At 42.5% G+C, this 72,089-nt stretch overlaps 2 protein-coding genes across 2 annotated transcripts; one reads left to right on the top strand and one right to left on the bottom strand.

Annotated features, from left to right (window-relative positions):
- Window positions 1-34,972: 34,972 nt before the first annotated feature.
- LOC106799285 (uncharacterized) lies at window positions 34,973-37,964 on the top strand. Its single transcript, XM_014777480.1, has 4 exons — window positions 34,973-35,137; window positions 35,693-36,172; window positions 36,275-37,221; window positions 37,421-37,964. The coding sequence occupies exons 1-4, from the start codon at window positions 34,973-34,975 to the stop codon at window positions 37,962-37,964; spliced, it is 2,136 nt and encodes a 711-aa protein (XP_014632966.1).
- Window positions 37,965-62,216: 24,252 nt separating this feature from the next.
- On the bottom strand, window positions 62,217-63,476 carry LOC121175196 (uncharacterized). Its single transcript, XM_041017517.1, has one exon. The coding sequence runs from the start codon at window positions 63,474-63,476 to the stop codon at window positions 62,217-62,219; it is 1,260 nt and encodes a 419-aa protein (XP_040873451.1).
- Between the last annotated feature and the right edge of the window lie 8,613 nt (window positions 63,477-72,089).

Here is a 72,089-nt window from a genome sequence, read left to right as displayed (position 1 = left end):
TAGAGCTAAGCACTAACAATCTCCCCCTTTGGCAAATTTTGTCTAAAACATACTTAGACACTTCCTGAGCAGGTACGAGCAGTTATGCAAGTGGGATCAGCAACTTTCATTATCAGAGTAATCAAGCACAGCGGAAATTCTGCAAGTTGCAAGTTGTTTCCAGGATGTCAAGACATCTCACGTGACATCAGCTTTCTGCTCCCCCTGTCTCCATGCTCCTACTGCTGTGAGGCAGTTCACTGCAGCATCTTCTATCAGCTACTAGTCTTTTCCAGGATGTCAAGACATCTCATGTGACATCCGTCATCATCAGCAGCAGCAGTCTCCCCCTCAAAATCATATACATACAACTCCCCCTCAAAATCATGAATCATGCATACATCGTATCCTACTGCCATACATCGTATCAATCATGCATAATACTACTATTGCATACATAGTATCCTACTACTCAAAATCATGCATAATACCATTAATACCATTACTCCCCCTTTTTAGACAGAATTTGACAAAAGTAGAATGCATGAACTTAAGGTGCAAATATTACAGACCAATAGCAAATCAATTGTTCAGAGGGACATGCCCCTATAGCTAGTAAGAGTAAAAAGCAAAAATAAAGGTCTGATGGTCATGGGGTGGCTTCAGAATCATCATCATCTGATTCTGTATCCTCTGCTGCATCTTCTTCTTCCTCAGCGGCTTCTTCTTCTTCCTCAGCTGCTTCTTCTTCTTCCTCAGCTGCTTCACCATCATCAATGCCACTGTCTGAGAGTCTTTTGATCAGGCGTTCCAGCTCCATTTTCTTCTCTGTGGTGGCTTTGATGGTTGCTTCCAGCACCTTGCATGTGTCCTTGAGTTCAGCAATCAAAGCATCCTTGGACACAGCACCTGAAGCAGCAGCTTTCCCTGATGTCGAGACAATGTCTGGGACATGTGTCCCCTCAAACAGTTTGTAATGCAGGGATAGAGGAGATTCTCTCTTCATCACAGAGTCAGTGTAGTTTAAAATATTGGGATGTTGACTCAACATAATGCCACACAATACAGTTGGGAAGGCAATGGGTAATTTGACAGCAAAGGATTCTGAATGCTTAACAGTTTGATCAAAAATATAGTTTCCAAAATTAAATTTGGACTTGGTTCCAACAGCATACAGAAATTTACCCAAACCTGTGGCAACAGTGGAAGTATGATTGGTGGGTACCCAGTTTGCAGCGCCAATCCTGTGCAAGATTGCATACTTCACACTTAGCTTCCCTGCAGAAAGCTTCCCTTTCTTTGGCCAATGCTGGACTTGTTTGGCAGTGATTTCCTTGGCAATTTGATGCTCAGAGACAGTAATATCCACCACTCCATCTGTTGGTCTGCCCAGGTATTTGTTGATTACAGCAGGGGAGAATCTAACACATTTTCCTCTGACAAACACTTTTTGATACTCATCACTCTTTCTGTTTGTTATGTCAGAGGGAATGTTGACAATAAATTCCCTGACTAGACTTTCATAGCAATCTCCCAACTTGGTGACAGTTTTCAGCAGTCCAGCAGCCTTGATGAGGTCCATGATCTCCTTGCAATCCAAGGCATCTCTTCCCAGTTCTCTTTCCAAGGCAAGTCTGCGTTGATACACAAATTTCCACCTTTCAACATTGTCAATGGAGTGGAATGAGATGTTGTCCAATGGTGCATCAGGGACATTTCCAGGCACCTTTTTCCCTGATGTCTTGGCCCTCTTGATGTCGGGAACATCTAGTTCGACATCATCATCAGAATCAGATGAGGAAATTTCTTTCCTCTTCTTGGAAGGGATTGCAACTTTGCTCCTTCTGGATGTGGTAGGAGTGATTGGAGTGCTCTTCTTCTGTGCCATAGTTTTGATTCGTCCAGACCTCTTAATGGGGGTTTTTCCTTTTCGGCTTTGTAATCTTTCTGCAATGCCAGGTGCCAACTTGTTGGCAATGGGTTCCTCATCAGATTCTACTTCTTCTAGGTCAATGAGGTCACCTGGAGCAGGTTCTGGTGCCCTTGGTGCAGGGGTCTCCTCTGTGGCTTGATCCTCTTCCTCTGTTGAGTCCTCTTTACTGGGTGAAGAGAGGACTTCAGCATTTGGGGTGGAAGATGTTGGAACATCTTTCTCAGCATCAGGAACAGAAACATTTGGGGTGGAAGATGTTGGAACATCTTTATCAGCATCAGGGACAGAAACATCTTTCAGAATGTTACTCACAATAGTGCGGATCTTCTTATCCATCTCTGTGTCTACTTCCCTAGGACTTGTTGCAAGGCTAGGGTTTTCAGAAATCTTCACTCCCTGTTGTCGTTTGGGAACCAGTTTTTCAGGAACAGGGGCTTGACCAGGAATCATCTGTATGGGCTGGATATTGAATTCAGGTCGTTCCTGGTTTGATGGTGCTTTGGTGGATGATGGAGATGATGGTACAGAGGGTGAACCAGGAGCTGAAGTTTCTTTTGGTGAGGTAGCCATGGAGAAGCAGAGCGTTTGGAATGATTTCGTAAATCTCTGAGAGCTGTTGGGGTATGCTGAAAACGAGATTACCACGAAAATATAAGTTTGAATGAGGAATGTAGAGGGACGTGTGAAGCAACGGTCGAATTTGTTTTGGCTCAGTAGTGAACGTGCTATTAATGTTAAGTGAGACGTTTGAGCACGTTCAGATAGCAGTAGCTGCTATAATTCCTCTAGCAGACAAATGCCCAGCTTGCCCCTCAGTTTTTCAAACTGTTTTGCATCCAATGCCTTTGTGAAAATATCTGCTATTTGTTCCTCAGTGTCAACATGCTCCAGTGTGATAACTTTATCATCAACAAGCTCTCTAATATAGTGATGTCTAATGTCAATGTGCTTGGTTCTGCTGTGTTGAACAGGATTTTTAGAAATATTAATAGCACTCATGTTGTCACAGTACAATGTCATGACATCTTGTTCGACATTGTACTCCTTCAGCATCTGCTTCATCCAAACTAGTTGTGAACAGCTGCTTCCTGCTGCAATATACTCTGCTTCAGCAGTAGATAGGGACACACAGTTTTGCTTCTTGCTGAACCATGAAATAAGATTGTTTCCCAAATAGAAACATCCACCAGAAGTGCTTTTTCTGTCATCTGCACTTCCAGCCCAATCAGCATCACAATACCCAACCAGCATTGAACCTGAACAATGACAGTACATAATCCCATAGTCACTGGTGCCATTTACATATTTCAGAATTCTCTTTACTTGATTCAAGTGACTTATCTTGGGATTGGCTTGATATCTTGCACAAACACCTACTGCATAGGTGATGTCAGGTCTGCTAGCTGTTAAATATAGTAAGCTCCCTATCATGCTTCTGTACAGACTTTGATCAACACTGGTGCCAGCTTCATCTTTTGACAGCTTCAAGTGAGTAGGTGCAGGTGTTCTTTTATGGCTGGCATTTTCCATCCCAAACTTCTTGACAATGTTCTTTGCATACTTGCTTTGTGAGAGGAATATGGAGTCTTCCATCTGCTTCACTTGGAGTCCCAGAAAATAAGTCAGCTCTCCAACAAGACTCATCTCAAATTCAGATTGCATCTGTTGGACAAAATGTCGAAGCATCTCATTCGACATCCCTCCAAACACAATGTCATCAACATATATCTGTGCTATCATCAAGTTTTCAGCATCTTGTTTGACAAAGAGAGTCTTGTCAATTCCTCCCTTCCTATACCCTTGCTGAGTAAGGAACTCTGTTAGCCTTTCATACCAAGCTCTTGGAGCTTGCTTCAATCCATAGAGAGCCTTCTTGAGCCTGTATACATGATCTGGATGAGTTGGATCTACAAATCCCTTTGGCTGCTCCACATAGGCTTCTTCATTCAGGTATCCATTCAGAAACGCGCTCTTCACATCCATTTGGTACAGCTTGAATTTGAGGATGCAAGCTACACCAAGCAACAATCTGATGGACTCAAGTCTAGCAACTGGGGCGAACGTTTCATCAAAGTCTACACCTTCAATCTGAGTGTATCCTTGAGCAACAAGTCTGGCCTTGTTTCTGGTTATAACACCTTCTTCATTGGTTTTGTTCTTGAAGATCCACTTGGTGCCAATCACATTAGTTCCCTCGGGTCTCGGAACTAGCTCCCAGACTTCATTCCTTTTGAATTGCTCCAATTCTTCTTGCATAGCATTGATCCAGAACTCATCAGTCAGTGCCTCTTTCACATTCTTGGGCTCAATTTTGGAGACAAAACATGAGTTGGAGACAATCTCAATCTCCCTTGATCTTGTAGTGACCCCTCTGTTTGGATCTCCTATAATCAGCTCCTTGGGGTGCATCTTCTGGATTCTAATGGAGGGTCTCTTGTCAGGTTGATTGATGTTTGGTTCATCAGTAGCAGAATCAGAGTTTTCTGCATTTTCTGCACTTTTAGCTGTATCTGCTACATTGTCTCCCGATGTTCTGACATCTTCTTCGACATCCTTCTTTCTTGCTGGAGTTAGATCATCAACAACCACATTGATGGATTCCATCACAGTTCTGGTTCTGGAATTGAATACTCTATATGCTCTGCTGTTTGTAGAGTATCCCAGGAATATTCCTGCATCACTCTTGGGATCCATCTTTCTCCTTTGCTCTCTATCTGCCAAAATGTAACATGGACTTCCAAAGATGTGGAAGTGCTTGACAGTTGGCTTCCTCCCTTTCCAGATTTCATACAGTGTGGTTGGAGTCCCTCTTCTAAGTGTGACTCTGTTGTGGATGTAGCATGCTGTGTTCATGGCTTCAGCCCAGAGATTATAGGGAAGTTCTTTGGCATGAAGCATGACCCTAGCAGCTTCTTGCAAAGTCCTGTTTTTCCTTTCAACTATGCCATTTTGCTGTGGTGTAATGGCTGCAGAGAACTCATGAGTGATGCCTTCAGATGTGCAGAATTCAGTAAACTTGCTGTTTTCAAACTCTCTGCCATGGTCACTCCTGATTCTCTTGATGACACAGTCTTTTTCTCTTTGAAGTCTTAGACTCAACTCCTTGAATACTTCAAAGGTGTCTGATTTCTCTCTGATAAAGTTGACCCAGGTAAATCTGGAGAAATCATCCACAACAACATAGGCATACCTTTTTCCTCCAAGGCTTTCAACTTGCATAGGCCCCATCAAGTCCATGTGAAGTAGTTCCAGCACCCTGGAAGTGGTCTGATGTTGAAGCTTCTGGTGGGACATCTTGACTTGCTTTCCAATCTGACATTCACCACAGATTCTGCCTTCTTCTATTTTCAGATTGGGAATGCCTCTAACAGCACCTTTGTCAATGATTTTCTTCATGCCTCTTAAGTGCAGATGTCCAAATCTTTGATGCCATATTTTGACTTCATCTTCTTTGGAGAATAGACATGTGGAGGAGTAGCTGGTTTCTTGAGGTGTCCATAGGTAACAATTGTCCTTTGATCTGCTGCCCTTCATTAGAACTTCACTCTTCTCATTTGTCACCAAGCATTCTGACTTTGTGAAGTTTACATTGAATCCTTCATCACACAACTGACTGATGCTGATCAAGTTCACAGTCAGTCCCTTCACCAGCAGTACTTTGTTCAGACTAGGAAGTCCTTCATGGACTAGCTTTCCCATTCCAGTGATCTTTCCTTTAGAGCCATCTCCAAATGTCACATAGCTAGTGGAGCAGGGTTCAATGTTCACCAGGAATTCTTTAACTCCTGTCATGTGTCTGGAACAGCCGCTATCTAGGTACCAATCTTCCTTAGCTGATGCTCTAAGTGACGTATGAACAACAAGACTGACAATCTTGTGTTTTGGAACCCACATCATCTTCCTTCCGCTGCTGCTACCTTGAGTTCCATGATGTGGATGGCCATGTAAATGATAGCAAAAGGGCTTTATGTGACCATACTTGCCACAGTAGTGACACCTCCACTTCTTTCTTTTGCTCCTTTTCTGCTGCGTTCCATGATGTCGAGACCGATGTTGTGACATCGTGGCTCCAGTGCTGTTTTTGGCAGGAACAAATTCTGTCATGGTTGTTCTGCCAGCAGACTTATGATTAAATCCAAGTCCTCTCTGGTTTCCAACCTTCTTCCCAAGCTGTAGCACCTAATCAAGCATATCTGAGCCTTTATTCAGCATCTTTATTGATTTTGTCATGTTTTCCAGTTTAGAGTTCAGAAAACCAACTTCTCCTTTAAGTTTAGAGATCTCCTCTTCATGTGCCTCCTTCTCAGCCTCCAGATTTGCAATGACCTTCTTCAGTTGTGCTTCTTGCTGAAGAATCTTCTCACTTTTGATGCATAGTTCTCTATAGAATATAGCAAGCTCATCAAAAGTGATTTCACTATCTGTATCACTTGAATCTTCAGCAGATTCAAATCTCCCAGTGAGTGCATTCACATCTCTGTCAGAATCACTTTCTTGTTCACTCTCTGTATCATCAGACCGACATACAGAAAGTCCTTTCCTCTGCTTCTTGAGATGAGTGGGACATTCAGCTTTGATGTGTCCATAGCCTTCACACCCACGGCATTGAATTCCTTTGCTGTGACTGGGCTTTTCATCTGACTTTCTCTGGTATTCACTACCTTTCCTGATGTCGAGAGAGATGTTCCGGACATGTGGTTTCTGCCTCCTGTCCATTCTGTTCAGCACTTTGTTGAACTGTTTTCCAAGGAACACAACTGCATTAGTCAGACCTTCATCAGTGTCCAGGTCATACTCATCTTCTTCTCCTTCATCATTGGACACGAACGCCAGGTTCTTGCTCTTCTTTTCAGTCCTATCCGAGAGTCCTAGCTCAAAGGTTTGAAGGGAACCAATGAGTTCATCTACTCTCATGTTGCAAATGTCTTGGGCCTCCTCTATTGCAGTGACTTTCATGTCAAATCTCTTAGGCAAGGATCTGAGGATCTTTCTCACCAGCTTTTCATCTGTCATCCTTTCTCCCAAGGCAGTGCAAGCATTGGCAATTTCAAGAATGGTCATGTGGAAGTCATGAATACATTCTTCCTCCTTCATCTTCAGATTTTCGAATTTTGTAGCCAATAGTTGCAATCTGGACATCTTCACTTTGGAGGTTCCTTCATGAGTGGTTTTCAGGATCTCCCATGCATCCTTGGCCACTGTGCATGTGTTGATCAGTCTGAAGATATTCTTGTCAACTCCATTGAATAGAGCATTCAAGGCTTTGGAGTTTCCAAGTGCCAATTCATCTTCTTCTTTTGTCCAGTCTTCTTCTGGCTTCAATTCATTAGTGGGCTTTCCTTCTGTGTCCAGCATCTTGGGATGTTCCCAGCCTTTGATGACAGCTTTCCAGGTTCTGCTATCCAGTGATTTGAGGAAGGCCACCATCCTTGCTTTCCAGTATTCATAGTTGGTTCCATCCAGAATGGGTGGTCTGTTCACTGGTCCTCCTTCTTTCTCCATGTTCATCAGAATTTATCTCCCTAGATCTCACTCAGTGATTTCGAGTGCCTGCTCTGATACCAATTGAAATTCTGATACCAATGCCAGATGTCGTACCAGATGTCACGACATCACGCTTCAGAACATGCAGATTATATTTGAGAGTATGAACAGATTAAACAAGTAAATAACACACGAGAATTGTTAACCCAGTTCGGTGCAACGTCACCTACATCTGGGGGCTACCAAGCCAGGGAGGAAATCCACTAAAATAGTGTTAGTTCGAAGATCTAACAGTCACTGTTTACAACCTTCTCACCTAACCACTACCCGTGCAATCTCTACCTAAGAGCCACTCTTAGATATGAGAACCCCTCTCACTCCCTCTCAATCACTCTCCCGTGTTTACAATTAAATCAAATACACACCAGAGATTGCTCTCTGAACAATAGAGATCAACTCTGCACAAACTATAGAGATCAACTCTACACACTCAGGTCCAACACTTGATGTTAGGATAACATCAAGGTGGCTCACAAAACACTCAAGTCCCAAAAACTCACAAAATAACTCTTCAATCCCGGACTTGGTACAGAACTCGTGCAGCCTCCATGTTTTTATAGCAGTGTGTGTATCTGGGCTGCAACAACTTGTGCTGGATGAGATCTATCATTCTCCTGAAAATCTGCACTTAAAGATCTAAAAGATACAGTTTGATCTTTTAGTTTTTATCTTTAATCTTTATTCTCTGAACGAACTCTTCTAGTTTGTAATTCGAACTTTAATTATCTTTTAATTCGTTCCTAAAGATAGATCATCTAATCTGTTGCTAACTGCACAATAATCTGTTAAAGATATAACAGATTTATGTGTCCAGTATTTTCGGGCCAGATGTCCTGGACATTGTATCCGACATCGTGGATCCTGCAGCTTTTTGTCTTGCCTTGTGCATTGTGCAGCAACTCCAGTATTTTCGGGCAGGATGTCCTGGACATTGTATCCGACATCGTGGATCCTGCAGCTTCAATTCTTCATTTGACATTTTATCTTGCCTTGTGCATTGTGCAGCCCGATCTTATTCTTTGACATAACGTTGGACATCATGTGCAGCAACTCCAGCTTTCCTTTATTGTCTAAGTGCTTATGTTTTAACAAAATCTTAGCCAATCTTTTAAAACTCAGTAGAGCTAAGCACTAACACCATGGGCCCAAAATCTACCCTATGGTTCATGAGAACCTTAGGGCCTTCTCCTGCATCTCTGGCCTAATCTTCTTGGAGTCTTCTATCCAATGCCTTTGGGGGGTAGGATTGCATCAATTAACGTCACCTTATATTAATTAATATCATCAATAACAATATCATCAGTAAATGACATTCTGCATATACACACACATAGTGTTGGACCTTGTGGCCTCAATAATCTTAAGAGGGATAGGCTTAGAATGCAGAAGAAGCAGCAACAATCAATTTAATAATGTTCTTTAAACATGCAAGGAAAAATTGATTGCAATAACATAAATGAGATAAGGGAAGAGAGAATGCAAACACAGTTTTATACTGGTTCGGCAAATTTCGTGCCTACGTCCAGTACTCAAGTAACCTACTTGAGATTTCCACTATCTTTGAAAAATCCTTTACAACTTTTGAACCATACAGGGGCAACCCATCCCTTGTGTTCAGGAATCCTTACAACTCAAGAGACCCTCGGTCCCTTAATCAATTTCATTGAGTAAGAAGAATGGAAGAAAAATTCTCTCTTCAAGAGAAGAATATTACAATGAAGTTCCAAGGATGAACTCTTAATGGATTTGCAAGTAGACCCACGGAATGGAAGAAGAATTCTCTCTTCAACCAAAGAACGAACGAAAGATGGTGGAAAATCTTCACGGAATCACCCACGGAAACGCTTCGGACGCGTTACGAAAGCGCCTGGGCTTGGATTTTCTTCATGGAAACGATTTTTTTCACTAATTTCAAGTGATCCTCAGATACCAGGAGGGTTGAACGTTTTTCTTCTTCCCTCCTCCCCCTATTTATAGGAAAATGAGGGAGGAGCTTGCCACCTAGCTCGCCCAGGCGAGCTAGGTTGCTTCCTCCAGACATTCTGGAGGAACATCCTGGAAGGCCCAAGTGGGCCTGGTTTCTATTTGCACCCCCCTGTTTACTAAATACACCCTCTACCTTTTTTTGCTGATTCTTTTTCCGTAACGTTACGGAAATTTATGAATTCCATAATGATATTTGTTTTCCTTCCGTAATGTTACGGAACCTTACGGATTACGTAATCATCCCTTTTTAGGCTTTCGGAATGTTACGGAACCTCACGGATTGCATAACAATGCTTCCTTTTGATTTCCGGCATGTTACGGAACTTCACGGATCGTGCAACAATGCTCTCTTTTGACTTCTGCCACGTTATGGAACTTTACGTATTTTGCAACAATGGGTGCCAAGTACCTCGAAGCGGTCAAGCAAAGGTTGCATGCCATCAAACAATGGTCCCCGGACGAAATTAGGGTATGACAGTTTCCCCTCTTTACTTACCTTTTATCAGAGATAGGAGGAAAGCAAAGATAAAACACTGATTTCGTCCGTCTTAGCCCTCTCCGTAATTCATCTATGATGACTCCCGAAGGCCATCCTTTGTCCATCATAGGGATTTGATTGATCTCAATCACAATAGTTCCAACCCAAAACGATTTGAAATAAGTGACTCCCGTCTCTCCTTCTTCTTTCTCTGCACAACACAAAACAAAACAAACAAAACAAACAAAAATAGCATAATATATATACGTATACACATGTTTGATGAAGGAACCGATTGGGAAAATAACAAAAAAAATCGTATTTTCCCCTCACCAGAGGCTCCGTACTTGATAACGGAGGACGCATGAACAGCGCTAGGCAATCAATTCATGGGGCTCCGAATAAGATGGTGGAGGATGCACGAACAGCGCTAGGCAGTCAATTCGTGGGGCTCTAGACTCGATGGTGGAGGATGCATGAATGGCAATCAATTCATGGGGCTCCAAACAAGATTTGATGGTGGAGGATGCACGAACAGCGCTAGGCAATCAATTCGTGGGACTCTGGACTCGATGGTGGAGGATGAATGAATGGCAATCAATTCATGGGTCTCCGAACAAGATTTGATGGTGGAGGATGCACGAACAGTGCTAGGCAATCAATTCGAGGGGCTCCGAACTAGATGGTGGAGGATGCATGAATGGCAATCAATTCATGGGGCTTCGAACAAGATTTGATGGTGGAGGATGCACGAATAGCGCTAGGCAATCAATTCATGGGGCTCCGGACTCGATGGTGGAGAATGCATGAATGTCAATCAATTCATGGGGCTCCGAATAAGATTTGATGGTGGAGGATGCACGAACAGCGCTAGGCAATCAATTCGTGGGGCTCCGGACTCGATGGTGGAGGATGCATGAATGGCGATCAATTCATGGGGCTCCGAACAAGATTTGATGGTGGAGGATGCACGAACAGCGCTAGGCAATCAATTCGTGGGGCTCCAGACTCGATGGTGGAGGATGCATGAATGGCAATCAATTCATGGGGCTCCGAATAAGATTTGATTTTAGGACCGAATGGTCCACTGGGTTCTTTCACCTAAAAGGCGAACATACTTTAGCAAGGAAAAATAAATCATTCATGAGAGCACCATATTTTAGAGAAACAATATGCTTATGCCAAAAATAGTCTTCCTTGTAACCGAAAATGAAGGGTAGGATGCCAACGTTTAGATTTTAAATGAACATTTAAGGAAAACGTCGGGTCAAACTGAAATTAGGAATAAAATCACTCATGGTGTATAAAAACTCACACAGGCAAGTGTTTTACCCTAATTCCAAACCATAGTTGCACCATGACTTTATTTTGCACGTGATTTCCTATCGAACCAAAAGATTGCACGCACGATCACGGACCAATAGGATTTCCTCAAGGGTGGTGTTTTAGGAGAGGAAGCTGGGTGTTTCGGTCTTTTCCTCTTCGTTTATGTGGGGCGGGACATCACCAGTCGGGAGCGACCTTGAATGGCAATCCCAAAGGAAGAGCCACTTCAAAAATGGGTTTTCCCTTTGCCGGCGGTCATTCACCTCACCGAAAATTTATCCGGTCCGAAGGTCTTCTGTTCTCTTTCCTGGTTTCCTTTATTGATCGGAAATTATTTTGTTTTCCTCCGATCTTTCCCTTTTTTCTTTCTTCCGATCTTCGATCGGGAATCCTTCTTTTTCCTTTTCTTTTCTTTCTTTTCATTTCTTCCTTTTCTTTCTTTTCTTTCTTTTTCTTCCGATTTTTGATTGGGAATTCGGGTTTCAACATTCGTTATTCGCTCTCCCTTGAGGAGATTCTACTGTCCTCTTCTTCGGGGGAAAGGATGAGGATTTTGGTCATAGGCCAAGGTTCAAAGTAGCTTAAGGTTGTGTCTCAACATGGTCTTTTCATTGTGTGTGCTCGATTTTGATATTTGGGGCGAAACAGATTTATGTGTAGGGTGTCGGTTTCGGGTTAAACTTCCATATCATTTCCACGAGGCACGCGTAACAATGATGATTTGGAAATAACGTGCAAAATTAGTCATGCATACAGCTAGATGGGTACTCAAGCATCCAGTTTATGGAATTGTGATACTAAGGCTTGGGATTTACGCAAGTAGACCCAACGTTTCCAAATTATGTTCTTTCATTGGTTCAACGAATCCATCCATTCTTATCTCGGTTATTTTGGAAAACAAACTCTTAGCGTCAGTTTCTTGTTTCCAAAAGATATATTTGCTCTCTACGAATGATTTGTGCTTCCTATGACCATAACATGCTGACCTTCGAGGTCTTTCTTTCTCTTTTCTTTTTGTTTCACATTTCTTATGCATGTTTGCAAAAACTATACATCCATCGCTATCTATGAGAAAATCTTTTTCTCGTAGACCTACATTCCTATACACGAAAAAACTTTTTCTGTATACACACGTATTAAAAAAAAACTCTTTCTCTTTATATCAACATGGTCTATATAAAACCTCTATTCCTTTTCAAAGATTTATTTTTCCTTTTTCAACATACACTCGTTGTTTATACAAAAATTTCTTTATATACACTCATTACTCACACACAAGAATTTCTTTTCACACATTATTTATACACACAAAATCTTTTCATACACTTTTTATATACAAAAACTCTTTTCTTTTCTTTATATACAGATATGACATTTGTTCACAATGCCTCTTTCTTTTTCAATTCTTGGTGTTATCATGAGGTTTGTTCGTGTTATTTTAGGACGACGTTCCTAAATGAAAACTCTACACGGTTCTGGAATTTCAACAAACATTATCAACAATAACGAAGTAAGCACTAATGCAACAGTCCAAACAAAATGTATGCACAAGACAAATGACAATCGAAACAACAAAAACAAACGTTAGTCCCTCAAGTCATAGAAATAAAATAACATGTAAATGATAAAGGATGAAACATAAAAAAAAGAACATGAATCTTGGGATCCCATGGTCATGTGGCTCCGCTCCCTTCCAAGAAACTGAGAAATCCGTCATCTCCTCATCCATGCGGACCTCCTCTACATCGTCGAGAGCCTCTGCAGGCGCCTCCCCTGCCTGGGCCTCGAGCCAATCTCCGGGCCATGCGACTTCAGCCCTAAACTGATCTGGAGTAGGGCACGCAAAAGGAATGAAACCCTGGCCCTGTTGACTGAGGCTGAGCTGGTAGAGACACTCATGTATCTGCACCTGCCCCCGGTGGTTGGCTGCTTGATGACGAACCAAGTGTTGTAGATATCGCTCCATGCCTAATGACCCAGCAGGATCAGCCTGATGAGGTGGTGGCGGTGCGTCTGTGGCCTGTGGTGCATCACCCTGCGCCTGCCTAGGCGTGCAATACTTCTCAATAAAGGCCCGGGTGATCGGCGGTCGGATCACCTTACTAGGTGTGACGGGAACCCCGAATGACTGGCAGAGGCCCATGATCAATGCTAGAAACCCTAGGGCCCTGTTAGACTTATCCGGGTCTAGAGGGTGCCTGGTGGGTGGCATACCTGCAAATAAATAGATGGTGTCAACAATCAACTGAGCCACATGGACGCTCATCCATGTCAGAATGGCATACACCAGCCGACACTGCGACAGAGGAAGGTCGGAGTTATGATCACTAGGCAAGACATTGCTGAGCAACATTGTCATCCACATCTGGGTCAAGGTGGTCATGTTGGTGCGCATGATCCGCACCCGCCACCATGTAGCGGTCCGAGCGAAATCCTGACCCGGTATGCATAATAGCTGGGCAATGGCCTCTTCGTCGAACCCATCAGCCCTGTTCCTCCTCTGACTAAACTCGCACTCCTGGCTTTCCTCTAACACTAGCGGGTCACCCAGGAACTGGCCGAGGGCATCTGCGTCAAAGGGAATCCATTGACCCCTCACCCATGACCGCATGTCCCGCACTCCCTTTTCTGTGGGCCAAGCATTAGCATAAAACTCCAGGACTAGATCTGGGTCAAACTTAGCCATGGGAGTGACCAGTGACGTCCAACGTCGGCGAGCTATCTCTTCCTGAAAATCCGTGTACTCATCGTCCCTGAGCTGGACGCGCCTCTCTCTATGGAACGACCATCCTTTGATGGCCTCAAAGCGCTGCTGGTGCTCGGTGCTCCTGAAACAGTGGCTATCAAACTCGGGGGCGGCACTGGTCCCTTCAACCGCGGCGTCCCTCCTAGATCTCTTCGCGAAAAACTTTTTCGGAGCCATTTCCTGCAAGGACAAACATTTGGAAATTTAGTTTACAAGAAGATACCAATCATTACAAACAAGAGCCAAGCAACACTTATATGGCGCGAGTGTCAACATGCGCTTTACAAAATAATCCCATTGGGGCATGTGCTATTTTATGACAATATACATGCATTTACACACGCACACATAAAATGTTTTGGTGAAAGGCATTTTATGACACACATCCATGTATGTTTTCGACAAGCATTTTCATGCTACATCCCACATATATGCACATTTTTTTGAAAGGCTCCTTATGCTACCTACTCACAAATATACATATTTTGAAAGGCATTTTTATGCTACCTATCCAACATATACAAATTTTGAAAGGCATTTTTGCTATATATTCACACACTTTGCAAGGCATTTTCATGCTATGTATTTACACACTTTGCAAGGCATTTTCATGCTATATATTTACATATATAGATACTATTGAAAGGTATTTTTCATGCGACCTAGGTGCAAGGTATTCCTCATGAGGCAACAAATTCAAATTCTAGTCAAAAGCTTCTCAAACATGTTCTAATATTCATGCATTTTTTACATTCAAAACCAAAAACTTAGATTCCTAGGCGTAAGTCATGCTTTTGGCACTTTAGTCTAGCTTCTACAAAACTGCCCACACGCTCACAATGGCAGCCATATGTGCACAATTTGTTTCACAAGCTAAGTTTCACAAAATCATGCGCAAATGCCATTGAGGCATTTCACCGAACACTTGGTGGGCACATGTTTAAGCATGAAAATCAAGGGAATGGGGGCAATGTGGCATGCCCCATTATCTCAGAATGCACCATAGGCCTACGACCATCCCCTACAACCCCTTAATTCATCAAAAACAAGCAATAATCCAAGGATAAACCCCTCACGTTTTTTAGCAAATACATGCAACTTAGAGCACCAAAATACATCAATGGAAAGCTAGAGAGCCCAAGAATGAGGTACTTACTTGTTGGAGATGAATAATAGAGCAAAATGGAATCAAAAACGCGAGAAATGGTGACCTAAGGGCTGCGAAATTTGTGAATCTCGTGAGCTTTTGCTTTTTTGAATGAGGGGGGAGAGTTTTTGGTGCAGAAACCTTCCCCCTCCCCCTTTTTAAGCATCCTCGTGCAGGGGTTGCTCGCCCAGGCGAGCTAACCTACATTTTTTTGGGAGGAAATAAGTAAGGCTTTCTATGGGTCAGCGTTCGCTTACTCGAACCCCCTCAGGGTATATTAGGCATCCAATATTTACTTTAAAGACACAACAGTAATAATTATTGGGAATTTAAAGGATACCGGGTTGCCTTGTAGCGGTGCTTTCCGTTTGTCCAGAGCTGGGCAAGGGATGATGATCTATCGGTCGTGACCCTAGCCTCTACTTGCATCCGTCCCTAAGTACCTGAAAATAGGAAACGACATTGCATGGCAAACTGTGGCCGCGTTACCGTTTTACCTTGATTGGTTTCTACCTTTAGCTTCATCCCGACATCTAACCACTGCCTAAGATGATTCTGCCCCTGTTATCACAAAATATGCATGCGTATGCGTATGCATGAGTGTTTTCAAATGCAACAATCTTCTTAGTGAAAGCTAGTTAGGTTTAGTTTTAATTAAGCGCTTGGGGCACCCCATGAACTGAGCGAAAGGGTTCAAGTTATCACAAACTGCACATGGTTTAAAACCAAAGTGAGGATTGAAGCCTCAAACCCATGTTCTCTTCTTTTAAAGAACTATGACGAGAAAATTATAGCGGACAGGACTCCCTGGGGGAAACCAAGAAGAACACACAAAAATAAAAGAACATGCAGTGATTTCCTCAATTGCCCCAGATCTTAAGCGTAGTATCTCTTGACAACATCAGAGTTCACGGGTGAGGGTAGCTCCTCGCCATCCATGTTGGTGAGCACCAAAGCCCCTCCAAAAAAAGCCCTTTTCACAACGAAAGGCCCTTCATAGTTCGGGGCCCACTTCCCTTGATTATCTTTAGCAGCGTGAGATATCTTTTTCAGCACAAGGTCCTCCTCGTTAAACTTGCGCGGGCACACCTTCTTGTCGAACGCGTTCTTTATCCTTTGTTGATACAGGTGCCCATGGCTCATAGCCGTCAAACGCTTACCTTCAATAAGGTTGAGTTGGTCGTAGCACGTTTGAGCCCACTCTGATTCTTCTAGGCCCGATTCCGCTAGTATCTTCTGGGAAGGGACCTCTACCTCAAATGGGAGTACCGCTTCCATCCCATAAACCAAGGAGTACGGCGTTGCCCCAGTAGAAGTTCGTATCGAGGTTCGATATCCATGTAAGGCAAAAGGCAACATCTCATGCCAATCTTTGTATGACACCGTCATCTTCTGAATAATCTTCTTAATATTTTTATTTGCAGCCACCACAGCCCCGTTCATCTTCGGCCGATAGGGGGTGGAGTTATGATGCTGGATCTTGAAATCCTCGCATATTTCCTACATCATTTTGTTATTCAGATTGGTGCCATTGTCAGTAATGATTTTCCTAGGGAGTCCGTATCGACAAATCAGTTCCCTCTTTATGAATCTGACCACCACACTCCTCGTGACATTGGTATAGGAAGCCGCTTCGACCCATTTGGTGAAATAATCTACCGCCATGAGAATGAAGCGATGACCGTTCGAAGCCTTGGGTTCAATGGCCCCTATGACATCTATCCCCCACATGGAAAAAGGCCAAAGGGCGGACATGACATTCAGAGGATCAAGATATAAGTTTGATAGAGTATCAATTTTTGATCCCTAGTTTCCCATTCTCCTCTCAACTGACGTATTACCAAAGCCGAGTCTCCATACACTTTGAGTATCTTTACGTCAAAATCAATGGCAGCTTGAATCCCAAGGGTGCACGCTTCATATTCGGCCATATTATTGGTACAATCGAAACCCAGCCTAGCCGTGAAAGGGATATATTGATCATCTGGGGATACAAGGACTGCCCCTACTCCATGGCCCAAAGCATTAGATGCCTCATCGAAACAAACAATCAATTTGTCTATATCCTCGTGTGTCCGCTTCTCTTCGAATAGGGCCATGATGTCTTCATCCGGGAACTCAGGGTGCATCGGCCGATAATCTTGGAGGGGTTGTTGGGCCAAATAATCTACCAAGGCGCTTCCCTTTATCGCCTTTTAGGTGACGTACACAATATCAAATTCAGATAGTAGTACCTGCCACCTAGCGATTCGTCCCGTGATGGCCGGTTTCTCAAAGATGTATTTCACAAGATCCATTTTGGAAATAAGGCAAGTGGTATGACTGAGCATGTACTGCCTAAGACGATGTGACGCCCATACCAAGGCGCAGCACGTCCTTTACAACATTGAGTAATTCATCTCACAAGTGGTAAACTTCTTGCTTAAATAGTAAATGGCTTGTTCCTTCTTCTCAGAGTCATCGTGCTGACCCAACACACACCCCATAGACTCGTCTAACACAGTCATGTACAGGAAAAAAGGTCTTCCTGTTACAGGTGGCATGAGCACCGGGGGATTCGCGAGGCTCTGTTTGATTTTTTGAAGGCCTCTTGGAAATCGCTATTCCACAGGACCGCCTGGTTTTACGCAATAGTTTGAAGATGGGCTCGCAGGTAGGGGTGAGTTGCGAGATAAATCTCGCGATGTAATTCAACATGCCCAGGAAACCTCGAACCTGCTTCTCCGTGCATGGCTCTGGCATTTCAAGAATGGCCTTCACTTTCTTGGGATCTATCTCTATCCCTTTCTGGCTCACGATAAAACCCAACAACTTTCCCGACTTTACCCCGAAGGTGCACTTAGCGGGGTTTAGTTTTAGTTGGTATTTCCGCAGCCTTCCAAACAGCTTACGCAGATTGACGAGGTGTTCGTCCTCGGTCTGAGATTTGGAAATCATGTCATCTACATAGAATTCTATCTCTTTATGCATCATGTCGTGGAATAAAGCTACCATGGCACGTTGATAGGTTGCCCCAACATTTTTTAGCCCGAAGGCCATCACTTTGTAGCAGAATGTTCCCCATAGGGTGACGAAAGTGGCCTTCTCCACATCTGCGGGTGCCATTTTTATCTGGTTATACCCTGAGAAACCGTCCATAAATGAGAAAAGGGCGAACTTAGCTGTATTATCTACTAGTATATCAATGTGTGGTAAGGGAAAATTGTCTTTAGGACTGGCTCAGTTTAAATCCCGATAGTCTACGCACATTCGCACTTTGCCATCCTTTTTTGGGACCGGGACAATGTTGGCTACCCACTCCGGGTATTGAGCCACAGCCAAGAAACCCGCATCGAACTGCTTTCTCACTTCTTCTTTAATTTTTAAAAACATTTCGGGTCTCATCCTTCGTAATTTTTGCTTAACCGGGGAAGACCCAGGATTCAATGGCAACCTATGCTGCACAATGTCGAGGTCCAGACCTGGCATGTCTTGGTACAACCATGCGAAGATGTCTTGATATTCTTCAAGAAGGGTTACCAAACCTTGGCGGATAGGTGTGGTCATACCGGTTCCTACTTTCACTTCTTTCTTTCCCTCTCTGGTCTCTAAGTTTACCAGTTCGGTTTCCTCTTGGTGAGGCTTCATTTTGTGTTCTTCCTGAGCGATCAATCTCTCCAACTCTGGTGAAAGGACATCCTCTTCCTCTTCTTCGTTTATTGTTTGACTTACTTCTCGGTCAAAATCGATTATCAAACCCTCGTTGTTAGGATCCTCAAAGGATCGATCCTCACATCTATACCATTCAAGACAAAAAACAAAAACATGCAAAATGATATGAGAAAAGGTGGGATCGCAAGAACAGATGAAACAAGATCTCTTAGTTATTTAATAAGGTAGGTTTCACAAAACAAAAGAGAAAGGAATCTATAGCCTCCAATTACATTGAATCAGCGGTATAGACTTCTGACTGGCTCATCACATGCCAGTTCCCCACTTGGAAATTGGGATGGCACGGTCGCATGAAACTCGGCGGATCTTGTGGAGCCTCTTCTCTTATTGCCGCCACTTCTTCCTCGAACATTATCCCGACACTTGTGAAACACTGGCTAACATGACCGGGCCATGCCCTATCTTCCCGGAGTCTTGATGGTGCATTCCTTCTTCCAGGTTTCCCGGGTTCATATCCCAACCCATATTTGTACGGGTTACCCCTAATGTCAACCACATCGGCATTCCCATGGCTGTCCTTGCCCAAACCCATTCCGGGCTCATAACCGTGCCTGAGCATTACCCGCGCCACCATCAGGGCCGCATTAGAGAGACAAGGTAGCAATGAACTTGTTTCCACAGAGGCACAACTTACCACCTCGAAGGATTGGAAAGTTGTTTCCAATGATTCCTCTGTTGCCTCTACATATGGTGCTGAGGAGGGGCAGCTTACCAACATATCCTCTTCGCCCGACACTATCACCAAGAGTCCACCAACCGCGAATTTCAATTTCTGGTGAAACGTCGAAGGGACCACTCCCAGCGCGTGAATCTATGGCCTCCCCAAAAGGCAGCTATAGGCGGGATTTATGTCCATCACTTGGAAAACCACATTGCAAGTGTGGGGGCCTATCTAAATGGGGATGTCAATTTCCCCCATCACCTCCCGCCGACTACCGTCGAAAGCTCATACTACCATCGAACTCGGTTTTAGACGTGACGCATTAAAAGGAAGTTTCTCCAAGGTGGTCTTTGGCATCACATTTAAACTTGAACCATTATCGATGAGTACCTTAGCGACGACATGGTCCATGCATCTAACAGACACATGTAGAGCTTTGTTGTGCCCACTCCCCTCAACTGGAATCTCTTCTTCCGCGAACACGATATAGTTATTTGTAGTTATGTGATTAACAATGCCTTCAAAACCCTCGACTGAGATGTCGTGTGCTACGTGGGCTTCATTGAGGACCTTTACCAATAGTGCACGATGAGGCTCAGAGTTTATGAGTAGTTCAAGCAAAGAGATCCTTGCTGGAGTTTTATTCAATTGCTCAACTACTTTAAACTCACTTTGTTGGATGAGATGAAGGAACTCATGAGCCTCTTCCAAGGTCACCACCTTTCCTTGGAGACCTTCCTTCTTTTCATCTCCCTTTACTACCGGGGGATCCATTTCTTTTGAGGGGGTGGCCGCGCCTGCGGACTCTTGGGTCATGGGTGCTTTCCCCTTAGAGGGAAATTCCGCCAAGTGAGGGGGAGCGAACACCCGACCACTGCGGGTTACGCCACTAAGGCCGGTAATGTTGGTCACCTTGGCTGACAAGGAGTCAACCTCGGTTAAAGCCCCTTCTCCAAAAGTGGGAGGGGTATATTTCCATGGGACAGCCTTATTTCTTTGATAGGAAAATGGTGTCGGCTTGGGCACTGTTGGGGGGTACTCAGACCTGGGGCTGGTCCTATTCCTAGTGAAACATATTACTAGGGCTTTGGGAGTTGGGGGAGCCTTCCTTTCTGCCGACTGCGTGCAAACCTGCGGTTCTTCCCTATCTTTCTCGAACACTTCGAGTTGCCCCCAGTCCATGAGCCGTTGAAGTAATTCTTCCACTGCGGGGCAGGTTTCCATGTCGTGTAATTCCCTGAGATGAAACAGACATTCGTCACTTTTGTCTCCGCCACGAGAGACCATGCATGCTGCCTGCAACGACTGGTAGATGAATCTTCTAGATGTAGCCACATCTTCTAATCTCTTTGACCCTGGCAGCCTATCCTTTTTTATGGCGTTTACACTAGCTCCTCCATGATTGGCTAGTGGATTGGTCTTAACGTTGGGGCCCTCTTCTTGAAATGATAGCCAGCCGACATTTATTAGGTGTTGCACCTTATACTTGAATGGCAGGCAAGAATCAATGTTGTGTCCGGGGGCTCCACTATGGTATGCGCACATGGCATTTGAGTTGTACCACTTGGGGTATGGTGACTGGAAGACCTTCCCGGGTATGGCCACCACCAAATGGTTTTCCAATAATGAGGGCCATAACTCGGAATACGCCATGGGAATAGGAGAGAACTCGTCTCTCGGGGGGTGTCATGTATTGTTATAGCTCGCGACAGGAGTCGCATTATTGGCTGGTCGGGGTGTGGCTGGAGCCGCGTGTTGTGCATGCATTTTTTCTGTTGTGGCAGGCCCTTCTACTTGAGTTGGGAGGGAACTTCCGGCTCGGATCGAAAAGTTCGGGTGGTTGTGTTGGTATGAGCTTTGAGCATTTTAGGGCGTTTTCATCCACGTTGGGGCGGTGGTGACCGCGTGGGTATCCCCTTCCTTTTTCCGTGTTCCTGCCACTAGGGCTCTTCTATTGTTGTTGGGGTCAGCGTTGGAGGCATATTCAAACTTGCCTTTCCTCAGTCCGGACTCGATTCTTTCTCCGGCGAAGACGAGGTCTGCAAAGTTGGCCGGCATATATCCTATCAGCTTCTCGTAGTAGACCGTAGGCAGCGTATCTACCATAATCGTGATCATTTCTCTCTCAGTCATAGGTGGAATGACTTGGGCTGCTAGGTCTCTCCACCTTTGAGCATATTCCTTGATGGACTCATGTTCCCGTTTGCTCATGCTCTGAAGTTGGTTCCGATCGGGAGCCATATCTATGTTGTATTGGTACTGCCTAATGAAAGCAGTTGCCAAGTCTTTCCATGACAGGACCTGAGAGGCTTCCAGATTTGTGTACCACGCCGCTGCTGCTCCGGCTAAGCTGTCTTTAAAGAAGTGCATTAACAGCTTTTCGTTCGTGGAATATGCCCCCATCCTTCGGCAATACATCCAAAGATGACTCTTTGGGCACGTCGTCCCTTTATATTTATTGAAATCTGTTACTTTAAACTTGGGAAGAATGATGATGTCAGGTACCAGACACAGATCGGCTAAATCCGAGAAAGGATAGTTGTCGAGGCCTTCCACCGCTCTCAATCTCTCTTCAAGCAGATCGATCTTTCCCTTGTCTTTTGAAATAGGAACGAGTTCCTTAACGGGTGTGGATTGAGACGGGGCATGGCGGATTATGTTTGGTTGGGGCAACTCATGGGGGGCCGATTCCCTTGGGGGAAGTAGAGGGCCTAAATGGGCATCTTCTTCATCATCTTCCTGCAGAGGAAAGTCGGCATGAGGAGGGAGTTGCCCCTCGAAGGTAGGGGCTTGGCTCAAATCGTCTGGAGCGGTACAGGGAGTGAAGTTTGGAGGTAAACCATAAGGGTAGGCTTGAGGACTATACCTCCGATTGAAACCCGTCACACTTCTGTCCCGGCCCAAGTTCATTGCGGGTTGTAGCACCAGTTCCGCTTCCCTAGCTATATTGGAAGTGGCTGCCGTAGCATTGTCTTCTATTGATTTTTGAATTTTTAGCATGGCTTTCGTGATAGAAGCCATCTGATCTTTTAAGGCCGACATGTTGGCCTTCATCTGTTCTTGCACTCCCTCTTCGTTATCCATCTTACTTTTGGATCGGGTGTTATAGGGGTGCCTTTGCGCTTTTTTAGTTATGGTGAGTTCCTTAAAGAAACAAACAGTGGTGAGCATGCCACTAAATCATGAATATGCTAATGAATGATCAGAGCACTTAGATCCAACTCAAGGCCTTTTTAGACAACGTGATGAGTTTCAGAACTTCTCTTTTTATAAAAAGGAACAAAAGCTTTCATCTAGCCAAGATTTTACAAAAGTGTTACAACAGAACCTAACGGTTTCTAATTATATAGGCCATTAAATCTATCATGTGTTGACAGTAATTGATTAGCCCGTGAATTTCCTTTGGGGCTGAACACACTTCGGCCATGGCCCTTGCTTTGGCTAGTAGTTGCGGGAGGTCTAGACTTCCATTTAAGGTCAAGGCGAACTTATCCATCTACATGGTTGCTTCTTGATGCAATGCATCAATCACCCTCCCTCTTGCTTCCTTCTCGGCGTATACTTGTGCGAAGTCCTCTACCAGCTTTTGCTCATGGGTCAAAGACTGGTTTAACTCTTCTTTGTACTGCCCTCTTATAGCTAGCATGCTTTGCTCCGTGGCTTCTAAGTGCTGGACCAAACTCCTCTTGGATCTTGAGCAAGCAGCTAACTCCTCCTTTAAGACCATGCTATGTACTTGTGACTGGTCTCTTTCCTCTCTCTGGAGTTTAAGCTCGCTATTGCTGCCCCACAGAGACCCTCGGAACTTGTTCCGGCCGTGCTCTTCCCTACGAGCCCTCTTGGTCTCTTGTTCCAAGGCCTTGGTGGTAGCTATATTTACATCTCTTAGTTCGTCATTCTCCTTTCGGATTTTAAGAGCTGCTGATTTGAACCTTTCTTTGACTGTTTGGGCTTGCTCGAGTTCTGCCCTAAGGGTCTGCACCTTTTCGTCTTCTTCCGGTGCCTCAACTTCCTCCCTTTTAGTGGTTCTCAAACTTGGGAGCCAATCCAAACCTTGCACGTGGGCTTTCAACCACCTTCGGTAGCCACCGATGGGCCCATTGTTACTGCCACTGAGTTCTTTGTCCTTCTTTTGCACCACCTCCCATGCCTTGCGGACCTTCTGAAGTGTCTCCACGTTGGTCTTATTGAAACCTCGTGAAATGATAGGCGCGAGCTCTTCCTCTAGCGGTGCCCCTCTCATAGGGTAGCCAAGTTGCCTTATAGCAAGAACAGGATTGTAACTGATGCAACCCCTTGTCCCCATCAAGGGAACATTCGGAAATCCTTTGCATGAAATAAGAACCCCGGTTCTTCCTTCTTTCCATCGAGGGAACCAGTTGACAGACGCTCTTTCTTTGTTTGCTAAGAGTCGGTCCCAATTTGTCCCTCCTTTCTCTGTGCATGAACGATGGCTTTCTAGCGGGCAAGCTTGCCTCACCTCTTGGCGAAAAAAGTGCGAAACCAACCATACATAAAGAGCTGGAATACAGCAAACAATCCTCGTACTGCTCTTCTCACATCTTCGGTCGAAGGTGTCATATAGGTCGGCTAACATAGCGACAACCGGGCTTTCCTTGTGGTCATGATGGGCGAGAAAAGCGTCGATCGCTACTAGATCCACCAACCCATCCATATTTGGAAAGAGGACTCCTCCGAAGATCAACAGTGCGAGAACATCTATGAACGGGGCCCATTCGCCTCTACCTGCCAAGGTTCTTGCTTTTGCCTCCAAACATTTTCTCGGTATTCCAACCACCCCATTTCTAACTTGCTTTCCATGGTCTAATTCCTGCGCCGAGATTTGGAATATCTTTGAAATTCTAGCTAATGAGGGATAGAACCCTGAGAAGAGGTATGGTCTCCTTCCCCCTAGAGGACATCTTAGGATCTCTTCAAATTCTTCCACCATGGGTGACAGCTGGAAGTCCCCAAAGGTAAAGCATCTCAACGGCTGATCATAATACTGGGCGAGAGAGGAAATGGCCTCTGTGGAGACTTCTATCATGGCTAGGTCCATGATTTTACCGTAAGTTTTGTGAAAAGCTTGCTGCTGGAGCTGACCCATCAACTGCCCTAACTCCTTAAGGCTGGTGACATCTAGGCCCTTAATCTTGACTTGATAGAATCTTTTTCAGATTTGATTTGTCCCCATCATTTACCTAAAAAGGGGTGAATCAAGGCTCTGATATGAATGATGCAATGCACATGCATGAAACGAAAAGAAAAACAAGTGGTAATTTACATATACGAGACCGAAAAAGATCCATCTTTTTAATACTATGTTCTAGGCATTGCGGCTCCCCAACGTATGCATTAAAAAATGACGCGTTACTCTAAAGAGACACGATATCACTAGATATACAACAAAACTATAATTTATGTGCTATCCGCAAAAGAATGCATGAGAACAAATGGTACAAAACGTGCTTACTCCATGCCCCTATTTGGGAACCTATAGGATAATATAATTTATGTGTTTGGAAACTTCAGTCAAAATTTGAAGATGATCCAACAGTTAATGAATCTAGGATCATAGTTTTACCCGAATAGGTTAAGGTAAAATTTGAAATCTCATAATTTCAACTTAGGTCAATAAAACTCCACACAACTCAATATCCACATCAAGCAAATCACACACGACCAATTCACACCATTCCATAATTCATTCAAGTCAATCATATAATCAAATAACACGATAAATACATGTAAACATCGATTTATAGTTAGCAAAATTTTAGGGTGTTAAACGAGGCACTGTAGATTTGTGACCGTGGATCACATCTTTCGTCATTTCTCTTGTTAGTCTTGTGCTCTGTGCAATGATCGATTAATTTTTCTTAAGGATTGGATGTAATCTTTCTACCCTCATAATTTCAACTTAGGTCAATAAAACTCCACACAACTCAATATCCACATCAAGCAAATCACACATGACCAATTCACACCATTCCTCAATTCATTCAAGTCAATCATATAATCAAATAACACGATAAATACATTTAAACATCGATTTATAGTTAGCGAAGTTTTAGGGCGTTACACGAGGCGCTGTAGATTTGTGACCGTGGATCACATTTTTCGTCATTTCTCTTGTTAGTCTTGTGCTCTGCGCAATGATCGATTAATTTTTCTTAAGGATTGAATGTAATCTTTCTACCCATATGTATCCCTTTTGATATTATATATGTATGAGTCTTTTCTACTCATTATTGGTGATTTTATTTTACTCGTAATGCCTTGATTCTATTTGATCACCAGTGTCATAAAATTTGATTTTAAGTGGGACTGAAAAGTAGTCTTAGAGTTTGAAATGAATGATTTTACTCTTTACGTTACGTTACTAGGAATAGAGCATAACGTTTTGATTACAAAAAGCACGATAATATAATTATAATGTTGGGGTATTTACTTCATATGCGAGAGATCGATATTCGGTAAATATTCTTAGGTTTCGAGTGTGAGGAATTGACTTGGGATAACCATGTGTGCATCAATAATGTTAGAAAATGATTTATATATGTTAATCTTATTCAGATACTAAGGATATGAACGATGAAATCCAATCCTATGTTTTCTTGAATTAATTTTTAAATTGTTATTATTGTTTCTGTAATTTACGTATTTTCAACGCATTGAATTTCGTTATTTCTGTTTTCTGTTATTCCCCATAATCTCGTTATTTTCACTATTCTTTTACAAGTTATCTTTGGTTAGTTGAACCAAAGCCAATGACATTCGATTAAATTTGTATATAACTATTAAATTGATAACCCTTTTTCCGAATGAATTAAGTATTAAGTAACTCAAGTCCCTGTGGAATTCTTTTATAAATGTGTAACCTACAATGACAATTGATACGCTTGCCAAAAGTCTAATAATTGACATTATTTTTTTTATCTATATGATAATAAATAACATGAATATTTTAATATAGATAAAAAATATTGTCACTAAATCATAAACATTATTTTAAAAGATAAATATAATATATAAAATAAAAAATAAAATTTATATATATATATATATATATATATATTATAATTTTTGTGAAAATAAAATTTAATCTTATATATTATATTTTAAAAGATAATATATTTTTTAAGAAAATATTGAAACTTTCGAGACTAGTCAGTATTTAAACTTTAACCGTCAATGGTTAAAATAAATTAAGATAGTGTATTTTGAAGTATAAAGAGACTCAAATAGTAAAATTTAAAATAGGTGAACACATGTATTGTAATAGGCAAAATAGGAAAACAAATTTTATCATTAAACCTACTAATTATTTGTGAAAAATATAAAAAAGAAAAAGACAAAAAAATAAAAATAAAAATTATGCGTGTGACGACATGACAACGGTTCCACAATGAACCAGGTAAGTGCTGGTATCAAAAGGACAACGTTTCCATAATGAACCAGGTAAGTGCTGGTATCAAAAGGACAACGGTTCATTCGCAAACACCTTTGGCGTGCAATGTCCACAATACACTACAAAGGGTTTTAAGAATCTCTTACCTCTTCTCTATCAAAAATCCCTAAAACCCCAAGACACTCACACTCACTCTCAGTTTCACTTCCAAATGGTTGCAACAACTGCAACCCTATGAAACTCTCTTCCCTCCATTTCCAAAATCCCAACCCTCTCTTCCGCAGCCCCATGGCACTCTCCTCCGTGCTTCGCGTCCTCTGCCTCTCCCCCTTCCTCCAACCTTCGCGCCTCCGCCACGCCCCCTCCGAGCTCCGGTTCCTCTCCTCCCGCGCGCCGCGGCGTTCAGCCTCGGCGGTGTGGGCCTCCCAGCACCGCGACGACGAGAACGGGAGTGTCCCGACGGCGACGGATAATGGTAGTGGGACTGAGGGGAGGGTGGTGCCGGCGGAGCTTCACAAAGAGGCGACGGAGGCTTACATGGCATATGCGATGTCCGTGCTGCTCGGTCGCGCGTTGCCCGATGTTCGCGATGGCTTGAAGCCAGTGCACCGAAGGATTCTGTCAGTGTTCTCTTACGAACTTTTTATGTTTTGAGTGTTTATTTTATTGAAGCGTTTATGGTTTATTAGTTGAGGGTTACTGGAAAATTTGAAATTAGAGTTCATTTGAGATTTTTTTTTATTAATTCAGAAAGAGTAGTAATAATAAGAGAAAATAGGCTATGGCCTGAGTTTTGCACTATCATGCAATCACAAACCACCGTATGTGGAAATTTTACAATTCTTATTGAGATGATTGCAGAATAAGTTTCTATTTTGAATGCAGATTTGCAATGCCCGAGCTTGGCCTCGCATCCAAAAAACCGTTCAAGAAGTGTGCGAGAGTTGTTGGGGAGGTTAATATCTAGCCATTGATGTTATATTCTTAATGGTGTTGAAGCATCCAATATGTTCATCTAGAAGCATGTCTGGACTACTTATTTAAGTTAATGTCTGTTGTCAATTTTTTGTTTGATGTGATGCTGTTATTGTAGGTGTTGGGAAAATTCCACCCTCATGGAGACACTGCTGTATATGATTCCTTGGTGCGAATGGCCCAGGTAAGCATTCGCTTTTCGATTTCCATGTTATTTGAGCTTTATCTTAATATATTGTGTGTTTGGCTTAGTTGTGAAGAAAAAGATGATTTCAATAATTAATCATGTTATTATTTGTTATTGTTATAATCAATCATTTGAATGAAATTTTTTTGTTTGTTAAAAAATTAGAAAAGTGATATTAAGATAATCTATTAAATCTATTTTGTTTGGATTGTTTGAAAGAATTGCTTTTTATAGTAAAATTACAAAAAAGGGTATGGACTAGAGTTATTTGTAAAAGTTAGCTTTGTACTTAAAAAATCAATGTTGAAGATAAAATGGGAAAACAAAAGTTAGATAGAAAATAATTTGCTAGCTTTTATTCTTTAGCTACATAATTTTGCTTATGATAAAAAGGCTTTCTTCTATAGCAAACCCCTTTTATCACTTTGATAATTTTACCAAACATATCAGTTGTTTTGAAAAAAAAAGCTTTGATAATTTTTAAAAATCTGTTTCTTCCCCTGAAATAATTCCATCGAAACACACTAATATATTTTAGGCCATTGATTTTTTTTTCTGTAGTATCGGTTAACATAGTAGGTGCTTGATGACTGACTAATTATGGTATTTTTTTTCTTAAAATGTATTTTGTTTTTCTTTCAAAAGGTCTCTTAAAAAGTTGCAAAAGAAAAAAATAATTTCCTAACATAGGCTAATGCAACAATTCTACGATATCCATTAAAAAGGCCACCCACATATTATCCTAGATCCATTCAAAGGGCCACTCATCATGTTATCCATGCACTAAGCCCAAAAAGTGCAGGGCGTGAGGGGGTGTATTGGGAAAAATTGAAGTCCCACGTTGGTTGGAGATAAGATAAGGATAGAGTATACAAGTGGGGGCAACCCTTACCCTAAGAGCAAGCTTTTGGGGTTGAGTTAGATCCAAACCCACATTCTAAGATATATTGTATCAAATGTTTTTAGCCTATGTAAATACTAAATATGATTAAATTTAATTTTAGTCCTTCATTTTTTTTTTGTTGAATATGGTCCTCATAAATTTTAAATTTTTTGAAAATGGGTTTTGTTATCACTTAATGGTGATCAGACTTACATTTAGATATTCCACATCAGTCACCATTCTGTAGTGGCATTTTTTTTTATTAGCAAAAATATCATATATATATTAGAAAAAGTACCAGGGGTACTAAGAGTACAAGATTATAGGTAGGTAGGATGTTAAGAGTACAAGATTATAGGTAGGTAGGATGTTAGATCCACTGTTGGGATCCAGGCTAGATACTGTTACATTTGGTCAATAGCTAACCATCTATTCTAGTTATAGAAAGCTGTTGGTAGGTTGCTGGACCAGTAGTTATAATGCGCTGTAAATCCTTTCTCTAGCTCTCGGAACCATGACCATACCAGGAACACTGCGTCCTCCAGCATTTCTGTCCTGCCAAATTGTGAAGGTTAAGGCAACCCACCAACATTTCCATCTGTTGTATTGTTTGGATCCGTGTAGGTCATTTGTAGGACGTAAAGGAATTCTCTTGGGCAGTTCTATTTTCATGTATTCTAAAGAGTTCAAGTAAATAAAACAACATACAAAAATTAACCCATGGGAGGGTTAAGAGTCCTGGTTCCAGTATTTGCAATAGATACATAATTGATTTTTTTTTGGACAGTCTGTTAATCTTGAGTATGTTATTATTTTAGTATAAAAGTGAAAGTTCTGAGATAATAAGTCACATTGAAGATTACAAAATTGTTGAACTGACGCATTATGTAAGTTTTTAATCTCTTTGTTATATAGGAAAATAATAGAATCTAGTTTTTGGGTGGATGTTGGAAATTCTGTGACTTTTGGTCAGTCTATATGTTGTTTTTGTAAATGAGTAATAAGCGTTTGAATCTGTGATCCAGTTTGATTAAGTTCATACAGTCTACATGAAATGTAGAATAATGTTGATGATCCTCAGGAGGCTTATTATTTTATGTGCAAATTATATTGTTGGTTTTGAAATCAAAAGCCAAAATTTGAGTGGGTTCCAAACTTTACATGGCTCAAACTCATTAACTAATAAAGTTTCTATAAGGGTGTGTTTGATTTAGTGGATGCAATTAGAGAAGATGGAAATAGAAGAAATTTTTTTGAATTAAAGTAGAGTGTAAGTCCCATACAAAATTTCTCTTGTATATTATTTTCATCCTTCAAAACAAACACAGCCTAAGTGTGATGTCTTACTTTTAATGAAGTTTAGATGATATATTTGATTATCTTATTATTTGTCGACACTGTTTGGTTGGTTAGGCTGGGATGCGAGGAAAAATAGTAGTTATAAACTGTGAAGGGGAGAGGGGATAGGGAAACCTCTAAGATAATTTTGCCAGTACACTCCCAAAATTATAAACCATTTTCCCTATTGATGGGGAGTGGGTTCAGGACCCTAGTAGGGTTAAAAATGAGGCCCTCAATCACTTTAAAGATAGATTTTCTTAGCAGAATCTTAATAGACCAACCCTGGATGGTGTGCAGCTACCTTCCCTTGGTCAAAGTGAGAAAGAAGCCCTTGTGGCCAGATTTTCTGATGCAGAAATAACCTCAGCCGTGTGGGACTGTGGTGGTGATAAAAGTCCTGGCCCGGATGGCCTTAACTTCAACTTCATCAAGCAGTTTTGGAAGATTTTGAAGCCTGACTTTATGCGGTTCTTGGATGAGTTTTATAATAATGCTTCTTTCCCAAAAGGAAGCAATGCCTCCTTCATAGCTCTTATCCCCAAGCTCAAGGATCCCCAAGCTCTTAATGATTATAGGCCAATCTCTCTTATAGGTTGTGTCTATAAAGTTGTATCCAAGCTCTTGGCTAATAGATTAGCCCTTATATTACCTCATCTCATTGATGAAAGGCAAACAACCTTTATGAAAGGAAGGCATATTCTGCATGGAGTGATGATAGCTAATGAGGTTATAGCTGAAGCTAAATCAAAAAATAACCCTTGTATGTTTTTCAAGGTTGATTTTGAAAAAGCTTACGATTCGGTCTCTTGGGGCTTTCTTAATTATATGATGTTGAGGATGGGATTTTGTAAAAGGTGGAGAAAGTGGATCCATGGCTGCCTTGCTACTGCATCAGTATCCATTTTAATCAATGGAAGTCCCACTTCGGAGTTTGTTCCCGGGAGAGGTTTAAGGCAGGGAGACCCTCTTGCTCCCCTCCTTTTTAATTTGGTGGCAGAAGGGCTTACAGGACTGATGAGGACAGCCATATCCAAGAACTTGTACAACAACTATCAAGTGGGAAGTTTGAAGGAAGATATAAATATTCTGCAATATGCAGATGACACTCTGTTTTTTGGTATTGCTCATTCGGCCAATGTCAGAGTTCTAAAGTCTATCCTATCATGTTATGAGATGGTTTTTGGACTCAAGATCAATTATGCTAAAAGTCAGTTTGGATGTTTGGGCAAATCCGAGGGATGGTGTAGAGATGCAGCCCATTTTCTCAATTGTAGACAGATGGATATTCCTTTCTATTATCTAGGAATTCCAGTGGGGTCTAGCCCAAAAAGTTGGAGTGTTTGGCAGCCTATCATCAACAAATTTGAGACCAAGTTGGCATCTTGGAAGCATAGATGCCTCTCCATGGGGGGCAGAATTACCATTATCAATTTTGTTATGACAGCAATGCCTATTTACTTGATGTCCTTCTACAGAATTCCCAAAAAGGTTGCTCAGAAAATAGTAGCTATTCAAAGAAACTTCCTTTGGGGTGGTGACAATGACATAACTAAGATCCCTTGGGTCAAATGGGATACGGTCTGTCTTCCTAAAGCCAGAGGTGGATTGGGAATTAAAGATCTGAACAAGTTTAATGAAGCATTGCTAGGCAAATGGGGCTGGCAGCTGGCAAATAATCCTCACCAGCTTTGGGCAAGAACTTTAGTGTCTAAATATGGAGGATGGCATGCCTTATTACATGGTAGAGGCAGTGCTGACATCTCTCCCTGGTGGAAGGATTTAAAATCTATTTTCCAACAGCAACACCAGAGTAGTTTGGTCAATAACCTGAGGTGGAAGGTGGGTAATGGGGCCAGAATCAAGTTTTGGAAAGACAAATGGAGGGGAGATGACTTAACCCTTAAAGACAAATATCCTATTTTATATCAGGTGAGTCAGCAACAGGACCTTACTATCAGTTTAATGGGTCAGCATGGTGACAATGGGTGGGACTGGAAGATACAATGGAGGAGAAATTTCTTCGACCACGAAATTGATATGGTGGCAGCTTTCATGGATGGGATCGATGGGGTTCAGATTCACCTTTCTAGACTGGATCATCTCACTTGGAGGGCTGATCCTAGTGGATCCTATTCTACAAAGTCAGCATACAATCTACTCATGGAAGATGGCAGTTCAGAATATGAAGACAATGCCTCCAGGATTATGTGGAAACTGAAAATTCCCCCAAGAGCAGCTGCATTCTCTTGGAGAATTTTTAAAGATAGATTGCCTACTAAGGCTAACCTAAGAAGGAGGTAGGTGTGTCTTCCATCGTATTCATGTCCTTTATGTGATGTAGAGGAATTCAAAATGAGAACAAGAACATGAAAAAATCACTTAAGGTAATTTAACAAAAGCTATTTGACAAAAAAAGAGAGATGAGAGAGCGAGATTGAGAGAGAGAGAAAGAGTGAGGAGAGAAAGAAACTCTGGGAGGGGGAGAGATACACTGAGGGTTAACAGAGCTAGGCGTGAGAGAGGGAGCCTCGGGGAGGCGTCTCGACGGAGTTATGCCGGAAACATAGGAAGAGCTAAGTTGACTCATTCAGTGACTAATTGGAGAGACCATAAGGACATCACGTCCTTATATTTCTCCCGTTTTGCCGAAGACATCACAGAGAAAGATCTGTGGTATCACTTCAAGAGATGTGGGGATGTTCGAGAGATTTTCATTCCGAAAAGAAGGAACCTGGCGGGAAGAAGATATGGCTTCGTCAGGTTTAAAGGGGTACAAGATATCCCTTACCTGGTGAAGAAATTGGATAGCATTGTTATAGGGGGATTGAAACTGTTCGTTAATCTCCCAAAGTATGGTAGGGAGAAATGTCGAGAGACAATAGGAAATATCCAGACAAAGCCATCCATGGACAGAAAGCAAGGAGGGGAATTTCGTAATCGACACGCACCGCCAACTCCATATGCAGACGCATTGAGACGAAACACAAGCAGTAGGGGAGATCAGAAGACTTTTTTCACCCTCAACAACCAAAATACTTCCTTATCGGTGGCCCAAATACAACTTGAACCAGAAGATACTTTTTGGTTGAAGGAAGCATGGGTAGCTCACTTAAAAAACCCAGCAATGTTTGATCGTGTGGAGGAAGAGCTACTGTGGGAGACGGGAAGGGATGTACACATTACATTCATGGGTGATGATCAAGTCCTCCTGCTGGGTCTCTCTGAATATGATGCAAACTAGCTCATCAATGGAGGCAGAGCATTTTTATTCTCATCTATTGAAAGATGGCATCCAAATATGAGAGTAGATTATCGGTTAACATGGATTCAGTGTTGGGGGATCCCTGTTCAGGCATGGAACCCAAAACACTTTAACCAGATCATAGCTACTATGGGTGAGGTGGTGGACATCGACGACTCAGTCGAGGAGAAAAGAAGGGTGGATATAGCGCGGCTTCTTATTCGGACTCAGTGGCGGCCATCAATTCAACATACGGTGGAAGTCATGATCGACGGCGCCAAATTCATGGTCTACATCGCCGAGGAATCCTGTCAGCGCCACCTAGGATGTTCGCGGAGGGGGGGGCACGCAGGAGGGTCATCGGAGGAGATTAACTCCGATGACTCCATGTTCGATAGCTCATCCCACATCAACTGGGACCACGGTGATAACGCTTCAGACCTACCGGAGTTGGAATCCTGTAGCAATCCTCGCGGAGGAGCCTCTCAGAACTCTGTCGGCGCCGAAGATCGAGGGGGGCCACATCGAGTACGTCCACCGGTGTCGGAATTGCTCTCCGTGCAAGAAGGCAAGGTCGCGAATTCATCGCGGGGCACCGAGGTCCAGCAGACATTGCTTTTACCCGCTGGATATTCAGACGGGCGCGACCCGTTGGGTACCTACCCTCGGTGCGTAGCAGAAAAATGGGTAACTCCTTTGCCTGGACATAAATTCAAATCCTATTCTCAAGTTATGGAGACAAAAGCAGAGATGAGGCATTTGGTCAGCTCTGACGCCAGGAGTGTGGAGGCTAAGAAACATCACAAAAAGAGTAATGGTGGTAACAGGAGGTCTAGGGGGGGTTTTATGGCCAAAAGAAAGCTCATGCAGAAGGCAGACACGTGACCTTATTTGAAGACAGGGTTGACACATGTGATAAGCCTAAGGACAGTGAAATGGAGGGGCACTCAACAGACAACACACTCTGGTCAGCACAAAAAGATGAGCATATTTCCTTTTATACCCCCAAAGAAAAAAATTCTTTGCTGGGCCTTCAAACAAAAGATGGGCCAGACGGAAATCAGTGGCAAGTTTATTCAAGGAAGAAGAGGTCCCAAAAGCAATCAAATACGGGCCTCCTACCCTCTAATCCTAGATGCTCAACAATCTTTGGAGACAAACAACAGCATCAGAATAATATCTCGACACAGCCAGAGGAAACTCATCAGGATATTTTACAGCAACAGTCCACAATGGAAGCAGCAGTGGCAATTCCAATATCAGACACCCAACGCGATCAGGAGGCAAGTCACATATTGGATGTGGCAAAACAGTTGGGCCTCACTGGAGAAGGAAGCAAGGAGGAAATTCTGGAGAAGTTCCAGCACATGGAGGAGAGAGATAGAGCGGATGCAACAAGAAGGGCTAATAATAGTAGGAATCAATGAAGATAATTTCCTACAATGTTAGAGGCCTTGGGAGGGGTGTGAAGTGGGGAGCAATCAGAAGAATGATCAAGCAGGAGGCTGTGGATTTTATATGCCTTCAAGAGACAAAGAAAGAAATGGTTGATTCATCTATGTGTCAGGCTTTATGGGGTAATGTAGATGTAATTTAGGAAATGCTCCTAGCTATTAATTCTGCTGGTGGTATTCTTTGTTTATAGAGTGATAAGTCATTCAGATTGCAAAGGAAGATTTTTGGAATTGGGTTTATTATATTGGTTGGGGAATGAATTCAAGAAGCTCAAATGATAACTCTAGTTACCATTTACTCTCCTTGCGACATTCATAACAAAAGAATTCTATGGGACTCTATAAAGCAGCTTAGATAGTCTATGGAGGGGGGTTTGTGGTGTATAATGGGAGATTTTAATTCTATAAGGAGCCCTCATGAAAGATTTTCTGATGTACAAAGTTCTCATGAAGATAGCTGTACCAGAGAATTTAATCAGTGGATTGATGATTTAGAAGTCTTAGAGGTCCCTTGGCTGGGATGGAAGTTTACATGGTATAGGCCTAATGGTACATCTAAAAGCAGACTTGATAGATTTTTGGTCTCCCATGACTGGTTGGTTAGATGGCCCAGCAGTTCTCAATTCACTCTTGCTCGGAATTTCTCAGATCATTGCCCAATTGTACTTCGCTCTAAGGAAATTGATTAGGGCCCAAAACCTTTTCGTATCTTGGATTGTTGGCTTAGGGATAAATCTTTCAAGGAGGCTGTTCATCATAGCTGGAATTCTATTCAACAGCCAGGTTGGGGTGGCATTATCCTCAAACAAAAGCTTAAGAACCTGAAGCACAGCTTGAAGGCTTGGAATAGACACCTTTTTGGAGATACTCTATCAAAGATTAAAAGGATTGAGGCTGATCTAAACAAACTGGAGGAAGACACAAGCCAAAGGATTTTGTTCCCCCATGAACAGCAGCAACGAAAACAACTGCAGGAAGATCTTTGGGCTGCAGCCCAAGCCCATGAGTCCTTGCTGAGACAGAAATCTAGGTCAAGGTGGATCAAGGAGGGTGATTGCAATTCTCGCTATTTCCACATGATGATAAATGCCAACCGCGGTATCAGCTCTTTAAAAGGAGTTATGGTGGATGGAGTTTGGACAACTGATCCTCATGCTGTGAAGGAGGAGGTTAGATCTTTCTTTTTGCAAAGGTTTCTGGAACCAGACCTCCATAGACCCACTTTAGATGGTACCCCTTTTCAAAGCATCTCTCATCAACAAAATATCTAGCTGGTGGCGCCTTTTTTGGAGGAGGAAGTGAGGGAAGCAATCTGGGATTGTGGAAGTGACAAGAGCCCTGGGCCTGATGGGATCAATTTCAATTTCATCAAGAATTTTTGGCAGTTGCTCAAGCCTGATATACTCCGGTTTATAGATGAATTTTATGCTAATGGAATTTTTCCTAGGGGAGGCAATGCTTCCTTCCTAGCTTTAATTCCAAAGAAGGTTGATCCACAGGTTTTGAATGACTACAGACCTATATCCCTCATAGGTTGTATGTATAAGATTGTAGCGAAGATCCTAGCTAAGAGAATGAAGACAGTGCTGCCAACCATCATTAATGAAGCCCAATCAGCTTTTATTGAAGGAAGACACCTTCTTCTGAGTGTCCTCATAGCTAATGAAGTCATTGTTGAAGCTAAAAGGAGCCATAAACCCTGCCTCATATTCAAAGTTGATTATGAAAAGGCTTATGACTCGGTATCGTGGAATTTTTTGTTGTATATGCTGAAAAGAACAAGATTTAGCCCTAAATGGATCAGCTGGATGGAAGGGTGTCTGAAATCAGCCTCAATTTCAGTCTTGGTCAATGGTAGCCCCACAACGGAGTTCAAACCTCAAAGGGGCCTTAGACAAGGGGACCCTCTAGCTCCATTTTTATTCAATATAGTAGTTGAGGCATTGAATGGTCTGATGAGGACAGCGCTGGCAGCAAACCTGTACAAAGGCTTCAATATTGCTAGTTCTGAAGTCAGTATTAGCTTATTACAATACGCGGACGACACGATCTTTTTTGGTGAAGCTTCTATGGAAAATGTGAAAGTTCTCAAAGCTATCCTTAGAACTTTTGAAGTGGTTTCTGGTTTAAAAATAAATTTTGCCAAAAGCTCTTTTGGTGCTTTTGGTAGGGATGACCAGTGGAGGCAAATGGCAGCTACCTATCTTAATTGCAGTCAGTTAGCTCTCCCTTTTTTTTTATCTTGGTATACCCATTGGGGCCAACCCGAGGCAAGCTCATGTGTGGGAACCTATTATCCAAAAATATGAGAGGAGATAAGCTAGGTGGAAGAAGAGATATATCTCTTTTGGGGGGAGTGTGGTTCCTATCCAATCAGTCCTTACTTCTCTTCCTATTTATTATTTTTCTTTTTTCAGGGTTCCCCGTATGGTGGCTAACAAATTAATCAGAATTCAGAGAAGCTTTCTTTGGGGAGGAGGTCATGACAACAACAAGATTGCTTGGATATCATGGAAAACAGTTTGCTTACCCAAAGACAAAAGAGGTTTAGGCATTAAAGACATCCATACCTTTAACATGGCCCTCCTTGGCAAATGGATGTGGAACCTTATGTACCAACAAGGGGCTCTATGGGTTGCAGTTTTGGAAGCTAAATATGGGGGCTGGAGAGGTCTAGTTGAAGAAGGAAACTCAAGCTGTCAGTCAATTTGGTGGAGGGACTTAAAAAAAGCTATTCAGATGCCCTACAATGGAAAGACTCTTTATCAACAAATTAAGTGGAAGGTAGAATCTGGAGATAAGGTTAGATTTTGGGAGGATAGGTGGATTAGTTACGACCAATCTTTAGCTGAAAAGTACCCGCGGCTTTATGTGAATTCCAACCATCAACACCAGCTGGTTGGTTTCTTGGGGCAGCATAGCAACCATGGGTGGGATTGGAACTTTAGTTGGAGACGATAGCTGTTTGACAGTGAAATAGAATCAGCCATATCCTTCCTTTCTGAAGTTGAAGGTATATCCATTAATTCTCAAGGTTCTGACACTTGGGTCTGGACAGCAGAAGCATCGGGTATCTTCTCTACTCGTAGTGCTTACTCATCCTTTGGGAGGAGGTAGCTGTTGACAACCTTCATGAGTGTTTTGAGGACCTTTGGAAGATCAAGATCCCGAGTAAATTTGTAATGTTTGCATGGAGGATACTGTGGGACAGATTACCTACAAAAGCTAATTTAAGGGCCAGACAAGTGCAGATCTCGGATCTGACTTGCCCATTTTGCAGAAGGGTGGAGGAGAATGCTTCCCACATTTTTATCCACTGCATTAAGACTCAACCTATATGGTGAGAAACAATGAATTGGATAAATATGCAGGGACCTCTTCCATGGAGCATAAAAGATCATTTCATGCAGTTTTCTTCCCTGCAAGTGGCTGGTATAAGACCTAGGAGGTGGCAGTGGTGGTGGATGGCGGTTACTTGGTCTATTTGGCAGCTTAGAAACAGCATTGTATTTTCCAATGCAACTTTTGATGGCAACAAACTGGTTGAAGATGCGTCTTTTTTATTATGGACTTGGCTTCATAATTTGGAGAAGGACTTCTCTTTGCATTTTAATCAGTGGTCGAGTAACCTACGACAGGGTCTTTTGCAGTAGTAGGGTTACAGTCTATGTTAATTCATATGTATTCCTTCCATAATTTGGTTCCATATCAGACTTTTTTTGTCTGCTTTCAGGAACCATTTATATGGACCTTAACTTTGTAATAGTACCTCTGGTACTTATTATTCAATATATATATTTATCTTTGCAGACCAAAAAAAATGTGATGTAGAGGAGGAAACTGTTGGTCATGTCATGTTCTCTTGCACAAGTACTAGGAGCCTTTGGTGGGAGGCTTTGAGATGGGTTGATAGAGTGGGCCCTTTCCCCACTGATCCCAAAGATCACTTCATACAATTCTCAAGTTGGAGTAGCAAAAGATGTATAGACAATAGATGGGCAGTGCTTTGGATAGCTTTATCCATGACTATTTGGAAGCATAGAAATTCAATGGTTTTTAATAACCAGATTTTCAACTCCGAAAAAGTCATGGATGAAGCTTTATTCCACACGTGGGCATGGCTAAAATGTATGGATAAAGACTTCCATATTCATTTTAATCAATGGTCCACTAGCTTGAGGGAGGAGTTGTCTTAGGGGGTGATTCCTTTTTGGTTTCAGTTAATGTTATCTTGTAACTTTCAGATGGGTTAGGCAATTTTGCCTTGTACATTTTATCCTAACTGCAGTATATCTAGTACTGTATTACACAATATATATAATATTGATTTTTGCTGTGCAAAAAAAAAAAAAAAAAAACCATTTTCCCTCCCTCAAAATCCCCCACTGCTGGAGGGAAGGCAAAAATAGGAGGGAACGGGTTTTAGCCCCCACATTTCTCCTACCCTCCCCTCCACATTTTTGAACTAAATGAGGTAAATTTTAGAAAAATCCATCCTCTATCCTTCCCTTCCTTTGAACTAAACTCACTGCAAAAGATTATCTTCAAAAGTATTTGCTTATGTTTTCTTAAAACTTAAATTGTCAAGTAAATGTTTTACAATGTTTATAAAAAACTCCCATGAAATTGGTGTGAAACGTGCATCTTAGAAACAATGAAACTCATTTTTATTTTTTGTATTGTGTTACCCTAGCAACTGAAACCTATGAGATATCAGTATTAGTTACGAGTAAACCAGTGCAAGGTAAAACTGACACATGAGAAAACACTGGTAGGATCATAGGAAAGGACTTTTGAGGGGCCTTGTCTCTCCCTCAAATTATTAAGCACTTTAATTAATTTGTATATGTTTGCTATTATCCATTATCTTGTTGGGTATATACAGGTAGTTCCGAGTTAGTAAGTGTCATACCCTAATTTCGTCCGGGGACCTTTGCTTGATGACATGCGACCTTTCTTTGGTCCTTGTGAGGTGCTTGGTACCCATCATTAGGCAATTTGTGAAATTCCAGGACATGCCGAAAAACCAAAAAAATATTGATGCACAATTCGTAAGTTTCCGTGACACACCGGAAATCAAATGGAAGCATCGTTGCATAATTAAGTGAGGTTCCGTAACATTCCGTAAGTCAAAAAGGGGATGATTATGTAATCCGCAAGGTTCCGTAACATTACGGAAAGAAAACGAGTATCGTTACAAAATTCGTAAGTTTCCGTAAATTTACGAAAAAAGAATCACCAAAAAAAGCAGAGGGGGGTGTACTTAGTAAAAATGGGGGTGCAAATAGCACCCAGGCCCACTTGGGCCCTCCAGAATATTCCTCCAGAAGGCTGTTGCTTCTGGAGGAAGCAACCTGGCTCGCCTGGGCGAGCTGGGCGGCAACCACCTCCCCTATTTTGCTATAAATAGGGGAGGAAGTGAAGAAGAAAAGGGTTCAGCCCCTTTGGCACTTCTCTCTCTTTCGAATTTGCTTGGAAAAATCGTTTCCGTGAAGAAAATCTAAGCCGAGGCGCTTCCGAAACGTTTCCGTAACGTTTTCCGTTAAGAATTTCGCAAAGGTTTCAACCGTTCTTCGACGTTCTTCATTCGTTCTTCATCGTTCTTCGATCTTCAACGGGTAAGTACCTCGAACCAAGCTTTTCGATTCATTCTATGCACCCATGGTGGTCCACATTGTGTTTCGTGCATTTTTATTCTCGTTTTGTTTACTTTTTATACCCCCTGTTGACGTGCTTAAGCCATTTTACTTAAGTCATTTCTCGCTTAACTTAAAAATAAAATCAATTTCCACCGAACGTTTGAATTGTATTATCCGTTAACTTCGGTTAAAATGAATTCCGACCGTTCGGTCGTGCCGTAACCACGTTGGAAAGCAAAAAGAGGTAAAAAATAATATAATAATCAAAAAACATCTTTTTAGTAAAATAAAGCGGAAAATCAATCGGACGTTTTCTCTTTGGGATTTCTCATTCTTAATCGAATTGATTAATAACTAAAGTGAAACTAAGGCTAAAATCAACTCGCCTAGTCAAGCTCGTCCACAAAAATAGGCTTTTGAAGTTTGTCATTTCAATTCTCACTAAGTAAAATGGATCATTTTTAAGGTCCAACGCCTTAAAATGATCACCACTTAAGTAAAAAAGAATCACTTGTTCCGAAAGAACTACGTAGGTCTGATTTTCTCATCCCAAATTGAGGAATACGTAGGAGCAAAGGGAAACACCCTTGTCGACCGCAAAAAAGGAAAAAATATAAAATGGATATAAGGACATAAAAGGGAACGTAAAAATCAAAGTCACGTTTGCACATTCGATTAAAGGCTGCCGTCCCTTGGGACGGACGTGTGGGGTGCTAATACCTTCCCCGTGCGTAAATACAACTCCCGAACCTTTCAACTTAAAAGTTCGTAGATCGCGTCTTTTCCGGTTTTTCCGACGTTTTCCTCAAATAAACGTTGGTGGCGACTCCGCGCGTATTCCTTTCGTGGAACACGCATCCCGCGAGTCACGCGTCGCCCTCCCGCCGAAGGGTAGGTTGCGACAGTTGGCGACTCCACTGGGGATATTTTTTTAGAGAGTTAGGCCATTTAATCTTGTGCAAATGCTTTACCATGACTTACTCCTTTGTTGGTTTCCCTACATTATGTTCTTGTGTATATAAACTCTTTGTTGCTTCTAGTGCGTTTTAAAATGTATGCATGAGGTAAATATTTATTCATTTGATGCACACAAACACCAACACTATTTGCACACACTGTGAGTGAAAAAGGGCCCTATACCCGGGTTCGTGGGAACATAAGGAGTAGAGGTGAATCTGTGATCATGCTAGGTCTCCGACTTGCTTGATTACAGTGAACCCTCATCTAGAGCTTTTCTCTTTGAAAACTTATTTTTGCTAGTAGTCCCTACTGCTACAATATGTTCTTCAAAGAGGATAATACCTCTAGAAACCATCAAAAGAGATATGACTACCTTGGGGGTTATCACTAAATGCCTAGTTAGTTCTCTCCCTTATAGGTCCCTTAAATAGGGGCACGAGCAGACACGCTGCGTGCCATTTTTCACACTGCCATGCATAAGTATCATATACCCTTTTGCTTATGTTCAGTAAATATCGTCATACTGTGTACATTCCCGCATTGTGTCTTTTGCATAGGCATCGCATATGGGTTCTGTCTTGATCCCTTCTGTAAACAAACCAACGGAGGGTCCGTGTCGCCTTCTTAAAAACGTGCGTTGGGGCATTCTGCTACCCCTAGACGTCGTATCTAAGAAGGGGACAAATTCCCCGGACCCCCGCTTTTCTAGATTGCATCTGTGTCATATGCATTCCATCATGCATTCATCCATCCCACCCATGATAGATGTCGGAGTTTTGATTCGCACTAGATTTTATTTCACTTTAGTAAAACATGGGATCAAGTCAAAAGTCTTCGCTTAAAAAGAGGTTTTATCAAGTCAAAATCAAGAGCTTAGAGGTCACCAATTTACGAAAGTTGGGGCAATTAATGGGTCAACTTCAACGGCAAGCCTTCCGCAAAGCCTATGGTAAGCATTTTGGGACCTAGCTAGGGTAGAAGTCTCCATGGAACCAATTGCCTCCCTCGCCCAGTATTATGATCAGCCGTTGAGGTGCTTCATCTTTTGGGACTTCCAGCTATCACCAATGGTGGAAGAATTTGAAAAGATCCTAGGATGTCCTCTAGGGGGAAGGAAACCATACCTCTTCTCAGGGTTCTACCCCTCATTGGCCAGAATTTCTAAAAAAGTCCAAATCTCGGCGCAGGAATTAGACCGCCAAAGGCAAGTCGAAAATGGGGTGGTCGGAATACCGAGAAAATATTTGGAGGTAAAAGCAATAATCTTGGCAGATAAAGGCGAGTGGACCCCATTCATAGATATTCTCACACTGTTGATTTTCGAGGGAGTCCTCTTTCCAAATGTGGATGGGTTGGTGGACCTGGCAGCGATCGACGTTTTTCTCGCCTATCATAACCACAAGGAAAGTCCGGTTGTCGCTATGCTAGCCGACCTATATGACACCTTCGACCGAAGATGTGAAGAAAGCAATGCAAGGATTGTTTGCTGTACTCTAGCTCTCTATGTGGGGCTGGTTTCACACCTTTTTCTCCAAGAAGGTAGGCCCGTCTATCCGCTACAAGGTTACCGCTCGTGCGTCGAAAAAGGAAAGGCGAATTGGGACCAACTCTTGGCTAGCATGGGGGGGCGTCTGTTAATTGGTTCCCTCGCTAGAAGGAAGGAAGAATCAAGATTCTATCTTCATGCGAAGGATGTCCAAATGTTCCCTTGATGGGAACAAGGGGTTGTATTAATTATAATCCCGTTCTCTCCATAAGACAGCTTGGCTACCCCATGAGAGGAGCGCCATTAGACGAAAGCATCACGCCTTTCATCGCACGGGGTTTTAGTGACCACAACGCGAGGGTACTCCAAGGAGTTCGCAAGGCATGGGATGCGGCGTGAAGAAAGGACAGAGAGCTTAGGGGAAGCAGTAATGGGATCATCGGCGGCTATCATAAGTGGCTGAGAGTCCGAACACAAGGATTGGATTGGCTCCCAAATCTAAAGACTGTGAGGGACGATGAGGTTAAAGCTTCGGAAGAAAGTGATGAGGTACAAGCCCTAAAGGCAGAGCTTGAAAGAGCCCGAGTAGTCGAAGAGAAGTTCAAGTCCATAGCCATCAAAGTTTGAAAAGAGTATGATGAACTAAGGGACGTCAATATGGCCACCGCTGAAGCCTTGGAACGAGAAACCAAGAAGGCCCGAAAGGAAGAACACGTGCCAGCAAAGTTTTGAGGGGCTTTATAGGGCAGCAATAGTGAGCTCAAACTCTGAAGAGGTGAAAGGAATCATCATGGGTCAAAGGCATGATCTGGAAGGACGAGCTAAAGGCTTGCCTTAGGTCGAAAAGAAATTTGTCCCAACAGTTAAGCGAGACTGAAGGGAATATGTGGGCCATCATCGATGAGTGCAAAGAGAAGCTAAATCTAGCGGCGACTCACGAGCAAAGGCTAGAGGATGAGTACGCCAAGATATCAGCAGAAAGCGAAGCAAGGGAGAGGGTAATTGATTCATGGCACCAAGAGGCAACAATGTGGACGGACCGATTTGCTCTTACTTTGAACAGGAGTCAAGAACTTCCCCGATTGCTAGCCAAGGCCAAAGCAATGGCGGACACCTACTCCGCCCCCAAGAAGATCCACGGACTTCTCAGCTATTGTCAACATATGATAGACTTAATGGACCATATGATTAGAAACCGCTAGGAAGTTCGTATTGTCGCTCAGATCTTGACTAGTTATAACTTTTTGAATAAAATGAGTTTATCCCACGTTTTTACTCCAAAAATCAGTGCGAATCAAGTCACTCCCGCATTTTATCCCTAGCATGCATTGTATGTTGGTCTCGTCCTTTGTCACGGGAAGCCGGAAGGTCCATATCACCTTCTTAATTGTACACATGGGGCACTGCGCCCCCAAATGCGCAAGTAAGAAGAGATAATTTTCCGGGCTCTCGTGTCCGTAAAATGCATTCATATCATGCACCACATAAGCATCTCTTCATAACATCATAATGGACATATCCTGCATTTGTCCGTTATCATATTCCAGCCTCACATTTTGCATGAGTCATGGCATCATCATGCATATGCGTTCAACAAACTTTTTGATCTGCAAAATTGCATACCATTTGTTTTCATGTTTGCTCATCCTTGCGTTTTCCTCTACAAAACAAAAACAAAAAAGGGGGAAGCGTGAAACTTCACACTACATTCTTAGTTTCATGTGTTAGGCACCACGAGCCAACCATGTTGGGATCATAAACCCGTTTCACTTAAAAACAAAATAATTGAACATGGTACCTAATGCATGGTTAACTAGGAAATGGTGTTTCTTCGGGCATCTTAATTTCATAATTACATTTTCCGTGCATAAGCTTAAAGTATGCCCGAGTCATTCATCCCTATGAGATGTTGTTGAAGTATTGGCGATCAGAATTGCCATTCCTTGGATTATAGGGTTGAACCAAACTCATGCTTTTACAAAAAGGTTCATCAAGTCAAGTTGAAATATGGAAGTAACCGTCCTGCAAAATTGGGGCAAAAGATGAATTGAGTCACATCACTGCTTCGTCTACTGCCAAACATATTTAGGATTGTTGATGTCCTTGTTACTTCCAGTTTCACCTTGACAAAGATGTCATGGACCATGTTGAAAATCTAAATTGATTCAACCCCATATCCTGCGTAAAAATTCGCAATACTTCGACTGTACATCATTCGCATGCATCCATGCTTTTCATTGGTTGCATTGCTCATTGCATTCTTTCCTTGAAAAATAAAATAAAATAAAATAAAATGAACTTATCAAAAAGAAAAGGACACGCTTTACGGCGCCCTTACCGAACTCGTGCTAGAGCTAGAGTAATGGGTGAAGCAGAGGAAGTGCAAGAGAAGATGAAGGCCGAAAATGGAGGCCATAAAAGAGCAAATGGCCACAATGATGAAGGCCATGATGAGCATGAAGAAGATAATGGAAGCCAATGCGGTTATAGTTGCCGCTATTAGCGCTGTCGCTAAGGTGAACCCGATGCTCCCATCTGGCCTCAAGCAAATGAATCATCCAACCTCAAATATGGTAGGCAAAGATTTGGGAAGTACGAATGACCCCATGATGTGCAAATTCAAAACGAGTACGCCTTCCCATCATATGGCTTGCCTCCCAACTATACACCACCCAATGTGGCATACACTCTCAATGAAAATCTCAATAACTCCACTCCGATACTCATTGAGAACCAATAACCTCATCAGGCACATATCTCTCAAACCATGGGGGAGACACATGAAATTCCCCACCACAATCTAGCTGACTTCGAGCCTTGGCTCGGATATGCCACTGAAGGGCAAGCAGTTGGTGGTATACCCTTTGAAAACACTTTGGAGGGCCCTCAGTTTCGCCCACAACCACAACCATTGCATTTTGTGGTGGGAAGAGCCCCTCCTGCTATGGCCGAAAAGGGAAAGGCGGATCATCTAAAGGAAAGGCTCAGGGCCATTGAAGGAGGTGAAGATTATGCCTTTGCTAACCTAGAAAAGTTGTTCCTAATACCCAAACATGGTCATTCCCAAGTTCAAGGTGCTGGACTTTGACAAGTACAAGGGGACTACTTGTCTCAAGAACCATCTAAAGATGTATTGTCAGAAGATGGGGGAATACGCAAAAGATGAGGAATTGCTGATACATTCCTTCCAAGAAAGTATTACTGGGGTAGCTGTTACCTGGTACACTAACTTGGAACCTTCCCGAGTCCATTCTTGGAAGGACCTAATGGTTGCCTTTGTTAGGCAGTATCAGTACAAAATTTGATATGGTTCCGAATAGGATGCAACTACAGAACATGTGCAAAAAGGGGGACGGATCATTCAAAGAACACGCCCAAAAGGTGGAGGGATCTGGCGGCTCAGGTGGTACCCCCAATAATGGAAAGGGAGACGATAATCGTGATGGTAGACACATTATCGGTACTCTACTATGAAAAGATGGTGGGCTGCGCACCCTCAAAGCTTTGCAGATTTGGTCTTCGCCAGTGAAAGGATCAATGTGGGTCCGAAAAGAGGCAAATTTGATCATCCTACTAGGACGACTGAGAAAACTGGGGCAAATAAAGAGGGTGAGGATGAGGGAGAAACCCATGCTGTGACTGCCATTCCTGTACGGCCAAGTTTCCCACCAACCCAACAATATCTTTACTCAGCCAATAACAAACTTTCTCCTTACCCACCACCCAGTTATCCACAAAGGCCATCCCTAAATCTACCACAAAGTCTGTCTACCGCACTTCCAATGACGAACACCACCTTTAGCACAAACCAAAAACACCAACCAAGAAGTGAATTTTGCAGCGAGAAAGCCTGTAGAATTCACCCCAATTCCAGTGTCCTATGCTGACTTGCTCCCATATCTACTTGATAATTCAATGGTAGCCATAACCCTATCCAAGGTTCATCAACCTCCATTTCTCCGAGAATACGACTCGAACGCAACGTGTGCTTGTCACGGAGAAGCCCCGGGGCGTTCCATTGAGCATGGTAGGGCTCTGAAGCGTAAGGTGCAAGGTCTAATTGATGCGGGCTGGCTGAAATTTGAGGAGAATTGCGTGTAAATCCTGACATTGACAAGAGATGCCACACATGGGGCAATTTTGAAAGTTGTTGTTAGGTGTCCCTAATGACTCATCAGGGTTTCCAAGTTTATGCCATTATTGTAAACCACAGCTACAATGTTAAATGAAATCGATAAAGTTGATATCTTTGTCCCTCATCCTCTCACAAACGCATGTTTGCTTATTCAACTTTCACCGGAATGTGGGTGTAAGCCATTGGTCTATTTGCTCAAGCAACCTGCGCTCCTGAGTGTTGACTTCCAAGATCGTTCAATCAGAGATTACTCATCTTGCACGTTGGTGGGGGTGCCGTAAAACAACGAGCAAAGTTCAAAACAAATAAGTTTCAAAATAAAGAATAAGTTTCAAAATAAAAAATAAAAAGGCATTTGATTGACTGTGTTTTCAAGTAAAAATATAGACGTTCATGTGACCTCATTTTGTCTTTTTAGAGAGAAGTCAGTTATCAAGAATAGGATGTTGGACAAATGGCCTCAGTTACCTTGAGAAGAAGAGGGGATTGAATTAAGATACGAATATTATTCCCCAATTAAACTTTCACTCTCTCTTTTCAGATTAACAATGCACATAGGGACAACCCTTCCCTTGTGTTCAAGAATCCTCTACTACAAGAGACCCACGGTCTCTTCATCCCTTTTCAGAAATAAGAAGAAGAAATCTCTCTTAAAAGGGATAGATTGTACAATGAAGACCAATCAAAATTCATTATTGAATATGCAAGTGGTTGACCAAGGAATCTTTTTGAGAGGATAAGACATTTCAGTTCAGAAAAACTCTTGATCTTTCGAGAGGATAAAACTGTTTGGGCAATGAAAACTCTCTTTAAAACATTTGAATGGCCATTCATAAAACATTTGAATAGATATGTCTCTTGGAAATTATTTTCTGAAAATCCCCTCTGGTAATCAATTACAAGACTTATGTAATCGATTACAGGTTTTAAAAATTTGAATTAAAACATTTTCAAACTGCTGGTAATCGATTACCAGAGAGCAAATCTCAATTTGAAAGGATAGAATTCCTTGGTCAAACCTTTTGCTTCTTCAATTTGGAAACTTCTTCCTAAGATTCTAGAGATCAACTTGATCATATATCTTGATTTTCTTGGATTCTTGTCTTGAATAAAACTTAGAAGCACTTGATCCTTTAGCATCATCAAGACATCAAAACATCTTGCTTCTACATAGGAGTCATTTGACTTAATCCATCAACTGAAAGATCCTTCAACTATTTCTCGTCCTTGGAAAATTCTTTTTGCAAGAATCAACTGCTTCTTTCATTCTTCCTCACTACGAGGTCGTGAAAACAAGACAACACTTGGTACCTCTAAGCCCTACACTGGGGCAACGAAAGGCACCATGCAAAAACCTCAAGCGAACCTAGGGGCAGATTAGAAGTTCTCACCCAATAGGTTCCCTCCTACAAGGTCATGACGAAAGACAACGATTGGTACCTCAAAGCCTTACACTGGGGCAATGAGGGGCACCGTTCATGAGCCTCAAGTGAACATAGGGGCCGATCAAAAGTTCTCACCCATCGAGGTTTTTAACAAAAAAAAGGGGGACAAGCCCTGGAATTTCAATAGATTGATTAATTATCAAACGACTCCATTCCCGTCACTCCAAAACAGTCAAGTGACTAAATCAAAAAGAACATACACTCTGAGGGAGTTCCCGGAGAGATTTGCAAAAAGATAGGATGAGGTTGCATGAATTATCACCTTTTTCAAAAGGGCAGTCAATCTGTGTTTTCCAAAAAAAAAAAAAAAATCAAATCAAAATCAAAATCACAAAATAGGGAAAGAATGCCATGAACATTGTACAACTTTCCATTACATTGCATTGTTTCATATAAAGTCCGCATTTACCCAAATTTCACAACAAAGGTTGCATGCATTTGCATCCCTCAAAATCATGTTAACTACATAGATTCCCTACATCTTGATGTCCAAATCTTTTGAATTTGGGATGACCGGCTCTCTCGATGAGTCGATCTCTTGCTTTCTCATAAGGATGGACCCTCGGGTACTAGTACCCTGGTCTTCAGAGGACTACACTCCTCGCCAACAGAGGGCTGCACGCCCTCACCTTAAGAGGACTGTGTGTCCTCACTTTCAGAGGACTGCATGTCCTTACCTTCAGAGGGCTACACGCCCTCGCCATCAGAGGACTGCGTGTCCTCACCTTCAGAGGGCTACACGCCCTCGCCATCAGAGGACTACACGTCCTCACCTTTAGAGGACTACACGTCCTCGCCATCAGAGGACTACATGTTCCCCATTTTCAAAGGGGGGCATGCCCTCACCTTCAGAGGATTGCACGTCCTTGCCATCATAGGACTACACTCCCTCGCCTTCGAAAGGCGACACGTCCTGAACTTCAGAGGGCTACACGCCCTCGCCTTTAGAGGACTACGCGTCCTCACTTTCAGTGGGCTCCATATCCACACCTTAAGATATTTTAAGGTCCTCTGTCCTTAAATGCTTAACCGAGACTTGCACTTCCGGTTAAGGGGCCAGTAGTTTCCTTTTAACGGTTCCTGGGCCACCCCCTGATATTGGAGGAGGGCCAACTGTGCGAGCACAACCAGAGAGGAAGGCTATCACACAGCTACTATGCACACCGGGTCAAGATTTCACCTGTGCCGCTGCAAAGAGACGAGTGCGGATCATGCGCACCAACATGAACACTCTTACATAGATATAGATGACGTTGCTACTTAGCAACATTCTGCCCAGCGACCGCAATGCCAATCACCCCCTGCAAAAGTATCAGTTGGTCTGTGTCGTCCCGACATGGGTAAGTATGCATATGGTTCAACTGATTTCTGATACCATCTATTGTTTGCAGGGATCGCACCCACAAGACACCCAGTGGACCCGGAAAAGTCCAACAGGGCCCTGGGGTTTCCAGCTCTGGTTACGGGCCTCTATCAGTCCTACAGGGTGCCCGTACCCCCCGGCAAGGTTATGTCATCATAGGTAAGTATGCACATCGCTCAACTGATGTATGATTTCATCTATTGTTTGCAGGGATCGCGCCTGCAAGACACCCAGTGGACCCGAAGAAGTCCAACAGGGTCTTGGAGTTGTCAAGCTATAATTACGGGTCTCTGTCAGTTCTACGGAGTACCTGTAACCTCCAGCAAGGGCATCAGGCCCCCCTACCAATCGAGCTTTCACCAAGAAGTGCTGCGCCCCCAGGCAGGCGCAGGGCGAAACACCACAGCAGCATTGGGATGGCCGGCAGCAGGCAACAGACGCACCGCCATCACCTCTAGAGTTCACCTCTGCTCATCCACAAAAAGGTTTGAGTATTGCCTACACAACATGGCCGACCAATAGGCGACCAAGTCCAAAGCCAAAGGTAAGCAAAGTACTAGGTCCGTGACCTACAAGTCATAAGGCGTCCAGCTAAAGACGTTAAAGAAGCGCTACTAGGAGGCAACCTAGTACCTTTTGAATCTATGCTTGTTATTTGATCACTTTTTATAGTAGGATGCACCTAGTTGCTCATGATCCTGGGAATTTAAATAAAACAAGCGCAAGCTCGGAAGGTAGTCATACCTTACAAAACATATATATGTATGTTTAGGTAGTGAAAATACCTTAGATATGCATGTATGTAAACAAAAAAACACTTCACAAAATATATATATGTATGTTTAGGTAGAAAAATACCTTAGATATGCATGTATGTAAACAAAAAAACACTTCACAAAATATATATATGTATGTTTAGGTAGAAAAATACCTTAGATATGCATGTATGTAAACAAAAAAACACTTCACAAAATATATATATGTATGTTTAGGTAGAAAGATACCTTAGATATGCATGTATGTAAACAAAAAATACTTCACAAAATATATATGTATGTTTAGGTAGAAAGATACCTTGGATATGCATGTATATAGCAAAAATACCTTACAAAACATATATATGTATGTTTAGGTAGCAAGATACCTTGGATATGCATGTATATAGCAAAATACCTCATGAAAAAAAAAAAAGAGAAGAAAAAAAAAACAAACAAGAAAAAGAAATAAACAAATAAAAAAAAAGAGAAGAAAAAAAAAGAGAGAAAGAAGAAAAATAAGTTGTCTAGCTGAAAAACCAACATGCTTTTGAAAAGAGATGACTTCCAACTTTTCTTTGAAGAAAAATTCGCTGATCATAGCTAGTTTTTGGAAAAAAAAATGTGTGTACACCTGAAGGGTGAATGCTGTGAAATTTTCCCGGACGCCCGAAATGGACCCGGATGAATGCACAAATGGATAAAAGAACATATTTTGGAAACATTGGGTTGACTAAAATAGAGGAAATGAATCCTGAGCCCTAGCATCACATGACCATAAAAATTTTACACTTGAGTGTCCGCATAGGTGCATGCATAACCAGTTTTGCATAAAATTTCCAAATCGTCATTTTTGCATTTGTGTCATGGAAATAATGTGGGGCATCCCTTTTTATCCTTGAACCAAACCAAACCCTGACATGTATCATGTCTAGCCATTCTACAAGCCTTGAGCCAAAATCCTGACTCACCATAAACCTTACCCTCGGAAGCAAAAAAAAAAAAAGGAAAGGAAATTTCCAATCAAAGAGAAAGCAAAAAAGGAAGGAAAGGAAATTCCCAATCAAAGAGAAAGCAAAAAAAGAAGGAAAGGAAATTCCCAATCAAAGAGTGGGAGAAAGCAAAAAGGAAAGAAAGGAAATTCCCAATCAAAGAGTGGGAGAAAGCAAAAAGAAAAGAAAGAAAATTCCCAACCAAAGAATGGGAGAAAGTAAAAAAGGAAGGAAAGAAAGTTCTTGATCAAAGAAACTAGAAGAAATGTGCAGAAAGGTCTTTTGACCAGACAATATCTGAACAATACAGAATTGTCACCAAATGAACGAAAAAAGAAGGAAAGGGAACCACGACCTAAAATAGTCTTCTCCCTTTGATTACCAACCAAAATCCCGTGCGCTAGCGACTTTTTTTTTTTCTCGCCCCGCACTAAACAAAAACAGAAGAAGAAAAAAGCCAGAAAAATCAAAAGCCAAAAACACACAAAAGCCGAAAGAAGAAACCACCAAAAGAACCCATTCCCAAGGGAAGCCCTATCGATCCATGATCACGCGTGTAATTTTTGATTTGATAGGAAATAATTTGCAAAGTCAAGTCATGACATATCTATGGTTCGGAATTAGGATGAAACACTTACCTGTGCGAGATTGATACACTTTGAGTGGATTTCTTCTATTTTTGTCGAACCCAGTGTTTCCTCTAAATGATCATTTAGAAACGAAATGCTAACATCCAAAATCTCATTTATGGTTATGGGAGATTTCATTAGCAGACTCTCCTTCCCCGGTAGACGCATTGTTTTTCACTCAAAAAAGCATATGCTGCTCTAAATCAGTTGGAATATTTGTCTCCTTGCTAAAGCATGTTTGCATTTTAGTGGAGAAAACACCGAGACTTTTTCAAATCTCACAAGTTATCCAGAACTACGTAGGTCTGAGTTCCTCATTGGAGGATACGTAGGAGCAAGAGCCTCGCTTTTGTCGACCACACCGCCTTTTGTTGCCATGACTCAAGAGCTGGTAGCCCGCGGAGACACCTTACGGTTATCCGCACCTCGTCATTCAGTGACCTCAAGTGTGATTCACGAGCAGAGACCAATATGGTCATCTGCGCCCTTTCCGGAGATGTCAGCATTTTCCGATGGAGACTTTTCAAGTCTCACAAGTTATCAAGAACTACGTAGGTCTGAATTCCTCATTGGAGGATACGTAGGAGCAAGAGCCTTGCTTTTGTCGGCCGCCCCATAATCTTTGTCATACTGACCCTGAGGTCATGTGACATGCACCCTTGTATCATCCAGAGGCGGCGGGCCCGATGATACGCGGAGATACCTTATGGTTATCCGCACCCTTTTGTCATCCAGAGGCGGCGGGCCCGATGACAAGCAGAGACCAAGTTTGGTCATTCTGCACCCTTGTATCATCCAGAGGCGGTGGGCCCGATGATACGCGGAGATACCTTACGGTTATCCGCACCCTTTTATCATCCAGAGGCGGCGGGCCCGATGATACACGGAGATACCTTACGGTTATCCGCACCCTTTTGTCATCCAGAGGCGGCGGGCCCGATGACAAGCAGAGACCAAGTTTGGTCATTCTGCACCCTTGTATCATCCAGAGGCGGCGGGCCCGATGATACGCGGAGATACCTTACGGTTATCCGCACCCTTTTGTCATCCAGAGGCGGCGGGCCCGATGACAAGCAGAGACCAAGTTTGGTCATTCTGCACCCTTGTATCATGCAGAGGCGGCGGGCCCGATGATACGCGGAGATACCTTACGGTTATCCGCACCCTTTTGTCATCCAGAGGCGGCGGGCCCGATGACAAGAAGAGACCAAGTTTGGTCATTCTGCACCCTTGTATCATCCAGAGGCGGCGGGCCCGATGATACGCGGAGATACCTTATGGTTATCCGCACCCTTTTGTCATCCAGAGGCGGGCCCGATGACAAGCAGAGACCAAGTTTGGTCATTCTGCACCCTTGTATCATCCAGAGGCGGCGGGCCCGATGATACGTGGAGATACCTTACGGTTATCCGCACCCTTTTGTCATCCAGAGGCGGCGGGCCCGATGACAAGCAGAGACCAAGTTTGGTCATTCTGCACCCTTGTATCATCCAGAGGCGGCGGGCCCGATGATACGCGGAGATACCTTACGGTTATCCGCACCCTTTTATCATCCAGAGGCGGCGGGCCCGATGATACGCGGAGATACCTTACGGTTATCCGCACCCTTTTGTCATCCAGAGGCGGCGGGCCCGATGACAAGCAGAGACCAAGTTTGGTCATTCTGCACCCTTGTATCATCCAGAGGCGGCGGGCCCGATGATACGCGGAGATACCTTACGGTTATCCGCACCCTTTTGTCATCCAGAGGCGGCGGGCCCGATGACAAGCAGAGACCAAGTTTGGTCATTCTGCACCCTTGTATCATGCAGAGGCGGCGGGCCTGATGATACGCGGAGATACCTTACGGTTATCCGCACCCTTTTGTCATCCAGAGGCGGCGGGCCCGATGACAAGCAGAGACCAAGTTTGGTCATTCTGCACCCTTGTATCATCCAGAGGCGGCGGGCCCGATGATACGCGGAGATACCTTACGGTTATCCGCACCCTTTTGTCATCCAGAGGCGGCGGGCCCGATGACAAGCAGAGACCAAGTTTGGTCATTCTGCACCCTTGTATCATCCAGAGGCGGCGGGCCCGATGATACGCGGAGATACCTTACGGTTATCCGCACCCTTTTGTCATCCAGAGGCGGCGGGCCCGATGACAAGCAGAGACCAAGTTTGGTCATTCTGCACCCTTGTATCATCTAGAGGCGGCGGGCCCGATGATACGCGGAGATACCTTACGGTTATCCGCACCTTTTTGTCATCCAGAGGCGGCGGGCCCGATGACAAGCAGAGACCAAATTTGGTCATTCTGCACCCTTGTATCATCCAGAGGCGGCGGGCCCGATGATACGCGGAAATACCCGAGTGGTTATCCGTATAAACATTCTTTTGCTATCTGTAAGACAGAACGCTTGATAGCATGCAGAGGCTGACATAGTCTTCTGCACCTTTTGTTCCTCCGGGAACAACAAGTCATTTACATGCGGAAATTTCATGGTCACCCGCGACTCTCGTCAACCGAGAGGAGCGAAATTAGTGTCATACACTAATTTTCGTCCGGGTACCTTTGCTTGATGACATGCGACCTTTCTTTGGTCCTTGTGAGGTGCTTGGCACCCATCATTAGGCAATTTGTGAAATTCCGGGAGCAACAAGTCATTTGCATGTGGAGATTTTATGGTCACCCGCGACTCTCGTCAAATCGAGAGGAACGAAATTAGTGTCTTATCTTTACTTTCCTTTTATCTCCAATAAAAGACAAGTAAAGAGGGGCAACTGTCATACCCTAATTTCGTCCGGGGACCTTTGCTTGATGACATGCGACCTTTCTTTGGTCCTTGTGAGGTGCTTGGTACCCATCATTAGGCAATTTGTGAAATTCCAGGACATGCCGAAAAACCAAAAAAATATTGATGCACAATTCGTAAGTTTCCGTGACACACCGGAAATCAAATGGAAGCATCGTTGCATAATTAAGTGAGGTTCCGTAACATTCCGTAAGTCAAAAAGGGGATGATTATGTAATCCGCAAGGTTCCGTAACATTACGGAAAGAAAACGAGTATCGTTACAAAATTCGTAAGTTTCCGTAAATTTACGAAAAAAGAATCACCAAAAAAAGCAGAGGGGGGTGTACTTAGTAAAAATGGGGGTGCAAATAGCACCCAGGCCCACTTGGGCCCTCCAGAATATTCCTCCAGAAGGCTGTTGCTTCTGGAGGAAGCAACCTGGCTCGCCTGGGCGAGCTGGGCGGCAACCACCTCCCCTATTTTGCTATAAATAGGGGAGGAAGTGAAGAAGAAAAGGGTTCAGCCCCTTTGGCACTTCTCTCTCTTTCGAATTTGCTTGGAAAAATCGTTTCCGTGAAGAAAATCTAAGCCGAGGCGCTTCCGAAATGTTTCCGTAACGTTTTCCGTGAAGAATTTCGCAAAGGTTTCAACCGTTCTTCGACGTTCTTCATTCGTTCTTCATCGTTCTTCGGTCTTCAACGGGTAAGTACCTCGAACCAAGCTTTTCGATTCATTCTATGCACCCATGGTGGTCCACATTGTGTTTCGTGCATTTTTATTCTCGTTTTGTTTACTTTTTATACCCCCTGTTGACGTACTTAAGCCATTTTACTTAAGTCATTTCTCGCTTAACTTAAAAATAAAATCAATTTCCACCGAACGTTTGAATTGTATTATCCGTTAACTTCGGTTAAAATGAATTCCGACCGTTCGGTCGTGCCGTAACCACGTTGGAAATCAAAAAGAGGTAAAAAATAATATAATAATCAAAAAACATCTTTTTAGTAAAATAAAGCGGAAAATCAATCAGACGTTTTCTCTTTGGGATTTCTCATTCTTAATCGAATTGATTAATAACTAAAGTGAAACTAAGGCTAAAATAAACTCGCCTAGTCAAGCTCGTCCACAAAAATAGGCTTTTGAAGTTTGTCATTTCAATTTCTCACTAAGTAAAATGGATCATTTTTAAGGTCCAACGCCTTAAAATGATCACCACTTAAGTAAAAAAGAATCACTTGTTCCGAAAGAACTACGTAGGTCTGATTTTCTCATCCCAAATTGAGGAATACGTAGGAGCAAAGGGAAACACCCTTGTCGACCGCAAAAAAGGAAAAAATATAAAATGGATATAAGGACATAAAAGGGAACGTAAAAATCAAAGTCACGTTTGCACATTCGATTAAAGGCTGCCGTCCCTTGGGACGGACGTGTGGGGTGCTAATACCTTCCCCGTGCGTAAATACAACTCCCGAACCTTTCAACTTAAAAGTTCGTAGATCGCGTCTTTTCCGGTTTTTCCGACGTTTTCCTCAAATAAACGTTGGTGGCGACTCCGCGCGTATTCCTTTCGTGGAACACGCATCCCGCGAGTCCCGCGTCGTCCTCCCGCCGAAGGGTAGGTTGCGACAGTAAGTAATATAATTATCAAGCAGTGGAAGAAAAGCCATTTTTGTGTTTTGTGAACTTAATATTCTTCTCCCTTCTTCCTTCTTTAATGAAAATTTCTGATTAGTTTTGGTGTGTTGTAGCTGCAAGAATTGCTTGAATACATGCCTGGACCTGACTTTCCAACAGGAGGGCTGATTATGGGAAATCTTGGGTGAGTATATGAAGTTTTTGGTAGTATTCCTTTTTTAACGAATATTTGATAAACTTTTTTTTTACCCTATTTCATTTTTCAATGTGGCCTGGCTATTTTACATTGTGTAATTATACACTTCGAAAATAGTGATAGTGGCATTTTAGTCATGAATCATTCATCGGTTGAGCAAGCAACACACTTTCTCACACTCTTTCTAACACACACATTCCTATTGATTGAAATATGTTGGAAATCTAAAAAATGTGTGGTCCAACTCCATGTTTAATGAATCTCACTTTTCAATAGATTTTAACCAATAACAATATGTTAAAAATATTGTGTTTGCTTGCACTCCCCTTTGCTGGTATGTGACAACATCAATAAACATGGGGTATGTTTTGGTAATGGTATATGGATTGTTTTACTTGAAATGTTTGAGTGTGAAAATATTCACACAAAAAGTATCCTCAGCCTTAGTTTTATGTGTATATATATATATATATATATATATATATATATATATATATATTTTCCGCAAAAATAGTAATTATATTAATTGAGTACCAGGGATACTAAAAGATACAAGATAATAATCAGTGTTAGGCTGGAGATTAAAATAGATCTCTGAGCCAGCAACTGATAAAGAGTAACAAGCTACAGTTATATGCTTAAATAAAAATTCTATACATGACTGCTGGAAAAAGCTGCACTAATATTAGAAGACCAGTGGTTGTAGTGAATACTAAAATCTTTCTCCAACTGTGTGAGCCATGTCCATGTTAAGAAAATAGCTTCATCTAGTATTCTGTTGGCATTAAAAGTCCCATTGGAGAAGATCATATTATTCCTTTGCTTCCAAATAGTCCATGTCAATGCTAGCCACCACCATTTCCATCTACTTGCTCTCATTCCCTCTGTCACTCCATATATGTGTTGGAGGAAGTGTTGCCTTGGATGATTTGGGAAAGCCCCCACTAGCTTCACCCACGATAATGATTCCCACCATAGTGGGATTATCCTGCTACAATGAAAGAATAGGTGGACTGTGCTCTCCTCGGCTGAACTGCAGAATGGACACATTGGATCTTCGACCTCTATTTGCTTCCTCCTCAAATTTGATCTTGTTGGTAGCCTATCTCTGAGTAGTCTCCACGCGAATATGGTAATTTTAGAAGGAAGCTTAAGCTTCCACTACTCCTCAAAAGCTCCGTCCTGCTGCTCATGAATCGCCTCCCCCCGTAGTACATCATATGAAGATTTAGCTGTGTACTGCCCGCTTGGATCCGCCTTCCACACCCATTGATCGTGATGCTGAGGCTGAATTCTGTGATCTTTAATCTCTCTTAGAAATGCTGCCGCCATGTCTATTTCATTATGAATAATGGCCTCCTCCACCTAAAATCCCATTCCCACCCATTATCTCCAATAGCCCCCATATTTTGTATATTTTGATTTTGCTGTGAAGATATCACATACAACCTAGGATACCTTGTAATCAGTGGAACCTCCCCTCCCATCCAGCTGTCCACCCAAAACTTGAACTTGTCCCCACATCTACCTTCCATGTAATTGTGTTCTCCAGTGACTCACCATGTGGCGAATGTTGAACCATGAGCTTTAGATCCCTCCACCAAATAGATTCGCTTCTTTGTGTCGATCCTTCACTTAGGCCCCTCCATCCCCCATATTTTGACTCCAACACCCTAACCCACAACTCCCTCGGACATTGGAATAAGTTCCAATTCCACTTACCCAGCAATGACATGTTAAATGAATTGATGTCCTTTACTCCCAATCCCCCCTCTTCCTTTGGCAAACACACTGTTTCCCATTTTATCCATGCTATTTTGCGCTGTTGTTGATCGCCTCCCCATAAAAAATTTCTCTGCAATCTTACTAGCTTATCCACTACCTTTTGCGGGACCCTGAAAAAAGAAAGAAAATATATAGGAATAGAAGTTAGCAATGAGTTTAAGAGATTCACTCTCCCCCCAAAAGACAAATGTCTTTGCTTCCACTTCGCTAATTTTCTCTCACACTTAGATATGATAGGGTCCCATGTCTGATATCTTCTCGGATTTGCTCCAATAGGAACACCCAGGTATGAGAATGGTAGTGTCAACAGGCTACAATTGAGGTACTCAGCTGCCTCTCTTTTCCACATTTCAGTCACTCCGAAAGCACCAAACCCGCTTTTAGCAAAATTTATCTTAAGGCCCGATACTAGTTCAAAAGCCCTCAACATTGCTTTAATAGCTCGGACATTTTCCATGGATGCTTCACCAAAGAAAATTGTGTCGTCCGCATACTGGAGGAGACTAATTTCCACGTTGTTTTTACCACAAATAAATCCCTTGAACATCCCCTTCTCGAGTGCTTGTGACATAATGCCACTTAGGGCCTCCGCAACCATATTAAAAAGGAGAGGTGACAATGGATCTCCTTGCCTGAGTCCCCTCTGAGGCACAAACTCGGCTGAAGGGCTACCATTGACCAGAACTGAAACTGATGCTGACTTCAGGCAACCCTCCATCCATGCAATCCACTTAGTGCAAAAGCCCATTCGATTCATCATATAGGATAAGAAATACCACCGTACTGAGTCGTACGCCTTCTCATAGTCCACTTTGAAGACTACGCAAGGTTTATGACATCTTCTAGCTTCGTCCACCACCTCACTAGCAATCATCACACTATGTAACATGTGCTGGCCTTCTATAAATGCTGATTGCCTTTCGTGTATGATGAGAGGCATAACCTTCTTTAACCTGTTCGCCAACACCTTGGCAACAATCTTGTAGTTGCACCCTATCAATGAGATAGGTCTATATTCATTTAGCCTCTGTGGATCTAGAACTTTGGGGATTAAAGCTATAAAAGATGCATTTGACCCTTTTGGAAACACCCCATTTACATGGAATTCGTCCAAAAAAATGCAGAAAATCAGCCTTGATGATGGGCCAGAATTGCTTTATGAATTTGAAAGTCAGCCCGTCCGACCCTGGACTTTTGTCACTCCCACACTCCTTCTTTACCTCGTTTTCCTAGAAACGTCCCACCAGGATGTCATTTTGATGGCTATCAATAGACTGGAAAAGTATCCCCTCCAATGTATATCTTTGGAACTCTGATTCTTGGAAGCGCTTTTCAAAGAACGACCTTACTGCAGCTTTAACTACTGTTATGTCTTCTGCGTGCATTAATCATCAGATGAAAATTCCTCGAATTACAGTCTCCTTCCTTTATCCATCGAGCTCTTGCCTTCTGCCTTAACAGGGACTCGTGTGATTGAGCCGCCACCCATAAGTCCTCCTTAAGCTGCTTCCTCATGCCTACCTCTTGAAGAGATAAGTGCCTATCAGATGTGGACTCCTCCAGCTTATTTAGTTCTTCCTCAATCTTCTTAAATCTTTTGAAAGTGTCCCCGAAATGGTCTCTATTCCATGCCCTTAGACTATTCTTGAGTGCTTTTATTTTCTGTTTTAAAACGTATCCACCCCAACCACTTATCTGGTTAGACGTCCAGCTCTCCGTCACAGCTTTCTTGAAAGAAGCATCCGATAACCAACAATCCATTATTCTGAAAGGTTTAGGCCCCCAATCAGAATTTTTGGATCTGAGTAGTAGCGGACAATGGTCTGAAAAGTTCCTCTCCAATGTGAATTGGGTTGTTCCAGGCCATTTGGTGAGCCAATCTGCAGATACCAAGAACCTATCTAGCTTGCTCCTGGCTGATCCATTGGGTCGTACCCAGGTGAACTTACTTCCCACCCAAGGCGGTTCCTCAACCTCCAAGTCTTCAATCCATCCATTAAATTCTCTAGACCCACTATTCTCCAAACCCCTGTGGCATGTTCCAGATCTCTCTATGTGATTTCTGATGCAATTAAAATCCCCTAATATGCACCATAAACCATCATGATGCTGACTTTTCAGTTGTTTAATTGACTCCCATAGCACCCTTTTGCCTTGTATATCACAAGGAGAATAAACACTAGCAATATTCACTGATTGGTCCTCTTGTATCCACTTTCCTGACATCATTACATATCTTGGCCCAATGATCTTCCTCTCCATCCTAAAAGCTTTTTCGCTCCATAAGCATAGAATGCCGCCAGCCGTATGAGTTGCTGGTTGATCTGCCCATTGTACTTCAGGATCCCCCCACAGCGCTTGACATATATCTCTGTCTATCAACTCCTTTTTTGTCTCCTGAATGCATAACATATCAACATGTTGTTTATTTACCAACCTTCTTATTGCTGGCCATTTTACCCCTCTCCCTAGACCCCTTGCATTATAAGTGATGATATTCATTGACTCTTCCTCATCCCCCCTAACCTCTCTGACTCTTTAATGTCCCTTTCTTCCATTGCTATCATCTGCTGAACCTGATCCATTTTCTCTTTGTGGCACGTCACTCCAAGCTCTCTAGTCATCTGCCAAAGTGTCTCTGCTTCCTTAAATATATTGGTGTCCTGCATTTCATTTTGCTCTCTCATACATTCCCTAGTCACCTCGATGTTATCTGGGTCAGATTGCCAATTATTTGACTGCTCGTGGGCCTCTTTGTTGCTTTCTTGTTGTGTTACTCTTTTCCCCTGTTCCGCTACCTCTCCCGAAGTCATCTGTGGTCCATTTTCATTTGATTGCTTTTTGCGCCATTTTTTCCTAAAATACACACTAAATGGGGGTGTTTGGGCAGATTGGGCCTTCAGGTTATAGTCTACCTGATGTGTTAGAAATTTGGGGGGGGTGTGAGTAGTAAAGTCCAGCCCACAATTGTAGTGGGCCATGTCACAAGCCACTGCTGAGTGGATGTTTATATGCTCTACATCTGTCCCGGACCCTCCTGCCTTCTTATTTCCTTGTTCATGCTTTGCTTTCCCCTTCCCGACAGGAGTTATGGCCCCGATAATCCGTTCTGCCCCTGAATCGCACCTGGTCACTGCTGCTCTGGCCTCACCGTACATTCCCATTTGACTTTTGGTTGCCCCGTAGCTTTCCCTGCTGACCCTGCAACGACTCTCGTCCTCTATCCCCCAGTCCAGGTTATTGTCCAGTGGTTCGCTGGTTGTGATGCGACCATTGGATAATAACTGGAAGGAGGTGCTTGCTGTCGGTCCTTGCATGTCGTTCTCATCCTCCGGCGCTGTGTCTGCCTCCGACGTTGCCCTTCGCTCCTCCAGCGTTTCAACCTTCTGACTCCCACTTTGAGGTTTCGCCGTCATCAGTTCCGATAACGAACCCATCTCGCTTTCCTCCGAGCAAATGTCCTCCAATGAACTAAGCATCGCGCTCCGCCGGCATGGCACCAATTGGGACTGCTTCCACTTTCCTCTATTATGTGTACCTGGAACACCTCCGTTTCAATATGGACGCTCACCGTGTGCTGAATCAGTGGTTTCCACGGTGTTCTTACAAGGAGCCTTGCCCTGTCCATCTTCCTCAAATCCTCCATCTCCTCGTCTACTTCCACTACCTCGCCTATGGCCGTCACGATCTCCCTTATGTGTGTTGAGTCCCATGCTACCAACGGCACTCCCCAACATTGCACCCATGTAAGTCTAGAACCAGCACGCATCTTCCTGTTCCACCTTTCCACCAAATAAAACATCACCTCCCTTCCTGCAGTCCCATCCTCCACCATTTGTTTTGCCTTGTCTTCGGTAAGGCTGGGGAGAAGTACCATGTTGTCGCCGATGTATTTCGGCACTACGTCTAATCCCCAGTCCCAGAGCATATTCTCCTCTACTCTGTCAAGGAGTGCAAGATTTTTTAGCATTCCCACCCATGCATCCTGTAGCCACTTCGGTGCTGTCATAGGACTGTCAAGATGTACTTTTGATCTCGAAGTGTTGGTTTTAGCATTCTGAACTATTGATGTCCTCCTTTGCTGTATACGTGGTTCTCTCCTAGCTACCACATCTGCAAAGGATCCGCGTATCTGGCCCGGCATCGCTGTGTGCTTCTGTGCCTGGTAAGTTTCTCTGCGCCCCTGTTCGACATGTCTGGTATGGTCTCGTCCCCCTGTTGATTGTGGTTGCACTCGACCCCTACCTCTTTCATATTTAGGGATGTTAACATATAACTTTAATCCCCCCAGAACTATGTTATCCAATCTCCTTTCCAACTGTTGGACGTTATCCACTCCAATGAATCTCACAAATCCATACCTTCTTCCGTTCCTATTCCTCTTGTTGGAGATAAACACCTCCCTGACATCACCCGCTCTTCTGAATATCTTCCATAGCTCATCCTCTGTTGCGTCTTCAGGAAAACGTGTGAAGTAAAACGATGATATATTCCGATGATCTCTCCAGTTGACTCGCATGCGGCGTTGTTGACCTCCTTTCCTTTCCCTGACGATAGACAGACACGGACCCTTCATACCTCTCGTCCTCTCATTCTCTCTTCTCTCCCTTCTCGACCTCACTCTTTCCCACCCGCTGTCTCTCTCACTGTCTCGCTCTGTCTCTCCCTCTCTCATCTCTCTTCTCTGACCCAATTATATATACTAATATATATATATGAGAATTGACAGATGGTACCAAAAATAGTTCATGATGAAGGCTACAGCCTAGCCTATGGTGACAGATTACCGGACAGCGTCTAAGAGCTTCGACAACAAGCAAGAAATATAAAACATTAATAAAACATTATCCAACAACAACTTTAACACTCCCCCTCAAGCTGGGGCTTCTAAATTGTGTGCTCCAAGCTTGAAACATATAAAGTGGATCTGAGGACCTCTCAAGGACTTGGTCAGGATGCCTGCAAGCTGGTTGTTGGAGTTAATAAATTCAGTACTGATTTCTTTGGACTGCAGCTTTTCCTGAACAAAATGGCAATCAATCTCTATATGTTAGTTCTCTCATGAAATACAGGATTAGAAGCGATGTGAAGAGCTGCCTGATTATCACAATACAACTTCATCAATTGAACATCACAAAATTTTAATTCTTGAACAAGTTGTTTAATCCACACCAAATCACTAGTAACAAGAGCCATAGCTCTAAATTATGCTTCTGCACTTGATCGGGCAACAACACTTTGTTTCTTGCTTTTCCAAGAGACAATATTTCCTGCAAAGGATGCACAATGTCCAGTGGTGGATTGCATGTCTATGGGACAACCCACCCAATCGGCATCGCTGTACCTACAAATTCGGGTATTTCCATTATCTTTATACAATAATCCCTGTCCTGGAGTCTTTTTGATGTATCTAAGAATGCGAATCACAGTATTTCAGTGGTCAATGTGAGGATCCTACACAAATTGACTAACAACTCCGACTACAAATGATAGATCAGGCATTGTAATTGTGAGATAAATGAGTTCCCCAACCAGCCTTCTATACCTCTCTGGATTTGGAAAATGTTCACCTTGATTTGACATTAACTTCTGATTTGGATCCATAGGACTATCAAACAGTTTACAATTAGTCATACCTATCTCTTCCAAAATGTCCAGAGCATATTTTCTCTGTGAAATGACAATACCTTCCTTTGATGGAGCCACTTCAATACCAAGGAAGTACTTTAGGCAGCCAAGGTCTTTGGTCTGAAAATGACTGAATAAGTGCTGCTTTAGTTGGGAAATTTTGGCAGCATTGTTCCCTGTAATAGCAATGTCATCAACATAGACAATTAAATAAACACACTTCCCGAGAGAAGTATGATAATAAAAAACAGAGTGATCTGCTTCACTTTGCTTCATTCCAAAATTTTGAACAATATGGCTAAATTTCCCAAACCAAGCACGTGGTGACTGTTTGTGCCCAAAGGGAGATTGATGCAATTTACACACCAAACCAGACTCTCCCTGAGCAATTATCCATGGATTTTGACCTTTCACAGATTGAGAAATACAAGCTGTTGAGACACTTGGCCCCGAAGAAGACTGGGCTTGATTGATGGATTTCAGCCTCAGATAATCTTGATAGTCATCATCAGAAAGTTTAGATTTCGATTTTTCAGATTTGGCAACATATGCTACGTTGTGAGGATAATTGTGCAAGGCATACCACTTTTCTTGTGTATGACCAAGCTTTTTGCAGTATGTACATTGAAGACGTCCACCTCTACTGTCGCGTCCTCCTCTTTGATAAGATGCTACGATGGTTGATTTTTCAGCAGGTGTTGCTGAAGTTTCAGCGGCTACAACTGAGTTTTCTCCTCTCACCAAAGTAGGAACATGAAGAAGCCTAGTTATTGGGCTATCCATTGAAGGAACTTGCTCACCTGTCATAATTTGGTCAAGCAGAAGATCAAAATCTGAGTGTAGAGTCCGCAAAATCACCACCATGAACAACTTATCGAGTCTTCTTTTCATTTCATCCATAGAGTCATGTATTAGGAACTACTTTAATTCTTCAACAACAGGTTTGGCTTTGGCTATGTGTGAGGTCATATCATGGTTTGTTTGTTTGAGAGAAAATGCATGGTTTGCTGAATCAAATCAACTCTGGATGTCATTAGCAAAAATATCTTGAGCATTTTTGCAGAAGGAACAACAAGTCTTGAAGGATCTTAGTATCTCTAACTTATCAGGTTCTACTGTTTGCCATAAAACAGCGCACAGTTGGAAGTCAAGTGTCTTTCACTGATTTTTTGTTGTCTGCTGGAATTTCGCTAGCTTCTTTCTCCAAATGATCATAGGGCCCTTGACCAAGGAACCATAACTCAACTGAGGTAGACCTAAATAGATAGTTTTTCTAGTTGAGTTTCTGTGTAGTAATAGTGGGAGTTCCAGAGAGAGGAGAAGGAGTAGAAGTGAGAGTGGAATTCATAAATGTTATTTTGAGAAATACAGGGCAAGTATCCAGTAACAGATGTGTAGCACAAAACTTGAGGAAACAAATATAGGCCAAGGGACAGAGGTGTACAAACCCACAGTCCAAACAACACCAAAACGACAATATGAGGGCTGAAACAAAGCGGGGATAGGGCGGCGATGAAAACCTAGGTGTTGCGTCGGAGTTCCAATGACTGGAGATGGGCGCGTGGGACACACGTGCCGGAGGATGATGCCTAGAGAAGTGGCGCGTGGGTGCGTGTGTTGAGGTTTCTGACTTAGAAACCTCCTTGGTTGGGACGTGCTGAAAGAGACGACCCATATTTGGGTATTGTTGGGGATAGGTGCGGTGGCGGACGGCGGTGCTAGTGTTGGTGGCCGGCGATAGACAGAGATGGAAGGACAGAGCGGGATCGTGTCGCTTTGATACCAACTTGAAATGTTTGAGTGTGAAAATATGCACACAAAAAGGATCTTTATCCTTAGTTTTTTGAGAGATGTGTGTGTATATATATATATATATGAGAATCGACAGATAGTATAAAAAATAGATCATGATGAAGGCTACAGCCTAGCCTATGATGACAAATTACATGACAGCTTCTAAGAGCTTCTACAGGCTTCTACAACAAGCTAGAAATATAAAACAATATCAAACAACAACTTTAACAGTTTATATGATTACTAACCGGTTATTTGCTCCTTTATCTCTTGCACTTTTTAAAATAAGAATTGTTGATTACGTAATAGAATATGAGAATTTTAGATAATAAAACAAAATGAGCCTTGAAGAAGGTTGGCTACTTCGGTTATAGAAGCTTACTAAACTTGAACCCTCTGTGACCTTGTTTTTAATCATTGTTTTTAACTTAAAACATTTGTAACTAATTGTTTTATCGTTGGTTAATTTTATCAAATTTTCTATGATGCATTTTTTTCTTCTTTTACATTGTGCTTTTCCGAGTTTGTTGTACTATGTGATGTATGGTTTGATATATATATTCATTTTTTTTAAGGATCTTAGAGGCATACCGTACTGGTCGAGGACGTGTTATTATCAGAGGAAAAACTGATATTGAATTCCTTGATTCGAAGACAAAAAGGACCGCAATAATCATAAAAGAGGTGACACTCTAGATTCTATCAGATTTAACATTATAAAATTAGAATTACTTTCTTTGTTTTCCTTAGAAAATTGATTACAGATTTTATTTTATGATCGGAGTAGATTCCTTACCAGACCAACAAAGCAACTTTAGTTGAGAAGGTTGTCGAACTTGTTGAAAACAAGGTATTATTGTGTTCCAACAAGATATTTCTAAATACTGCAAATTTCAATTTACTTTTATCTTCTTGTAGTTGCATGCTCTCTCACTTTGTTTGTGCTAGTGAAATAAGATAATTTGAGGGATAGAGGAGTGGTGGCTATGGGGTGTTTGGAAACTTCTAAAAAGGTAGACATCTAGGGTTGTGAGGTCATTTTTTAAAGGCTAAATTACACTTTTGGTCCTTTATCTTATTTTTAAGATTTATTTTGGTCCTTCATCTTTCAAAAAGTTCATTTTGGCCCTTGATCTTTTAAATTTGGGTCAAATTGGTCCTTTTGAAACAGTGATCTTTTTTATTTTCAGATGCGATTTTGAACTCCTTTGACTGATTCAAGACATATAACTTGTCTCATTAGATTCAACTACATGAAAGCTATAGAATTTAACTAATCTTCGAGCTAGAAAGGGTTATAAATAAGGTGAAAATTGCATGTAAAGTGAAATCACGAGCAACCAAAAAATTTAAAAGTCTAATATCAGATTCTTTTCCAGTTTCTCACGAGACTCATTTTTCACGCACTTGAAATCTTTGAGTATGAAAATATTCACACAAAAATGATCTTGAGCCTTAGTTTGCTGAGAGATGTATGCACACAAAAATGATCTCTGAGTAGGAAAATATGCACACAAAAATATGAGAATTAACATATAGTACAAAAAATAGTTCATGATGACGGCTACTGCCTAACCTATGGTGACAGATTACAGGACAGCTTCTAAGAGCTTCTACAATAAGTTAGAAATATAAAACATCAATAAAACATTAACAAACAACAACTTTAACACTCCCCCTCAAGCTTATAAATTGTGTGCTCCAAGCTTGAAACATATAAAGTGGATCTGAGGACCTCTCAAGGACTTGGTCAGGATGCTTGCAAGCTGGTTGTTGGAGTTAATAAATTCAGTACTGATTTCTTTGGACTGCAGCTTTTCCTGAACAAAATGACAATCGATCTCTATATCTTTAGTTCTCTCATGAAATACAGGATTAGAAGCGACGTGAAGAGCTGCTTGATTATCACAATACAACTTCATCAGTTGAACATCACAAAATTTTAAATCTTGAAGAAGTTGTTTAATCCACACCAATTCACAAGTAACAAGAACCATATCTCTAAATTATGCTTTTGCACTTGATCGGGCAACAACACTTTGTTTCTTGCTTTTTCAAGAGACAATATTTCCTCCAAAGGATGCACCATATCCAGTGGTGGATTGCTTGTCTATGGGACAACCCACCCAATCGGCATCACTGTACCCACAAATTTGGGTATTTCCATTATCTTTATACAATAATCCTTGTCTTGGAGTCTTTTTTATGTATCTAAGAATGCGAATCACAGTATTTCAGTGGTCAATGTGAGGATCCTACATAAATTGACTGACAACTCTGATTACAAATGATAGATCAGGCATTGTTTTTTTTTTTATCAACCAAAATATTTATATTAGTGAAGTACCAGAGGTACTAGAAGTACAATATATAACTCAGAAATGGTCCAGAAACAAATAAAATTTTCACTGGACCAGAACTGATTTTATAGACAAAATAACACAAGCTCTGCTCTGATGAGCTATGTTGCTCTATATAGAAACCCTATCCTGATATTGGAAGACCACTAATTATAGTGGGTAGTGAAATCCTTCTCCAAATTAGTGATCCACGACCATAATAAGAAGACTGCATCATCAAGAATTCTGTTGGCATTGAGAGTACAATTGGAGAAGATCATATTATTTCTTTGCATCCAAATGGTCCATGTCAATGCAGCCCACCACCATTTCAATCTGTGAGACCTGATGTTGACTGTCACTCCATGTATATGTTGGAGAAAGTGTTGCCTTGGGTGATTTGGGAAAGCACCCATGATGTTCACCCAAGACAAAGACTCCCACCACAATGGAGTTATCTTACTGCAATGAAAGAAAAGATGAGCTGCAGTCTCCTCCACGAATCTGCAAAATGGGCACGTTGAGTCGTCTATCTCTATATGTCTCCTCCGCAAGTTTGATTTGGTTGGTAGCCTGTTTCTAATTAGCCTCCATGCAAATATGGCGATTTTAGGCAGAAGCTTAAGGTTCCACAACTCCTTGAAAGCTTCATCTTGGTGCTCACCAGAGACCTCCCCCCAAAGCACACCATAAGCAGATCTGGCTGTATACTGCCCACTTGGCTCTGCCTTCCACACCCACTGGTCATCGCTATGAGGCTGAATTCTGAAGCGCTCTAGTTCCATTAGGAATGAGACCGCCATACCCATCTCACTATCAAATAACGGTCTCCTCCACCTAAGGTCCCATTCCCACCCTGTATCTCTGAAAGCCCCCATTTGCTGTATAATTTGGTTTTGCTGGGAAGAAATGATATACAACCTAGGATATCTTTGTAGTAATGTGTCCTCCCCTCCTAACCATGTATCCTCCCAAAATTTAAACTTACCCCTACTGCCAACCTTCCATAATATTGTATTACTCATTGTCACTCCATGTTGCGGATGTTTAAACATGAGCTTTAAGTCCCTCCACCATATGGATTGTCCCCTTTCACTGGTATCTTCACTTAGGCCCCTCCATCCCCCATATTTCGACTCCAATACCTTGACCCACAACTCCCCTGGACGCTGAAATAAATTCCATTTCCATTTACCCAACAATGATAGGTTAAATGAGCTAATGCCTTTAACTCCCAGACCCTCGTCTTCCTTTGGCATGCACACAGTCTCCTATTTGACCCAGGCTATTTTGTACTGCCCTTGGTCACCACCCCATAGGAAACTTCTCTGAAGGTTCACTAGCTTGTCCACCACCTTTTTGAGCACCCTTCTTCATTCTGTTCGCCAATATCTTCGCCACTATCTTGTATATGCACCCTATCAATGAGATAGGTCTATACTCATTCAGCATTTGTGGATCTATTACCTTGGGGATTAAGGCAATAAAAGATGCATTAGGTTCTTTTGGAAAAATCCCATTGACATGGAATTCATCCAAGAAGCCTAGGAAATCGGGCTTAATGGTAGACCAAAATTGCTTGATGAATTTGAAAGTCAATCCATCTGGCCCCAGACTCTTATAACTCCCACAATCCCACACCGCCTGTTTTACCTCCTCCTCCTGAAAGCGCCCCACCAATGTATCATTCTATTGGCTGTCAATGGTATGGAAAAGTATCCCATCCAGTGTAGGTCTATGGAACTCAGTCTCTTGAAAACGTTGCGCAAAAAACCCCTTGACTGTCTCTTTGACTATTGTCGGCTCATCTACCCAAGATCCATCAATCATCAGCCCTTTCAAGAAATTATATCTTCTACGAGCATTTATCATCAAATGGAAATATCTTGAGTTGCAGTCTCCTTCTTTTATCCAAGTGGATCTTGCCTTCTGTCTTAGTAGCGACTCGTGGGATTGAGCCGCCACCCATAATTCCTCCTGAAACTGCTTCTTGATCATCATCTCCTGTTGAGACAATTGTCTATTAGCTGTGGTTTCTTCTAGCTTGTTCAACTCTCCCTCAAGCTTCTTGTAATTTTTGAATGTATCCCCGAATTGGTCTCTATTTCACTTCCTTAGTCTGTCCTTCAATGCTTGTATTTTCCTTTTTAAGACATACCCTCCCCACCCGTTTTGGTGATTGGACCTCCAAGACTCCACAACTGTTTTCTTGAAAGAAGCATTAGACAACCAACAACCCATAATTCTGAAAGGTTTAGGGCCCCAATCAACACTTTTGGATCTGAGCAATAGCGGGCAATTGTCAGAGAAATTCCTCTCCAGAGTGTATTGGGCTGATCCAGGCCATTTGGAAAGTCAATCCGCATATATTAAGAACCTATCCAGCTTACTCCAAGCTGACTCGTTTGGTCTTATCCATGTGAACTTGTTGCCCACCCAAGGTGCGTCCTCAACCTCCAAATCTTCAATCCATTGGTTGAATTCTCTAGACCCACTGACCTCCAGACCCCTATGGCAGACCCCTACTCTCTCTATAGGGTTTCTGATGCTATTAAAATCCCCACATATGCACCACAATCCTCCCGGGCTTTGATTTTTCAGTTGCTTAATAGTCTCCCATAACAGTCGCTTACTTTGTATGTCACAAGGGGAATAGATGCTGATAATATTCACAAGCTGGTCCTCTTGAATCCACTTCCCTGACAGCATTACAAAGCCTGTCCCAATGATCTTCCTTTCCATTTTGAATGTCTTTTCACTCCATAAGCATAAAATGCCACCAGCCGTGTTAATTGCTGGCTGAACTACCCAACATACTTCTGAATCCCCCCATAGAGCTTGACACATGGATCTCTCAATCACTTCCTTTTTTGATTCTTGAATGCACAACAAATCTATGTGATGCTTATTAACCAACCTTCTAATTGCTGGCCATTTTACCCCCCTCCCTAATCCTCTTGTATTATATGTGATGATGTTCATTAGCACCTCCTTGTCTCTCCCAGTCTCTCTTTCTCCTTAGTGTCCCTTTCTTCCATTTCTATTAGTTGCTGTAGCTTATTACTTTGCGCATTCCCACTGGAAACTCCTAGCTCTTTGATCATCTGCCATAAGCTCTCTGCCTCGTTGATAGAGTTATTGTCTTGCATTTGACTGTGTTTCGGTGGTTGAGCTGTTGGGCTGTTGTTGCAGCCTTGTGGATGGTCAATTAGCTGATTATGACCTTCTTTAATCCTGCCCCGGTGTGTTGCAGTCCCTAGCTGGTCCAAAGTTCCTTCAATAATCCTCTGTGGGCCTTCTAATTGTGGTTGCTTTTTGCGCCACCTTCTCCTGGAAAACACACTAAGAGAGCGTGTTAGGGCTGGTTGGGCTTTCGAAATACTACTCTGCTGCACAGTTATTAGCTTTGGAGGGGTGTGAGGAGTAAAATCCAGCCCACTTATCTGTGCAAGCCCTTTATGACGTGCTCCTATTGACTGAGGCTCAGAAATTTGAACTCCTTTGTCGGTCCCTGTAGCACACTCCTT

The sequence above is a fragment of the Glycine max genome, chromosome 7 (assembly GCF_000004515.6).
Source record: "Glycine max cultivar Williams 82 chromosome 7, Glycine_max_v4.0, whole genome shotgun sequence".
NCBI classification, from domain to species: domain Eukaryota; kingdom Viridiplantae; phylum Streptophyta; class Magnoliopsida; order Fabales; family Fabaceae; genus Glycine; species Glycine max.
The sequence above is the reverse complement of the archived record's forward strand: the minus strand, read 5'-3'. Positions and strand labels throughout refer to the sequence as shown.

Bases quoted from the DNA above. Each gene is read 5' to 3' on its own strand.
- LOC106799285 (XM_014777480.1), top strand. From the start codon at position 34,973: ATGAAGATAATTTCCTACAATGTTAGAGGCCTTGGGAGGGGTGTGAAG. The intron at 36,173-36,274 runs GTTAGATCTTTC...CAAAATATCTAG, and splicing joins CTCATGCTGTGAAGGAGGAG to CTGGTGGCGCCTTTTTTGGA. The intron at 37,222-37,420 runs GTTAGCTCTCCC...TTCTTTTTTCAG, and splicing joins ACCTATCTTAATTGCAGTCA to GGTTCCCCGTATGGTGGCTA.
- LOC121175196 (XM_041017517.1), bottom strand. From the start codon at position 63,476: ATGAGAGAGGGAGAGACAGAGCGAGACAGTGAGAGAGACAGCGGGTGG.